The sequence below is a fragment of the Acomys russatus genome, chromosome 8 (genome assembly GCF_903995435.1).
Source record: "Acomys russatus chromosome 8, mAcoRus1.1, whole genome shotgun sequence".
Classification (NCBI taxonomy): Eukaryota; Metazoa; Chordata; class Mammalia; order Rodentia; family Muridae; genus Acomys; species Acomys russatus.
The window spans coordinates 37,806,347-37,860,535 of NC_067144.1; the positions used below are offsets into that span (position 1 = coordinate 37,806,347).

At 42.0% G+C, this 54,189-nt stretch overlaps 1 protein-coding gene across 1 annotated transcript; it reads right to left on the reverse strand.

The window, feature by feature from the left end:
* Positions 1–2,362: 2,362 nt before the first annotated feature.
* Nxpe3 (neurexophilin and PC-esterase domain family member 3) lies at positions 2,363–48,060 on the reverse strand. The gene is made up of 5 exons (XM_051150050.1): positions 47,874–48,060; positions 21,355–22,109; positions 15,147–15,220; positions 6,952–7,158; positions 2,363–3,184 (listed from the first exon to the last, which is right to left on the reverse strand). Exons 1-5 carry the CDS (start codon positions 47,964–47,966, stop codon positions 2,634–2,636), a joined length of 1,680 nt encoding a protein of 559 aa, XP_051006007.1. The 5' UTR covers positions 47,967–48,060; the 3' UTR covers positions 2,363–2,633.
* Between the last annotated feature and the right edge of the window lie 6,129 nt (positions 48,061–54,189).

Below are 54,189 nucleotides of genomic sequence, written 5' to 3' on the forward strand. Positions count from 1 at the left end.
TTAAGAACCACTTAAAATGAGCATTCCTCTCCCCCTACTCCCCCCTCCCCGCCCCTGAGGCAGGATTTCTCTGTGTATCCCTGGCTATCCTAGAATTACTCAGTAGACCAGGCTAGTCTCAAACTCAGAAACCTACCTGCCTCTACCTCCCAAGTGCTGGTATTAAAGGTGTGCACCACCATGCCTGGCTTAAAATGAGCTTTGTTTATTTTTTATTTTCATTTTTTAATTTATTATAATTTATTCACATTTCACCCCAGTTGTTATCCCCTCACTCTTATGTTCTCTCCCCACCCTCCCTCCCTTTTCTGCCCTATTCCTCTCCCCTAGACCTCTGACAGAGGGGCCTTCCTCCCCCACTGTCTGACCACAGCCTATCAGGTCTCATCAAGATAGCCTTCCTTCCCTTCCTCTGTGTGTCCCCAGGGCCTCCTCACTACTGGGAAGTGATCAAATCATGGGCACCAGCTGGGACTTGCAGCTGGACTCTGGGTGGAACGCTGATAGTTGTATGGAATACGGGGGAGGGGGGATGAAAGGACCTGGAGGGGTCAGAAGCCCCAGAAGGAGACCATTAGGGCTGGAAGATCTGGACCCAGGGGGGCCTGAACAAAGTGATATACCAAATAAGGACAATGCATGCAGAGAACCTAGACCTCCTATTCACATACAACCCATGGAAAGCTCATTCTCCACAGCTGTGGGGGGAGCAGGGGCTGTCTCTAAAATGAGCTATTTTAACCAGGCTGGTGGCACAGGCTATAGGCCCAGTTACTACAGAGTCTAACGCAGGAAGATGGAAAATTCAAAGCTTTTGTAGGCTACAAGGCAAGTTCAACACCAGCCTGTGATCTTATGGAGAACTTCTCTTAAAATAAAAGGTTTAAAAATGGGGCAGGGGCTGGGGGGGGGGGAGGGTTACCTCACTGACAGAATGCTTACCTAGGGCAGGGGCTGGGGGGAGGGTTACCTCGCTTACAAAATGCTTACCTAGAGCAGGGGCTGGGGGCTGGGGGGGTTACCTCACTGAAAGAATGCTTACCTAGGGCAGGGGCTGAAGGGAGGGGTGTTACCTCACTGACAGAATGCTTACCTAGCAGGCACAAGTCCTGCAAAAACTAAGCAATTATAATATGTTTAACTTCACTGGTCCTGCTAAGACGCTAGAAACAGTTCTAAAACTTTTCCCCCACAAAAAAAATATTTAATGAATTTAATGGTCCCTTAGGAAAGGAAGAACTTAAGTCCTCTGCATTAAAAGCCCAAATTTTCCATTCCCCAAAGCGTATGTATTTTTCTTGTTCTAAGCATCTGCCTTCACCTCCCAAACCACTGAAGTGTTTATACGTGTCTGTTCAGGGAAAGCAACAGCATATCGTAACCTCTCAGAATGCAAAAGTTACTTATTAAATGATCCTGCATTTCATTTAAAACCATTAGATATTAATAAAACAAAGCCCAATAAAATGGCCAATCCTGTTATTTTTAGATGTCCAGAAATGGACTAGGAATATTCCTGTTGGTAGGGCAACTGCCCTAGTGTGTACAAGGCCCTGGGTTTGAAGTACAGTCCAAAAAGCTAGAAGGAATAGCAGCAAATAGCTAATCAGTGGCTCCCATGTCCAACCATGAGACAGTGTGTATGTATACTTTATGCCCAAATCAAGAAATACCTGTCGTGGATTTTAATATCTAATTTTATAAACTTCTGATCTAGTTTAGCATCTAATTTTGGCATATACTTCATGACAGCTAGAAGAAAAGAGAAATGTCTGGAATTGCTGAGTGGAAAAACTCTACAATTTTATGAAGACCAGCGGCATTCTTTACATAAAAGTCCGTTCTTAAAAGCCACAAGCTTCAGAACATAAAAATAAACTTCTGTTTACATATTTGTTTCCAAAAGTGAGTATTCTAGAATAAGAATTCATCACATAAAATTTCAGGGAATCAGGTAAGAAACAATTATCCAGGGCCGATACCAATCCAAAGCAGAGATTTTCTGCTCTTCCATTTTGCTTCTTTCCTAGATAAAAGCAAGAAACGGTTAATATCCTCATTATAAAACTCTGACCACACGCATTGGCCTTTACAAGCAACTGAAAAAAATATAAGTCAATAGACACTCCTGAGATGTGGCAGTTTCAGCGCAGCCACAGGAACCTCTGACAATAACCCCTCTCTATTCTTGAGGCAACTCAGTGCTATTCATGAAGATGCATTCAATTTCCTTTACCAGATAAATAGCAAACACAACACTGTCAACCACCTCCATCCCTTCTGTTTATATCAGAACACTTCTCGTAAGCATCAGCACAGTCATCTCCACCCCAGGAGAAGCTAGTTGTAATCCACACATTAGTGTCTTTGGTTACAAGGGCAATACAGTGTGTAGACGCTGTAAATCAGAGCTCTACGATGGCTTAAGTTAAGATGGAGAAGCCCTACAGGTAGATACAAAAGCAGTCTGCGCTGGGAGTCCTTTACGAGTCATTATGCAAAGTACAGCTCTGTTTTGAAATGTCAAACAGGTTGGTAGCATCCACTTCACAGTAAAGCTATCACAAATTTCCTATGCTACGGGTCAGCTGGCAAAGTCACTAAAGGCGATTCCTCGGCGTACTTGATGACGGCTAGGTCTCCAAGGGGCAGACGTAAGATAAGAACATGTCCATCTGGTTCTTTACAATCACCTCCTCTGGATGCAGCTTGTGGGGCAGATGATGAGCCAAGGTCATCTCCCAGGCATCCACGAGATAGACGCCAACCCCTGAAAACATCCTCCGCAGGACCGTGTCCAGCTGAAAGCTGTACCAGTCGCTGTTGAAAAGGCTCACCTCAGGCCCCAGCTCTTGGGCATTGGCTGTACGGATGACAACCACAGTCTTAGGGCTGCGATCCAAGAGTTGGACCACTGCTCGTCGGATGTTCCTGAGCCTCCGGATATATACTTCCAAGGGGAATGTGCTGAAGTGAGACCATACAGCTATGGCCACCACTGTGTTCTTCCCTCCCACAATCCCATTCAGTTCATTCGCCACATAACGGAGCTCATTGCTAAAGACGCTGGAGAAGCGGATGGGTGGCCCGTGACAGCGATATTTGAGCAAGATATTGTGTTTCTGGTCCACTGCAAGGAAGGGACCCACGTTCTTGGGACTACCCAAATTAAACTCCACTAAATCTGAAACAAGAAAAAACAATTAAATTCATGACAACATTCCATCTAAATACATACATTCTAAACACTCAAGTGGCTTTGCAAAACAGCTTCTAAAATAGAAGTACAACAAAAAGGCTCAATGAATCAATGGACCTTTAGTCTAGTGCCCTAATTATTCAAATCAGTCCAAAACATCATATAATAAGCAACATTATCAGTGACAAAGTCTGTGTATGTCTAAGATGGCTACCTCCATTAAGCCAAGAAAGCTCGCTATTTGCATGGGTCACAGAATATATAAGAATAAAGTTGCCGTTCATACTTTATCTTTCTAATAGATAAGTAATCTAAGTTCTAGCACAGGGTCTGTAACGTCTGCTTTATGAGCATATTTTGGTAACCACACACATCTTTTTGGAAATTCTGCCATTTGCAGCAAAATGAATAATCCTGGAAGGACACCATGCTAAGTGAAATAAGCCAGGCACAGAAAGACAAATACACTGTGACCTCCCTTATATGAAGCAATTCTAAGAGTTTACCTCTCAGAGAGTAGAAACTCACCAGGAACCGGGGAGCTTGGGAACCAAAGGGGAGAAGCTAGCCAAAGAAACCTAGCTTAATAAGGTTAGAGTCAGTTGTGAGACCTACTGCACAGCACGGTGGCTACAACTGACAATAGCTACCCAAAGAGAGTTTAAATGTTCTCACTGGATAAACAAGTATACAAAGTTACAGGCATATCAGTTAGCGTGATAAAATCAATATGTTACATTGTACCCTCTAAATACATGCAATTATTTACCAATTAAAAATACGCTTTTGAATGCCAGGCCTGTTGGTGTATGCCTTTAATCCCAGTACTCAGGAAGCAGAGACAGATGGATCGCTGTGAGTTCAAGGACAGCTTGGTCTACAAAGTGAGTCCAGGACAGCTAAGGCTAACACAGAGAAACCCTATCTCAAAAAAAAACCAAAAAAACAAAAAACAAAAAACAAGCTTTTAAGCCAGGCCTGGTGGCGCACACCTTTAATCTCAGCATTCTGGGAGGCAGAGGCAGGAGGATCTCTGTGAATTCAAGGCTAGCTTGGTCTACAAAGTGAGCCCAGGACAGCCAGGACTATTATACAGAGAAACCTTGTCTCGAAAAACCAGAAAACAAAAACAAAAACTTTTTTAAATTTTATTAATTTATTCATATAAACCAAAACTTTTAAGGCAAAAATGATAGCATGTGTTTGTAATGGCAGCACTTGGGAGGGTAAAGTGGGGGCGGGGAGCATGTTACTGAATTCAAAGCTTCCCAGGGCCACAGAGAAAGAAAGAGATCTTGCTTCAAAATTGGTAAACAAATAAATAAAAAGTATTAGAAAGTAAAAAAATCTAAATTATACTCTTGAATTTAAAAAGCAAGTTCCTTGTTTTTCCAGTAAGCAAAAGAAAAAAAAAAAGTGATTGTTTCTTTTGATTTTTAGGTTTACCCATTGTTGGAAAGCCATACTAATGTCCTACAAGACAACTTGTGTAGCATAAGAAATAACAAAGTTAAGTGGGCCGTGGTGGCACAGTCCCTGAATCCTAGCACTGAGGAGGCAGAGGCAGATGGATCTCTATGAGTTTGAGGCCAGCCTGGTCTAGGTAGTGAGTTCCAGGCTAGTCAGATGGTGATACCACGTCTCAGATAAAAGAAAAGTAGAGCAAGTGGGGGAGGGGGGAGGAAGTGAGTGATTCAAGAGCAGAAATTAGAAAACCCTTGGCTCCCTCCCCTCTAAGCTGTGTTTCAAGGCCCAGTTTCCACCAAAACCTACACATATGGAAAGCAGAGAGAGGAGGACCCCCGCAAAGCGGAGGCCAGGCTGGTGTATAAAGCAAGCTGCAGGCTAGCAGGTACACAAGGAAGCCTGTCTCAAATTAAATACACACACACACACACACACACACACACACACACACACACACACACACACGAGTAAATGTTGATAACAAAGTTCTAGTCACATTTCCTTGCCAACTATCCAATTCCCACTTCCACAGGCACCATAAATTAGCCAACAAAGATGTCACAGCCCTGCCTCACAGTTTATAGTCAATTCTGAAAAGGACACAACAGACTATACTAGTCTTATTGTCCCCTTAAGGGGTAAAGCACATTTTAATCTTTCCTGTCGGCTGTCCCAAGCTTTTAGACTCTCCTGCTCAATTCTTTACTATTTTGCCTCCAGAGTTGAAGTGAATAAAAGTTCATGCTATCATTTTCTTTTGATAAAGATCCGGCGCCCACACAAGGCTTTAATGATATCAGATGAAAATCTGTCCGTAAAAGGGTCGGGTGGAAAATGATCAAAACAGTCAATGAGATGATCATTGCTATTAAAGGAAATATCAAGCTACGTCATCAGAAATTATGCAGAAGCAACTGCAGATGTCTTGAAGGCCTGCCTGGTCAGCAGCAAGGCTCACCCAGCACCCTGCCCCACATTACTGCCTCCTCCAGATTTTTAATCTAGGCTTCACCAACTAGAAGCCAAACATGGCTGTTTCAATGGGGGGCGGGGGGACAGTAATTAGAATTGACTTTCTTCCTTTTGGGGTACAATCTATTTTCTTTCCCTTTAAAAAGTAAACTAGAAATAATGAAAAAAAAAACATCAGAAGGAACCCACAAACAAAACAAAAACAAACTCCATTTACAGGGCTGAAGAGATATAACTCCATGGTTAAGAGCCTCCCTGCTGTTCAGAAGGTCTTGAGTTCAATTCCCAGCACCCACATGGCAGCTCACAACTGTCTGATGTTGTCTTCTGGTATGAAGATATACACGCAGACAAAGTACCCATATACATAAATAAATAAATCTTAAAAAGCAATACCTCGATTTACGACCATTAAAAACAAACAAACAAAGTCCCCACACAGACTAAGGATGGCTCCATCAGTGCTTTCGGTACAAGTATAAGGACCTGAGTTTGACCCTCAGAATCTAAGCGAAGAGGGAGGTGCTGGGGAGGCAGGGACAGCCAGGTCTCTCAGAGCCTGAGAGCCACACCAAAGGCTGACCTTGACCTCCGTGAACATTCCTCTACAACATACCCATTTGCACCCATACACACATGGACAAAACACAAATACTTCCTCCACCACCACCTGTTCCTTAACAGGTAAATGCACACCCCCAGAAAAAGAAGAGGGCGCCTCCTGTGGGTAAGTGGTGGGTCTCCAACCAGTTACAGTCTCATCCTGGATCTGGAAAGTAGTGTCAGATGAAGCTACGAAAGCTAGGACTTGCCCAGAGTCTCTCAACAGAAGCCATCTCTCCCTCAGCGTCTCATCAATGATCGCCCAAGGGAAGCCTTTGCTATGGGACACATTTGGCCACTTCCTTCCAGTAAAATCCTGTGCAGAGCTAGAGATGAGCCACACGGAACTGGAAAAGAGACAGCTGGACATGGCGAGAATATTAGAAGTGAAGACACCTGTGAGGCGACATGGTGCAGCTGTCAGATCAGACAAAGAGAAATGAAGGCCTGAGAAGTAGATGACACATCCAAGATCAGAGAGAGAGAGAGAGAGAGAGAGAGAGAGAGAGAGAGAGTAGGGTAACCCTCCACAAGACCATGACTCCACTAGTGACCAGAAGCTGTCACACATCTGGGTTAAGAAACATCTTTACAGAGAAATTGCCTCTTCCCCTGATTCCTCTCTTCAGGGTCCAAAGTGAGTCTGCTCATTTCAAAACTGGTTTCACACGTACTGGAAATAGTCATGAGACCAAAAGCAGAGCACCAACCTGGAACAAATGTAGTGAGGTATTCAAACCACTGCCTGATTGTTGAGTCACCAAATAAGTACACCATTTTTCTTTGCAAGCATTCTGTAATGTTGTCAGGGTCATTAAAATGGCGCATCTTAAACCTTCTGGGCCTCCACTGGTTTTTGTAGAAGTATCCAGAAGGAAAAGTTCCTGAGCCATGAGATACTTCTAGGGCATCAGTTTCTGCAAAGAAAAAGGGGGGGGGGGAATCTATTATAAGATTCTGAAACTCATCTCCAAACACAAACACACACAAAAAAAAAAGAAAAAAGAAAAAAGAAAGAAACCACCCACATATTTGCTGTACTGCAAGCTTATAGGCAATACTTCCTGTTGTCATAGCTTGAAGAAATCCCAGGCTTTCCCCCGATACTAAAATGGGAAGATGAGAAGTGGATGGGGGGGTACTGTACAGCACAAGGGGGAAGAGCACTTCAGGCATTCACTCTGTGTATGTGTGTGCTCATCAAAGTTCAAAATAAAGGAAGCCAAAACCCAAGGAAATGTAAGCATCTGCCCAGCATTACTGCAGAATGAGAGGAATAGTTTTTATCCCAGTGCCTGAAAGCCAAATGATAACTTAATCTTACATTAAGTTTTATATGTATATATACATATATATGTGAGATTTTTATATATACACAAATATTATCATAGCAATATGAATTCAAATTTTAATTCAGAAAACCACCATTGTCAACTACAGAGAAGCCAATGCCATGTGATGAGTTATTCCCCCACAAATGATCGGGTCTTTAGGAATCATAAGCAATGCTAAAAGGCACTAGCAGTGTGTTCTCACCGTTGTAACCTAGCTACACATGGTAACACCAGCACTAGGGCACCTTCAGAGAGAGTCATTGTCTCTATGTCTTTACACCTCCCTTGGGAAATGCCACTGTGGAAGCAACAAATGGCATGGCTTCAAAACACATAGTAATAGCTAGTATCCTCTGCAAGTTAACTATGTTCTGGGTAGTTTGGGGCCGTGACACATGTTATCTCATGTAGGCTCACACAATCTCTTAAAATTCCTATCAGTGCTCCTGCTGTTCCAAGCAAGCCACTTGAGCAAAGGCTCAGAGCTCAGTTCATGAAGAGGCACTGTCAGAACCCAAAGCAAACAGGTGAGCCCCAAGCCCAGCTTCTCAATTACCACGCCAGGCCATCTGTAAAACATGTTATCATAGATGTCAGCCATTTCTTTCATCTTTTTCCTAAGGATATAAACTTATTCCGTTTTTAATAACTCAATGTGTAATTTCCAAGTAGCACCAATCATTTTATGCCACTTCCTTACTCACCCCAGGGTTCGGCACCAGTCACAATCCAATCACTTCAGTCACCAGTTGAGCCACAATTGGAATGCAAATGCTATTTGACCTCGAAATTCAAGTCAGCCTATCTGTGACTGTTTTCAAGTCATTTAACTCCTTACCACTGTCCATGTTACTCAATCCAAATTATTTTGTATTTCCATCTCTCTTTTAAAATACATGTTTTCTAGCTTATTAGTTTAGGTAAAGGAGAGGAGGAGCTATAATCTGGTCTGATTATTTACCTCCAAAACCAGGTGAAAACTGTTCCCATAAATACATCTATGCCATATAGCTTACGGATGCCATGTGCTATTGTAATATACCAAAGAAACAGCAGGATTTCCCCTGATACTGCATATTTAGGTTTTTTTTTCCCCTTAGGTATCTTAATGCTTCAGTGACTAAGTAGAAAAGTAACTGGTATTTTGCAAAAGTATTAGTTTGACAAATATGATTGCGAAGGGGAAAATGTAAAAAAGGCAAATGATAAACATTTATCTGACTTATTCAAGAATAAATCCCATAGCCAGAAATAGCAAGATATAGTTCGGAGACATGGCTACACTACTCAGGAGGCTGAGGCAGGAGGATCACTTGAGTTCAAGACCAACATAGGCACATGGCATAACACCATCTCCAAACAAAGCCAAAAAAATCACTGTGAGCAAAACAAAACCTCAACATGCTATCAATCATTGCTTCACCTCCAACTTCCCTGAACTGCATCGCCGTTTTATTATTATTGCACTTTGTGTGTGTGCGCGCCCGTGTGTGTGTGTGTGTGTGTGTGTGTGTGTGTGTGTGTGTGTGTGTGTGTGTTGCACACACTATAATACACATTTGGAAGTCAGAGACTACTAGCAGGAGTCAGTTCTCTCCTTCTGCTATGTGGGAGCAAAGGATTAAACTCAGGTTATCAAGCTTGGCACTCAGGGCTTTGCCAGGTGAGCTGTCTCACCTGCCCTCTTTGATTTAATGTTTCAAAGCCAAGCGTATAGCCAGAGAGATGCAGAGAACACACCTGGGACACAGAGAAAACATTGACTAGAATGAGAATTAAAAGTGATTTTGAAGTTACAATTTTACCCCTGGTAATTGGGCAGATTCAGTTATTTTGTGTCAAATACATGTTAAAAAGAAAAGTATATATCACGCAGGAAGCAATTACCATTTCCATGAGAATGTTAATTATATTTACTACCAGAGTTTAGTCAAGCAAAGCAAATCAATTACTGAACCCGACATTCATTCTTTAAACGCAGGGTGCTGTTTAAGAGCGGAACGCATGTGCCTATACTGCCCCCTTATGGTCAAGTCATACAAAGGCATTTCCTGTCTGGTTTCAAATAATCTAAAGTTGCTTAAAATGTGCTTCTTGGAACTTCATGGGCAAACTTCATAGGCCTTCAGATCACTAAGATATGAAATTCTCTTAAACTGATAAAAATAACCTCTAATCTAGTTTTTTTGGAATAAAAATTAAGACAAAAAATAAAAATTCCATATTACTAAATTGTTATCCCAAATATTAGAAAAGGGAAAATTTTACCAAGACATCTTTATGCAAAATAAGTATGTATTTGGCTTATTCAAAAATAAATTTTTGGGGAATCTTTGTATAAAACAGAAGTCATAATTTTTATTACTTGCAAGTACTGTCGTGGGTTCTCCAAACATCTTAGCTTCTCGTCCAGGCCTAAGCCTGATGTTTTTTCTCCATAGAGTGTCATCCTGTGTACCGCAAGAATTTTCTCCGCAGGGGAGACCAGCAAATATCCACTCCCCACCCACAACAGTTCCAAAGGCAAACCAAGGTTCAGCTCCACCAAAGTTCATCCTGGGTAGCCAATGAGTTGACTGAACTTCCTTACAGAGCGGGGAGTATGCCACCCTGGAATGCCTTCACTCAGTGACAGGAGCTGGCTTCCCAGCAGCCACAGATAGAGTGCCTTCCTCCAAGTCTTCCGCAGCCTACGCATTCTAGCCCCACCACAGACCCCAAAGGCCACTTACAGTTAAGGCAAATAGCTGAGAGAACTAGCTGGAGGCTCAGATGAGAGTCTAGTGACTCCCAACTGACTCCTTCTGTGAGGGAATGGCAAAAGTGGTGATCTTTTGCAAGTAGACACTGCTGGCCTTAGGATGATGGTATTTATTCTGCTGTACAAATCTGCCTCATCCGTTAGCCTAATGAAGGCTCTCTGGACCAAAATGAGAGGAAAGGGGGCTAAGAATTTCTCCTCAGCTACCTATTAAGATGAAAGGATGACAGGAATACCATGAGAATTAAGGGCAGACGTTTGGGTACCATTTCATCAAAATAAATAAGGTTCCCTCATAAGGAATGCGTTCAAATTTCCAACAAGGGTAGTATCCATCAAGGTCCCTAAGTCATTTAGCTAGGAGTTTATAGGGACCACAGCACAGATACTAATGAAAAGTTGTCAGTAATTCTAACACTGGGAGAGTCTGTCCTTCACCAGACACTTGCCTTTGATAAGCAGGCCTACTCCAACTAAAACTGTTTCTTGCTTTGGATTTAAATTATAGCATCATATGGTGTTAGCATGGCAGTCTCTGGCAATACACTGCACTCTAAATATATATCTTAGGGGGAAATGAGTTAGCTTAAACATAAATAGTCAAACTTGTTGGGCAAAAAAGCTTCAAAATGTATGTCATATAAAAGTAAGAAAGGGGTAAGATTATGAATTCATTCAAATCAATCTAAAAATTTTCCTTAATGTTATTTGGCACCTAGTAAAAAGTAATTATGTGCAGTAGTTCCCTGTTTAAATTTTCATATGTGTGTTTATGTGTGTGTTAAGAAAAGATTAGGCAACACCTAGCCTCCCTCAAAGAAGATGATGAGCATCAAAGAACCTCCTTATGAAGTTGGCTTCAAATGTGGCAAACCAGCCACTGGCAAAATATCTTCGTTTCTGCCACACACAGAATTCTGCCTGAAAAAGGGCAAGCTTGGATGCAGGCAGAGTCAACAGCCAAACTCTGCCAAGACAGGGTGAGCAAGTCCTCAATAGTTCCTGCCTCGCAAATATGTCTTTCAGATATATCAGGCTAGAAGGACAAAGATGATGTTCCAACGTTATAGAGTGTTGGTAACTGTTCAGGCAGTAAACTGTCTCTGCCATTTTTGGGGCGGGGGGGAAGCTGCTAACCTGCACTTCCTGTTCACTCAGGTATTTAAGTTTTATTCCTTCTCAAGTCTCTGATGGGTTGAAGACTAGATAGAGTAGTCTTACAATTAAGCTTAGTTGGTTACGGGTTAAGATGTTTTAGATCAAGATAGATGTTTTAAGTTAATAGAGAAGAGATATGATAGTGATTTTCATTCAGAAATTTAGACCCAACAAGATAAAAAAGATGTTTACTTCAAGTTTGCCAAATACAAATAGCCAAGTCACTATGAATGAACATTTATATAATTCCTGATTGTCTCGTGGTTCTTCCTGCTGTATGTAGTTTATTTTATTCATGTGTAATAGTATAAATGTATATATTAAAAAGAAACATAATTTTAAAAACATGAAAAAAAGAAAAGGAAAAGATTAGGAACTCTTTTTTTTTTTTTTAATTTTTTTAAGATTAGGAACTCTTAAGGATGGGGTGGGGAAGATACAAAATGAGCCTAAAACATCTTATGGTGTCAGAAAATATGGAAGTGCTCAATAAAGAGATGGGCGCAGGCTAAGGAGGACTAGCACATGCTCGCAATCCCAGCACCAGAAAGGCTGAGGCAGGCAAAGTTCTTATCTGAAGCCAGTGTGCATTTGCAGCATCCAAACAGAGTATGTTTTCATTTGTCAACTTTGAAATGATTTTGGCACATGCATGAGCACACACACTCACACACACATAGTGAATGAGTTACGCTAAGTTTTATCTCAAAAACACATAACTGGGCATAGTAGTACACACTTTTGGTCTCAGCACTCTCTGTGAGCTTGAGGCCAGCCTATTCTACATAGTGAGTTCCAGGATAGCCAGGACTGCATAATGAAACCCTGTCTCAGACAGATGGGTAGATAGATAGATAGATAGATAGATAGATAGATAGATAGATAGATAATAGATAGATAGATATGAAAAGGGACAACCTTACTTCACACTAGCATTCCAATTAATAAATCTTTAAAGGAATGTCACAGAAATCATTGCTACAGTTGAATTCAACAGAAGCTGAAGTTATTGGAGCAAAGTTTATGTAGAAACAGAATGTTTTCATAAAAGGCAACACAGTGAGCTTCAGTAGTGTGGACTTTGGGAAGGTTCTCAATCTGAGCTCCTTGGATATAGAAAGCAAATGTTTTCCTAAGTATGTGCCTGCTACAATATTCCTTTCTTACTCAAAGCCAGAGTATTCTGTTCCTAATAACTTTGAGCTACTTTCTTCCATAAAAAAAAATCCCAAGTTAATTTTTTAATCTGTTTTCTCTCTACCCAACATCTAACTATCACAAGCCTATGCCTATTCCTGACAGACCTGGGGCATGCTGGGTAAAGATAAACATCTGCCCAATTTGCCTTAGAAGGGTGCAAATGCGGCAAGTGGGTGGAAAAGAAGCAGTGCAGCCAGAAGTCCCTCAGTGCTGAAACAGAGCTACTGCTGCCTGGCTCCTGAAATCTTCCTGTGTGCTCTGTCCACACTGGACAAGGAAGTCCCCATTCTCAAAACTTTTAAGAATGGGACTGGGTAGTGATGGTACATGCCTTTAATCCCACAATTTAGAGGGAGAGACAGGTGCATCTCTGAGTTCAAGGCCAGCCTGGACTACAGAGCAATTTCCAGGACAGCCAGAACTACATGGAGAAACTCTGTCTCAAGCCCCCCACTCCAAGATTGAAGAACAAAAAAACTCCTATTTATCACTCTAAAGGACACTTGGGAACATCGGAAACCTGCATGGTAGAGTGGAAGGAAAGAAGGGCGGGTTTATTAGTGGGGTGAGGTGTTTAAAGTGCAGTGTTAGTGAGAAACACCACACCCACTACACACATCCCCTATAATCAGCAAATCATCTGGGTCAGGAAGAAAGCAAATACAGATAGATCGATGAATCTTCATCAGGAGATGGTGTCTTCTCACACCTACCAATGGAAGCCATGGACTGTACATCTACTCTGCAAATCTTATTTATATCATATAGTTTCATGAAGTCTGGGCCAGATACTAGTGTCTTCAAATATGTAACTATCACATTTTAAAACTCAAATTAAAGCTGGGAGTGGTGGCACATGCCTGTAATCCCAGCACTTGGGAGGCAGAGGAGATGGATCTCTGTGAGTTCAAGGCCAGTCAGGTCTACAAAGTGAGTTCAGGCCAGCCATAACTATAAGAAAAACCTGTCTCAAAACAAACAAACAAAAACCCTCAAATTAATTGGAAAATAAAACAAACAAAACAAACCTTAAGACTTCTGGTTTTCATGTTGAAGAAAATTGACACATCTGACTGCTGCAGGTTTGGTTTTGCAGGAAACAAGGAAACACATGGTGCCCTTGAGGTAGTCCTGGCTGTTTGATTAGTTCTGCACAGCTTACACAAGGCACACATTTATATACTGAATGGCCATCCTGTTTGGTGCATATGTATTTTACCATCCCTACTGCCTGTGGCAAAAAAGATAGCAATATACTCGGAGTGGGAGATGCTGACTCACTAACTACAAAGCTCTTCTTCCCACCTACTTGAGTCTCCCTGTTCTCTGAATTTCCTCCAGAGAACCTTATCACACTCACTCCTCCGAGTTTCAGGCTTTTGTGGGTTTGATGCTTTAAGATAGACCTTCACTCTGTAGCCAAGGCTAGCCTGGCTCTCACTATGTAGTTCAGGTTAACCTTGAACTCAAAGTAGTCCCCCTGTCTCCGCCTCCCAAAGATGACAGGTACATGTGTACTGCTGCTCTTCATTATTAATAGCCAAACCAAAAGACCAAGATTGCATCACTTTGCCCATTTGTGTGCATCTGTGTGTCAGTGCTCACCACAGAATGAGCTCGGGGCCTCGGGCATGCTAAAAATGGGCATTTTTCTACCGAGTCCTGAGTCCATCCTCTACTCAAGTGCAACCCTTCAATATGACTGTATAAACCTCATGCAGTGGTGACCCCCCCCCTCAACCATATTCGTTGCTACTTCATAACTGTAATCTTGCTACTGTTATAAATCATAGTGTAAATATCTATGTTTTTCAATGGTCTTGGGAAACCCCTGTGAAAGGGTCCTGACACACTGGTTGAGAACCGTGAAGAGGCTAACACAGGATGTATAAGGGAAGAAAAAGAAGACAACTTTCACATTAGCACACCTAGCAAAAGCCAGAATTAAGTATAAAAGATCTAGCTGATTTTTTAAATTAAGCTTTTAATAATAGTCTCAAATTGTACTTAGAAGTAGCCATGGCATAGGAACATTTTTTTTTTAATTGTGCAATAATCCCCTTAACAAAAGAACAACACATTCGCCGGGCATGGTGACACATTCAGGAGGCAGAGGTAGGTGGATCTCTGTGAGTTCAGAGGCCAGCCTGGTTTACAAAGAGTTTCAGGACAGTCAGGGCTATTACACAGAGAAAAAAACAACACATCCATCCAGGCTGGAGAGATAACTTGGCAGCTAAGAACACTTGCTGTCCTGCAGAGGACCCAGCACCCCCATGGCTGCTCACAGCCTTCTGAAAATCCAGCTACAGTAGACCTGATACCCTTACCTGGCTCCTGAGGGTATTCATGTCTGTAGTGTACCTACATACATGTAGGGAAAAACTCACAAAATAAAAAATAAATATTTTTTTAAGGAAAAAAAACCATCACCAAGAACATTTGTTTTTACCTTTTATTCTCTTGGAAATCACAGTCACCCAGTCAGGTCCACTGGAGTTGATTGGCATTTTGATATTGACACCACTTTAGAAAGAATTAAAAGAAAAGAAAAAAAAGCACAAGCTTAGATTGAGATTCAGGGACATTTGTTTTCAGTTGTATATCTTTACCTGCAAATGAAAAAAAAATATGCTTTCACCAAGCCTTATGATGAAGCAGAAAAATTAACCACCATGACTAACAGTTAATTAACTAGGGCTCTTGAGGAAGGTTATATAAAAGGAAGATGAATTTACTAGATTCTCACTGTGTTTTCACTGTTGTATACAACACACACACACACACACACACACACACACACACACACACAAACATGTGTATAAAGAAATAATTACACTATATATACTGCTCAGCTAGTCTTAGGAATGCAAACTCCAAAATGGCTAACTCCAGGTTGACTGACTCCTTTTGGAATCGGAGAATGTCCGCCTTGTTACTATGTGTTTTTGAGGCCACAAGTCGATGCTGAACTGAATCACATGCTAGGTTCCTTAGGCAATGCTCAAAACTGAGAGGAGTCCGTCGGAGACACCTGCCCCAAACACACTCGGAGAGCATGTTCCTCCACTGCAGGCTGCCTGTGTCTGTTCCCCTTACTAGAGCAGATGTTCCTGAGAATATGGTTGGGGCTTTAGCACTTAGCACGGACCACAGACTGGAGTCTAGGCTTGGTAAGTTCTTTTTAAAACTGCGTGGACAACTTAGGGAGAATGAAAACCAGCAGTGAAGCATGCAATCCAGCATACTATTCCAGAATCGAGTCACTGCCATGACTCTTACCCTCATCAAAAGCAAGCTTTAAAACATAGACTGCTCAGCCTCCTGATACAGGAATGTCTTCACCAATTTCAGAAAAATGTGTTCATTCTATGGATAATTAGTAAGTTTCTTTTATATTCTGGGCACCATTCTAGCCCTGGCATATGTGGCAAAACTCCTAGAGTCTCCCCCCTTAATTGGAACTGACGTTCTCCAGAAGGAGACAGAAAAACAGGTAATGAAGGACTACAGGGCCAGCCACACTGGAGAGTAACAAATTTCATACTGTGCATAGTGACATTTCATCACTTTCAAGAGGGGCACATATAAAGCACTCTTTTGAGCTTAGAGTTTATCACATATTAAAATGCCTGAAGGATATTTTTCCTCATAATTTTCCTGCAAAAATACTTAACCCCAATCTAGTCATATGAGAACAACGAAGCAAATCTAACATGAAAGACATTTTACAAAATACCAGTATTGAAATCGTCCATATTATGAAAAGAAAAAGATATGAAAGAACTATCCCGGACCTAAAAGATAACAAAGTATTATGGTGGTTTGAATAGGAATGGCCCCCAACAGACTCATGTGTTTGAATGCTTGGTCTATAAGGCGTGGCACTATTACTAGGTGCGGCCTTGTTGGAGGAAGTACGTCACTGTGGGGGTGGGCTCTGAGGTCTCATATGCTCATGCTATTCCCAGTGTGGTGTGCAGTCCTGCTGCCTATGGATCAAGACGTAGAACTCTCAACTCCATCTCCAGCACCACATCTGCCTGCCCACTGCCATGTTTCCTGCCAAGGCAGTAACAGACTAAACCTCTGAAACCATAACCCAAACCCAATCAAATGTTTTCTTTATAAGAGTTGCTATGGTCATGGTGTCTTTTCACAGCAATAGGAACTCTAACTGAGACAGTATGAAATGTGACCACAGATTAAATTAACAAAGGACATTACTGGGGAAACCCAAACATGAAACAGGCTCACTAGTCAGTAGTCTATATCAATGACAAATGTCTCAATTGTGATAACTGTGCTAAGATTACATGCTGCACCAAGTCCATGCTCTTAGGAGATGCATGCTACTGGAGGTCAGTGCTGTGATGGCTATGGCTCAATCTTAAATGCCCCAAGGGGGAAATGTTGGGAGGAAGGTCTCATGCAGGGTATTTTTTAAATGCTGATCTCAGTACCTTGAGATCTGGTTACTGCCCTGCCACAGTAATTGTTATGAATGTTGAACCATCTCCTATAACTATGTGATGGTAAGGGATATTCCTGAATTATCTCTGATTGGCTAATAAAGATGCTGAAACTTATGACTGGGCAGAAGTGTTGAACCATCTCCTATAACCATGTGGTGATAAGGGATATTCCTGAATTATCCCTGATTGGCTAATAAAGATGCTGAAGCTTATCACTGGGCAGAAGAGAGGAGATGGAATTTAGGTTGCCAGAGCATAAGAGGTGGCAGGAAGAGAGAAAAGGATTTGCCAGGAGCCAAGATGGACCATGAACATGTGGCTGTCAGGACAGACTGATTAAGCAGAAGCTGCCTGAGAGTCATCCGATTGGCAAGTGACTGGTTTTTATGTGGGTTTTAAAGGATTAGACTAGCACAGAATCTGCCCAGCATAGTACCTACAGCTTAATAACAAATCATAGTCTGTGTCAATCATTGGGGAACTAGCTGGTTAAAGAAAACGCTGCCATAATAATTTCCTATACTAATTAGTATAGAAAGAATAATTATTCATATACAGGAAAATATGCACAAATATATGTATAAAGTATTATGTATGCTGAGGGAAAGAAAAACAAATATGGAAAACACTAACAATTCAGAATCTAAAAGACTGTAGGTGGGTGGCGGTAACATCAAAGTAACATTAAAGCATCTGGGAAAGGTACCATTTGCTTACTTGTTATTCGGTTGGTTTGGTTAGGTTGGTTAGGTTGGTGTGTGCATGTGTGAGGGCAGGTATGCATAGGTACATATGCTCATTCATGTATGACAGGAAGGCCAAAGAACAGCCTCAGACAGGGTTTCTCACTGTCCTGGGGCTCACCAAATAGGCTAGGCTGGCTTGACAGCCCCAGAGATCTGCTCATCTTTGCCACCTCCGTGCTGGGATCACAGACACTTAACATCACACTCAGATCTTCGGTGCATTCTATAGCCGATCCTGGGTCCTCGTGTCTGCCCAGCGGTCACCTTACAGACTGAGCTGGATAGGCTGCCCTGCCCTTTCTCTGTTGTGTTGTATTCTGTTTGAGCCCAGGCTACCCTTGAACTCCCACCGTCTTGCCTTGGCCTCCTGATCTTGGGTTGCAGGTATGAGCCGCCATGCCCTTGCCAAAAAAGATAGAAATCATGTTAAAATAAAAGGAAAGCTTCTCAATTTTTCTAACCTAAGCAAGGTTACGAGCCAAGGACAAAAGGTGAAAATTAGTCCAAACTCAGCACACTCCAGGGAGCTCCAAACAGTATGCCCAAAGATTTTTAAGATCTGTTATCTTTTTCTTTTGAGATAGCCTCCTGCGATGGTCTAGAACCTTAGCAGTGTAAAGGCTAACAAAATAAAAATCAATCATTAGGTTTCCAACAAATGTAGGCTGCCTCAAACACTTTCCCTAGCAAACATTCCAAGTAGAGAGACTTTTATGATGATCCTGCTACAAGCATAATATGCCGTATCCAGCTACTCTCAAGATTTGCAAGTAAGGGCAGGCACAAGACGTTTTCTCTTCCTGTCATAACAGGCTTTTTCATTTGCTTTTGTCTCTAAAGGTGTGATTTACTGTTAGGAATAGCTTTAAATGTTCCACTACTCAACTCTCTACCCCTTTATGCAATCATTTTCCACAAGCAATTTGACTAAATTATAACCATGCTTTTTTTTCTTCACAGGTGAGCCAATACATAGGCTGACAACCCAACTCCAGAAAAGTTAATCTTCACATGCAGGCAAAAAAAAAAAAAAAAAGTGCATAGAAAGGAAGTAATCTGCTCATACTCATTGAAGAATGCCAAGCCTGAGCTCAAGATTCATAACACATAACACATAAATACAGTACACATATATGAACCTTTTAAAAATAAATTTAAAAATTAAAAGAGACAAAACTCTTGAAGCTCGGCATAGTAGCACACACCTGTAATTCTCCTCATTTACAAGGCTGTGCCAGGAAGGTAGGTTTTTCTTGCCAGTCTAGGTTTACATAGCAAGACTAGGTCTTAAAAATAAATAAGTAAAAATAAATAAATAAATAAATATAAATAAATAAGTATATATATAAATAAATGTTTAGACTTATTTTTAAGGGGTTTGAGGTATCTTGTTGTTGTTATTGTTTGCTTGTTTTCTTTGGTTTCATTTTTCACTCTTCACTCAGTCATACAACATACTGGTCTTCTAGAGGACTACGCAGTAAATGCATTGGTTGAGGCTCCCTCTGCTGGTCCCGTAAATAAATGCATAGCATGAGCTCACTGGCACAGAAGAAACTCGGTTTCAGTTCAGAAGTTCCTATAACTACATGCTTCACAATAACTTCTCCTCTACCAAAAGAAGTGACCACAGAATAATAAAACGTTAGGATTTCTATCTTTACTCAACAACAACAACAACAACAAAACTAGTTCTCTTACAGGGTCTTACAAGTAAACATTTCATATGGAAGTAAAAATATTTATAGGGAAGAATCTAGAAGGAGGTGGGGAAGGAAAAAGAATATCATCAAAATATGTGGCAGAGTTTTTTTTTTATTTAAAAAGAAAATAGTTATAAGGTCTGGAGAGATGGCTCAGTGCTTAAGAGCACTTGTTTCTCTTACAGAGGACCTAGGTTTGACTCCGAGACCCACAAAGTGGTTCACAACCATCTCTGGCACTGGGTCCAGGGCATCCAATGCCTTCTTCTGGCCTTTGTGGACACTAAGCAAGCACATGGTACCCATTCATACATGCAGGCAAGACACCAAGACACAAAATATAAGCCTTTAACATTTTTTTTAAAAATATGTTTTTATACATTCTTCCAAGTGACTGTGCTTTTTGACCAGGCTGCTCTATAATTGTCATTTCTTCTTTGACCTTTTTTTTTCTCACCTAGTAATTATAGACGCTTACAAGGTACAACGTGACTTTAATGAATGCTTACACACCTACTACTTAGAAAAAGGAAACTGGGATATCATCACAAATATTTGCCACTTATTTATGATGGAAATATTCACAACCTACTGTATATTTTTTAAATATTTGATTAGCTGTTGGCAGCCATAGTCAGCCTGCTGCAATGTAGCAGTAGAACAATTTTTTTCTATCCCACATAACCTTCCCCAGGACTGCGATTTCATTTCAGACTTACATGCAACACTGAGGAAAACACAGATTTCAACTCAAACAAACTCTATGCTTCTCATTCTGCCCACTACCCATACACTGACACTGTGCTGAAAATGTTCTGTTTATGTTCAAAACCGATATTTTAGCAATAATACCATAATACTTTCAACAGCTTTTAAAATTTACTCTGGAATGCCTTGGTTCTCAAGCTTACTATGTTAACTCAGTAATGTTGCCACATCCACAGCTTTTTACTACAGATAAATGTTTTTAATATTTAAAAGCTGATCTTCTGTCTTTTCTAAAGTTTAGTTTCACACAACCCTCAAGCACCAGTGCCAAAACCTCAGCACTTCCTTTATAGGGTTGGGGACAAGGCACTGGATACACAGGAGCCATGGGGGTGGGGGGGAATCAGAGAACTATTTTTTGAGAGTTAGCTCTTGCCTCCCACCTTAAGGTGGGAGCCTCTCTTGCTTCTGCCATGCTGCATCCTGCAGGCCAGCTAGTGTGCAAGCTTCTAGACTGTTCTCATGTTTCTGCCTCCCATCGAGCCATAGGAGTACTGGGATTATAGATGTGTACTGTGGCAGGCTCTTTATACGGACGCAAAGGACTGACCTCGGGTGTCTGACTTACAAAACAAGCCTGCACTGAGCCATCTCCGGCTATTTTTGGGTTTTTAAATCCTGTTCTGTGAATAAATAGTCTTGCCTATGTAGCGATAAACATGATATGTACGGCTAACATAAAACATAGCTGAGTAAGAGCAAAAACAGAAGGGCAAAAAAGGTCTTGAATTTGAAGGTCAACAAGCACTAAATTTCACTTTTTAAAAACACTTTTAAACAAAAGTGCAAATCTCTGTTTCCTTATTCTACACTTCTTCTGAACAGGGCCAGATTCAGACAGACCCAAAAAATAAAAAAATAAATGCATACTTACAAGAGTCTCTTAAATGTGGCAAACATGGCGGGACAGGGCTATTACCCCCTAGAAGCCCGACCACTCCCCACCTCCCCCAGCCCCCACCCCGTACCTCTGAAAGAAAGCACTGTCCTTGGTAGAGAGGAGGCCCTTCGTGTATCCGCCCTTAAAATGGTTGATTCTGCTGCTGCAGGGGAGCTTTTTTGGTTTGAAGCAGAACCAGGGCTCTCCAGTGTAGAGGTCTGTAAAGTTGCACAGGGGAAGACTTCCAGGGAGACACACATTGCACGTCATTGTTTCAGAAATCCTTCCCGACCGGAAGAGACTCTTGAAATAGACCCTGTCTGGTCTCTGTTCCTGCAGTTGCTGAAGAACTCTGATCCCTTCACTGGGGTGAACCAGAGATATGGACACTCTAACTCTGCCCGGCCAGAGCAAAGTGAAAAAGACTTTGTAAAATCCATTCTGGTAGTCTACCACTCTGCCCACAGCCCCTGCCAGCAGCTTAGGCGAGTGTATTCTGGCGTGCAGGTAGTCTCCTCCGTATGTCTTGGGCTTCCCTTGAAAATCTTGCACGTGAACCAGCACCTCCAGCTGGCTCCCCACCCTGAAGAAGGCTGCAGAGTTCAAGATGACAAAGTAGCTGGACGAAGGGTCGGTGCTCTTCACAAACGGGACCGGCCCCACATCCGGCGTCTGCCACTTTGAGGCAGCAAGCAGTGCATCCTCCTCCAAACGTTCCCGACTGGACAGGGTCTGGTGCTCATAGCCACAGTACGGATTCCGGGTGACGCCTGTAGCCTGCGAGGAGATATACTGTCCGCTGCTATCGATGAATATCTCAGAGAGAGCCTCATGGTCCAGGTACTGAAGGGAAAGACAACAGAAACCACTGCTGCAACGCATCTCTGAGTAACAGGCAAACAAACCAACTAGGAAGGACGCTGTCTCGACAACCACTGCCTGCAAGTCTCACAGATGTTGTGACAGAATAAGATTAACACAAAGGCCGTAGAGAGGGCTCTATAGTTTCACAAATCTTACCTCCAGGAGCTGTATGTGGGTTCCTACAGTGAATTATCAGAGAAAAACCTTCCGCTTCTAGCCATGGAATGGAGAGAGAAACCATTTTTTTTTTTAAATAACATTGATTAGTATTAATAAAGTGAGAAACTACTTTTCCAAACCTTAAACCTACCTGGGAAAAGTGAAACCTCCAATACCAGCCGGTTCCGGGGGGTAAGAACCAGCAAGCACTAAGGAAGTCTACACCAGGAGAAGATGCTCAGCAAAGGACTCTGAGCTAAACACAGAATAGCCATGGCCCCTCCACCCCACATTCACAGTACCACTCTACTGCAAGCCAGAGAGCATAGCTTTCACCTAGTTCATCATGTCTAGAACTCAAGAACAAACTGCAAACTGTGTGTGTGTGTGTGTGTGTGTGTGTGTGTGTGTGTGTGTGTGTTTGAGACACAGTTTGTGTCTTCCCTGGCTGTTCTGGAACTCAATCTGTATAGATCAGGCTAGCATGGAAGCAATAGATTTTATAGGTGGATGGGGGGAGCGAGGGATTAGAAGGATCAGGTGGGGAGGGCAAGAGGGTATAGCGTTGAGAAAGGGGAGGTAGGGTTGAGGGATGGAATGCAGGGAAGGAAAGACAGCTAAAATGAAAGGGCATTTGAGAGGTGGTACAGTAACCTAGTACAGTGGAAACCTCCTAAAATATATGAAGGCAACTAATGAAGTCTCCAAATAATGTAAACGACAGAGTCGCAACTGGCTATCTCTTGTCACTAAGCAAAGCTTCCAGTAATGGTACTGGGTTACATCTAATTGAGCTGTTGGCCAAAAGGGATCTCATGGGAATCCCCAAACAACCTAGGCAGTTGCCAAGACAACAGGTTGCTCTCTACAAGCTGAGAGCAAGACCCCATTGTTGAAGACAACACACACACACAACTCATTGAACATGAAGAGGGTGATCTGATGCCCACATACAACCATCACCCCTACGTTCTAGCATCTTTGGTGTGGGAAGGTACTCTGTAGGCTACCAAAACAAAACCCAAAAAAGCATAAACACCAGCCCAGACACAGAGCCTTTGATCTACAGTGCAGTACAGGTAGGACACTACCTGCAACATATCTTAGGGCAATGGTAGCATAAAGCTTTGGGAATAATCAACAAGCATCTGATGACTTAAGGCCCACTCCATGAAACAGAACTGATACCTAACACTGCTTGGGTGACCAAGAACCAGAGACCTAGGGTAAAACCAAATACTACTGGCAGAAAGAGAGGGGGAGAGAGAGACAGACAGAGAGAGAGAGAAGAGAGAGCAAGCGCTGGGCATGGTAGTGCTTACCTTTAATCCCAGCACTCAGGAGGCAGAGACAGTCAGATCTTTGTGAGTTCAAGGCCAGCCTGATCTATAAAGTGAGTTCCACGACAGCCAGGATTCTGTTACACAGAGAAATTCTGTCTTGAAAAAAAAATTTTTTAAGGTAGTAATAAAATGACTCCTGTTAGTGATGTTCTGCTGCAGCCTCCCTTCCCTCCTGTACCCATCTCCAGTGGGTCATACAGATCTTTCCCTCCAAACGTCCTTCCCCCGTTCATTGCTTTGTCCCAGTCTCCAACTCTAGCAGGTGCTCCCTGGGAACCCACTGGCCACTCTGACCAAAAAAGCAAGCAGGCTAACTGCAGATCTTCACCTATCCCTCCATTCTTCCAACTCCATTCTCCCAGGCTCTGGCCCAGCTCTGTAGCAAACCTTCTGCTATAGCCTCTCCTCGCTTTCTGCCCCCATTCCCAGGGGACTATCTAAGCATATTCCCATGAAATATCTTGATTTCTCTCTTCTTGTGAAGACCTTCCAGTGCCCAAGCCAGCCCTAAGTCTCAGGCACAAATAACACATTTTACCCAGAACACCCAGTGCCCACACCAGAAGATTTTCCTACAGACACCACACTCTCCTAAGAGGCAGAGAGGACATACATACATACATACATACATACACACACACACACACACACACACACACACAGGAAAAAACACCCACCCTAAAAACACAAGACCAGATATCAGCACCTAGAATTATATTCTTCCCAAACCCAGAACATTGAAAAAACTGAAACAGAAAAGAAAGTGTCCTTGGCACATAATAATTAAAACACGAAATGTATAGAACAAAGAAAGACTATTAAAAGATGGAAGGGAAAAAGGTCAAATAACATAAAAACAGAGCAATTATAATTACACCTGATTTCTCAATAAAGACCCTAAAAACCAGAAAGGCCTAGAGAGATGTGCTGCAGAGACCACAAATGCCAGCCCAGACTACTATACCTAGCAAAATTTTCAATCACTGTAGATGAAAAAAAACAAGAAATTCCATGGCAAAATCAAATGTAAGCAATATTTACCCAGAAATCCAGCCCTACAGAAGGTGTTAGAAGGTAAACTCCAACCCAAAGAGGTTAACAACATCCAAGAAAACATAGGGAATAAATAACCCCAGACCTGCAAGTCAAAAGAAGGAAAATACACATGCACACACACACGCACATACAACAACAAAATAACAGGAATCAACAATCATTGATCACTGATATCTCTCAGTATCACTGGTCTCATAGAATGGATGTGAAAACAGGATCCATCATTGCTGCATACAGGAAATACACCTTAACGTCAGGATAAAGAGTTGAAAAATAATATACCAAGCAAATGTACCTAAGAACACGCTAGTGTAGGTATTTTAATATCTGACAAATCTAATTTAATATCAAGTCAAAACTAATGAGAAGAGATAGGGAAGGAAACTATATACTCATCAAAGGAAAATCCACCAGGAGGATAGTTCCATTTTTAATGTCTATGCACACAAGGCCACCCAATTTGTAAAAGCAACACTACTACAGTTTAAATCACATATTGACCCTTGACCCTCACACACTGATAGTGGGATACTTCAATACCTGACTCTTGCCAATAGACAGCCATAGGGGGAAAAAAAAAACTAGACAGAAAAATGCTGGAGCTAACTGGAGCTGAAGTTATAAATCAAATGGGCCTGGCAGATATTTACAGAACATTTCACCCAAACACAAAAGAATATACCTTCTTCTCAGTACCTCATGGAGCTTTCTACAAAACTGACCACATACTCAAACACAAAGCAAGTCTCAACACATATAAAAAAAATAAAATAAAATAAAATCCCAGCACTCGGGAGGCAGAGGCAGGTGGAGCGCTGTGAATTTGAGGTTAGCCTGGTCTATAAAGTGAGTCCAGGACAGCCAAGGCTACACAGAGAAAACCTGTCTTGAAAAACCAAAAATAAATAAATAAATAAATAATTTTAAAAATCAGAGTAATATATTGCATCCTATCAAACCATCATGGATTAAAGATGGATTTCAACAACAACAGAAACAACAGAAAGCTTGAAAATTCAGGGAAATTGAATAACTCTCTACTAAATAAAAAACAGGTCAAGAAAGAAAAAAAAATTTTAATCAAAGACTTTCTCTAATTGAAAGAAAATGAATATACAACATACCCAAACTTGTGGGGCACAACTTAAGCTGTCCTAAGAGGCAAGTTCATAGAATTAAGTGCCTTCTTAAAAATACAAAGAGAAAATAGAAAAAAGTCACACTCAAAAGAAGTAGGTAGCAAGAAATCATCAAACTCAGGGCTGAAATCAATAAAATAGAAAAAGAAGGAAGGAAGGAAAAGAGTCAATGAAACAGAGTTGGTTCTTTGAGAAAATCAATTACGATTGATCCAAATTAACTAAAAAGTGGAGAAAAGATCCATATTGATAAACTATAAATGAAAAGGATGGCATAACAATACACACTAAGGAAATGCTAAGGACACATTTTAAGAACCTGTATTGCACCAAATTAGGATATGTAAAAGTAATGGATAATTTTCTCAATACATTCCATTTACCAAAGCTAAATCAAGATCACATAAGCAATTTAAAGAGACCTATAGCCCCTAGTAGAATAGAAGCAGTCATTAAAAGTCTCCTAACAAAACAAAACAAAAAGCCCAGAGTCAGATGGTTTTAGCTCAGAATTCTATCAGACTTTCAAAGAAGAATTAATGCTAACACTCCTCAAATTTTTCCACAAAATAGAAACAGGAGGAACACTGCCCAGTTCATTTTATGAGGCCAGTTACCCTGATACCCAAACCACATAAAGACCCAACAACAAAAGAGAACTATAGGCCAATTTTCCTTATGAACAAAGATGCAAAATTACTCAATAAAATACTTGTAAACTGAATTTAAGAACACATCAAGAAGATTATCCGTCATGATCAAGTAGGCTCCATCCCAGAGACGCAGGGATGGATCAGCATAGGTAAATCCATCCATGTAATCCACCATATAAACAAGCTGAAAGAAAAAAACCCATAATCATATATTATTATATGTAGAGAAAGTCTTTGACAAAATCCAACACCCCTTCATGATAAAAGTCCTGGAGAGACTAGGGAAACAAGGCACATAGCTCAACATAATAAAGGCAGTCTGTAGCAAGCCCCTAGCCAACACCAACTTAAATGAAGAAAAACTCAAAGCAAATCCACCAAAATCAGGAATAAGAAAAATTGTTGCTCACTCTCCATACCTATTCATTTCAGTAACTGAAGTCTTAGCTAGAGCATTAAGATAACAGGGGAGGTCAAGGGATACAAATCGGTAAAGAAGAAGTCAAACTACCTTTATTTGCAGATGATATGATGGTTTACATAAGTGGCCTGAAAAATTCCACCAGGAAACTCATACAGCTGATAAACACTTTCAGCAAGTAAGTGAGTACAAAATTAACTCAAAATCAGTACCCTCCTATATACAAATAGCAATCAGTCTGAGAAAGAAATCATGGAAACAATCCCTTTCATAGTAGCATCAAATAATATTAAATGTATTGGGGTATCTCTAACCAAGTAAGTGAAATGGCTGTATAAGAAAAACTTCAAGTTAAAAAAGGAAAGAAAGAAAGAAAAACTTCAAGTGACTGAAGAAAAAAAATTGGGGAAGATAGCAGAAAATGGAAATACTTTCCATGTTCATAGAACAGTAGGATTAACATGGTAAAAATGACCATCCCACCAAAAGCAATCTACAGATTCAGTGCAATCCTCATGAAAATTCCAGTACAATTCTTTACAGACCTTGAAGGACAATTTTCTGTTTCAAATGAAAACACAAACACACACACACACACACACACACACACACACACACACACACCAAAAAAAAAAAAAAAAGTAGGATCACTAAAACAATTCTGAACGATAACAGAACTGTTGGAGGTGTCACTATCCCCCATTTATTCTAATTGTACTACAGAGCTATAGTAATAAAAACAGCATGGTATTGGTATAAAAACAGATATGTTGATGAATGGAATTTAATCAAAGACCCAAACATAAATCCACCTATAGACATCTCATTTTTTTTTATAAAGAAGGCAGAAATATATACTGGAAAGGAAGCCAGTATCTTAAAAAATGGTGCTGCTAGTCAAATTGGGTGGCAACATATAGAAGAGTATAAATAAATCCATATTTACCACTCTGCACAAAACTCAACTCCAAGTGGATCAAAGACCTCAACATAAAACCAGAAATACTGCACTTGATAGAAGAGAAAGTGGGAGTAACCTTGAACTCACTGGCACAGGAAAAGACTTTCTGATCAGAACACCAGTAGCATAGGTATTATAATCAACATTTTAAAATAAAATCTTACGACACTAAGAAGTTTCTGCATAGCAAAGAATGCCACCATTTGGACAAAGTATCAGCCTACAGAGTGTAAAAATATTTTTAGTGATTGTACATCCAATATAAGGCTAATATCCAAACTATATAAGGAACCTAAGAAACTAGATATCAAAAAAACAAATAACCCAATTTTTAAAATGAGGTACAGATCTAAACAGAGAATTCTCAATAGAGAAAACCCAAAAGAGTGGAGAAACACTTAAAGAAATGCTCACATCCTTAGCCATCAGAGAAATACAAGGCATAACCACTTTGATATTCCACCTTCCGCCTTCAGAATGGCTAAAGTCAATAACACATGTGGCAGCTCTTGCTGGGGAGGCTCTGAAGTAAGAGGAACATTCATCCATTGCTGGAGGGAATGCAAGCCTCACCACCACCACTATGGAAATATGTGTGTGTGGTGGTGGTTTCCTCAGTAACAGAGGAATTCACTCTGCCCCAAGAGCCAGCTATAAAACTCTTGGACATATAACCAAAGGATACTTGATCCTACCACAGAGACACTTGCTCAATCACATTCATTGCCATTCTATTCATAATAGTCAGGAATTGGAAACAACCTAGATGTCCCTCAACAGAATTCTGAATAAAGAAAATGTGGTATGTTTACCCAATGGAGTTTTACTCAGCTGTTGAAAGAAATGACATCATGAAATTTACAGGCAAATGGATGGAACTAGAAAAAATAAAAATCAACATGAGTGAGGTATCCCAGATGCAGAAAGATGAATATAGTATGTACTTACTTATAAGAGAATATTAACTGTGACGTCAATAATAGCCAAGCTACCACCCATTGAATCATAGAGCATAGGCATAGAGTAAGGGACTATAGGGAACAGATAAATCTCATTAGGAAAGGGACATAGAATAGATATGGATGGCAGGGCAGGGCTGGAATGAAAGGAGTGAGGAGAGGGGACGTGGAAGGGAAGACAGGGAGAGACCCCTAAAACTAAGGGGCATTTGAGGGGTAGTAATGGAAACCTAATACAGTAGAAGCTTTCTAAAAAATATATGTATATGAGGTTGATCTAAATGAAATTGTCAAAGAATAGGGGAGAAAGAGCCCCAACTGGCCATCTCTTGTCACCAAGCAGAGCTTCCAGTAACAGGACTGGGTTACATCTAATTGAGCTGTTGGCCAAAGGAACCCAATGGAAATCCCCAAACAATCCAGGCTGCTGCCAATACAATAAGTTGCTCTACACAAAAATAACAGCAAGGCCCCATTGCTGCAGACTATACCTACACAACTTATTAAAAAGGAAGATATTGCTGGGCGTGGTGGCACACGCCTTTAGTCCCAGCACTCGGGAGGCAGAGGCAGGTGGATTGCTGTGAGTTCGATGCCAGCCTGGTCTACAAAAAAAAAAAACAAAACAAAAAAAACAAAAAAAAAACTCCTAATGATATTCTGTTATACTCATTGCCTTGCTCAGCCATCATCAGAGAAGCTTCCTCTTGCAGCAGATGGAAACAGATACAGACCACAGCCAGGCATAACACATAGAGAGATAGACCTTGGAACACACAGCTCGGAATGGGATGTCTTCATCAAATCCCTCTCCTCAGAGCACAGGGAACCCCTTGGAAAAGGAGGCACAATGAGTGTAGGAGCCAAAGGAGACGGAGGACACCAAGAAAACAAGGCCCTCTAAATCAGCATGGGCAAAGCTCAGATGAACTAACTCACAGACTGAAGCAGCATGGTTATTATAAGTGGTGGTGGGGGAAGTGTTAGGAAAGTCTCTTTTAGTTCTTGGAAACTTCTGGACTGAGTGGTACTTGCAAGCTGTAATTGTCTGAATGGTAATGAAGAAGGGAGGAGGCAAAAATTAGTGCTGAAAGATGAAAGACAATTTCTATCCTGGAAACAATAAGTGAGTCTTTAGTGGAGCGGAGTACACTATTTCCTATTGAAAGAAGAGGTCGCAGGGTCCAGGGCAGAGAACTGCCATGAATTTCAAATGCCTCTGTTATCGTGATGAGTGTGGGGTGGCACAGGCAAAGGCACTTGAAGCTTGGCTGTCTCCCAACCGTAATCCCATTTCCGTTCTCTGTTTCTGACCCTGACTATATTCTTTATGCAGTTAACATATTTGATAGCTGTCGAAAATGTACAGGCTCCATTTTAATTACAAAGACAACGTGAGGTGGCATATGCAGCGTACTTAAGGAAAAAGAGCAGGATGCTGGGTGGTGGTGGCACACGCCTTTAATCTCAGTACTAGGAGGCAGTGGCTGGCAGATCTCTGTGAATTTGAGGCCAACCTGGTCTTGTTGAGTTCCAGGTTAACCAAAGCTACACAGAGAAACCCTGTGTAGCTTTGAAAAAACAAAAACAAAAACAAAAACCAAACAAATAAAAAAGTGCAGTGAGATTTATTTCTTTAGTAAACTCATTTGAATATGGCCTTATTTATAGATATTTTATGCATTATGATTATAAAGAATTAGACTTTAGCCAGGTGTGGTGGCACACACCTTTAACCCCACCACTTGGGAGGCAGAGGCAGGCGGATTGCTGTGAGTTCAAAGCCAGCCTGGACTACAGAGCGAGTTTCAGGACAGCCAGGGCTATTACACAGAGAAACCCTGTCTCGGGGGAAAAAAAAAACAGGGGAAAAAAAAAAAAAAAAGAATTAGACTTTATTATGACATTTTCCAAATGATATCTGATTAGGTTGTTTCTCCCCTCCCCCCCCCTTTCTTTCCATGCCCACACTGTCCCTCAGTCCCTCACTCCCCACTAGGCTTCTGTGTGCTTTCATGCCCCCCAGAACCTCTTGTTCTTTTGTAGTTTCATAGCCTAGACCCACTCTCACAATCCCTTATTTGCATACATATAATTACTAAAAGTTAGGACCTGTATACGAGAGAGAATATGTGGGTTTTGTGTTTCTGAGACTGGGTTACCTTACTTGATATAATATATTCCAATTGCATTTGTTTTCAACAAATTTCTTTTTTTTTTTAAGATTTATTTTATATTTTTAAAAAGCTATGTGTATATGCACGTGTCTCTGTATATGTGCAGATGAGTCTAGGAGATACGGGATTCCCTTGGAGCTAGAGTTACAGGGTGCTGTGAGCTGCCCACTGTGGGTTCTAAGAATCGAACTTGCGTCCTGTGGAAGAGCAGCACACACTCTAAGCTGTTGGGTCACCTTTCCACCCGAGTTCACTTTTCTTAATAGCTAAGTAAACTTCTGTTGTATTTGTTTGCTATATTTTCATTATCAGTTCATCAGTTGATGGGCATGTGGACACCTAACTAGTTCCTACTCCTCGCTATTGTGAATAGTATAGCAACAAACACGGATGCAGGCGGAGCCGATGGCTAAACTCTGCCAAGACAGGCAGATATATTGGTCCAGAAGGCTGAAGATGATGCTCCAACATTATAGACAGTTTTGGGTGGCTGTTCAGGCAGCAAACTGTATCTATTTTTCATTTCAGAAGCTGCTAACCTGCACTTCCCGTTTACTCAGGTAATTGCTTTTATTCCTTCTCAAGTCTCTGATGGGGTTTGAAGACCAGATAGTTTAGTTCTACAACTAAGCTTAGTTGTTTAGGGGTTAAGATGTTTTTAGGTCTAGATAGATGTTTTAAGTTGATAATGACAAGATGTGATGGAGATTGATTTACATTCAGAATTTTAGACACACCAAGATAGGAAAGATGTTTTCTTCAAGGCTGTGAAATACAAATAGCCAAAACACTAAGAATGTAACATTTATATAATTCCTGATTGTGTCATGGTTCTTCTTGCTATGGGTAGTTTATTGTATATATGTGTAATAATATAAATGTATATGTAAAAAATAAAAAATGTTTAATTAATAAAGAAAATTAAGTTAAAAAAATCTCATTTATGGTCACATTATGTGTATAAACATGGAAATATTGTATGCCAATTTTAAAAGTAACATTAAAAAAGAAATAGTAACCAAGCACTTGACAGGCAGAGGCAGGCAGATCTCTGTGAGATCAAGGCCAGCCTGGTCTATAAAGAGAGTCCAGGACAGCCAGGGATCTGTGTAACAGAGAAACCCTGTCTCAGAAAAAAAAAAAAAAAAAACAGTAATACTATCAGGAGCAAGCACAAGCATTAAAGGGAAAGGCCGCCTGCTTCTAGTAATCAACCCTGGAAAGCCAGCTGTATGCCAACTAGGACATTCTGGCCATATGTCACTCCCTGATGCTAAGACCCAGACCCATGTGTCTCAGCATCATCCTGAACCAACCCTGCTGTCCTGTGAAGCATGCAGCATTTGTTGTGGTGTTTTCAGTATGCCAGGCAGATACACAGAGGGCATCTTATCATGCATACCTGCACGTCAGGAAACTGAATCAGGGCAGTTAGCCACTGGTCACACAGCTCATACAGTGCAGCACGTGGTGTAGAAACAGAAGTTGCAGAGCTGCCTCACCACACCTGTCACGAGCTCTAACAGTAGATCCAGAGACTCCCTTCTTAAATCCATCTCACTGTGGAGAAACATTAATCAACATATTTAAAAGAAACCTAGAGGCTGGAGAGATGGCTTATCGAGGAAGAGCACTGTCTGCTCCTCCAAGGGTTCCAAGTTCAATTCCCAGCAACCACGTGATGGCTCACAACCACTTAGCGAGGAAGAGCACTGTCTGCTCTTCCAGGGGTCCCAAGTTCAATTCCCAGCAACCATGTGATGGCTCACACCCATCTATAAATGTGATCTGATGCCCTGTTCTAGCCTGCAGGTGTATATGCAGATAAAGCATCTGTTATAGGATCTTTGATACCATTGCTGTCCCTGAGATTGTGAACTGCTAAAATCTGTCTTGATGCCATTATGACCCCTGAGATTGAACTGTAAATCCCTGTTTCTTGTAGTTGAGCCCTAACACACCTTTAATGCAAGAACTTTCTGTTTATTGTAAACAGGTGATTAAAGTGTTGTTCAGCCATACTTACACATACCTTAAGAGCTATCTGTACATAGGACTTTATAAAGTTAACCCTAGGTCAAGAGGTGGAGCAAGAAACCAGCTGACAGGGATTAAAGAGTAGGAGGGACTTTGAGTTGAGGGTAGTTAGGAGAGCGTGTAGAAGTAGAAATCTTTGGTGCTTCTTTAGCTTGGGATTTTAGCTTGCCTCTTTGCTCTCTAGCTCTTGAGCTCCTCGGTTCCTTGGCCTTTGACTTTTTGGATTTTAAGCTAGCAAGTTTTTGGCCTTGGGTTTTTTGGGCTTTTCCTCCTGGGCTACTAGCTGAGCTAGTGAGCCTTTTTGGGTCTTCTCCCTTGGGACATGAGCTGAGTAGGAAGTACAGCTGGGTGCTTTTTCTGCATCTCTAAGCTAGCGGGTTTTTCACCATATCTGGCTCCTGAGTCTTTATTGGCAAAATACAATGGTCAGGGATTTTCAATTAAAACAACAAGCACTCATATACATAAAATAAATAAATGTTTAAAGAAAGAGCAGGAAGGCAGGAGTGAGAGAGAGAGAGCTAAATTTCCCAAAGTATATGGACACCTTAGATCCCCAGTTACACAGTGTGTTTTGAATAACTTATTCCAGGCTAATGATCATTTCCTTGGTCTGTACATTGGTTGTGTTTCCTGTTTAGGAAGTTCAAAAACCCTGCTTCTTACTAAAGCTTATTAAACTGTAATGTATAGCTTCACTCACATTAAAAGTCAGTCTGCATGAAAGAAAGGCTAAATAAGACAAATGAAGAGGTGGGGAGATTTGAGGACAGGAAGACCTGAATCCATGCAAGTTTGTTCCTACAGCATTAGGTATGGCATCCAACTTACCCATCAATGACTTAACCCTGAAGTGATGATTTAAGGATGAGTCTTTTGGAAGGCAGTTAGGGTTAAACTAGGTTATATGGACAGACTCTCACAATGGCATCAGAGGCTTTGCAAAAATGCAGAAAAAGCTGTCATGAGTGGCCCATGCTTTGAATCTCAGAATTCGGGGGGGGGGGCGGTGGGAGAGGAGGATTGGTAGGTGTTTTAACTTCTCTTGGGCTACAGTGTGAGTACTGTCTTAAAAAGAAGAATAGGAGGAGAAGGAAGAGAAGCATCTGTCCATCCTGTGTGGACAGTGAGAAAGTAGTCCATCACAAGTTAGAAAGGGAAAACTCATGTGGCCCTAAACTGGTGGTACCTTAAACTCGAACTCCTGGCCCCTAAAACCATGAGAAACAAACTTTTGTTGTTTTAGAAAAAGCAAAAGAAATCTCATTTCATTTTGTCATAAGAAATAATGCAAGCCTGTTTCTGAAGCTGACTGTAGTCACATGGTTTGGGAGGATGGAATGTTGCTTTGAGGCATGCAACATGCCCCCCTTGGATGGTGTGCTTCCCATTGAAAGTCTGTGTTCTTTCTTCAGACAACTGTGCTGGCTTAGATTCAGCATCTTGGTAAAGACAGACCTTTTCTATGTTGGGCCCCTTCCAGCCAAGTTTAAAGCAGGCACCTGCCATTCAGAACTGAGTCGTCTCTCTGCTCTTGGAAAGGTGCTAATTTACTGACACAACTGTGTAACACCAGGGCTGGAGGCAAGTTTCTGGGACCTGTACTATCACCAAACCAAGATGTGGTACTAATGGTCATTTATCTTGCTGGGGACTTAAGGATAGAGATGGAAAAACTGCTCGAACTTGAATTTCTGTTTATAAGGGGAAGAAATACAGCTATGGGTTTGTTGAAAAAAAAAAGAAAGAAAGAAATAATGCAAGCAAAAAGATGATAGACTAACCACTTTAAAATATTTAAAGAGAAAAAAAGAATCTTAAAGGTTACACACATTGCAGTATTCCAACTTCATGACATCCTGGAAAAAGAACATTGTAAAGACAATGAAAGATCAGTGGTCTGGTGTTCAAGAGAGAAAAGGAAGAATAAATGTAGAAAGTACTGGGAATTTTTAGGTCAGTAAAACTCTTTATCATGCTCTTAATGATGAACACATCATTTGTCAAAACCTATAAAACTATACAACAGCGTATAACCTGGGCTGGAAAACAGGCTCAACAATCAAGAGCATTGGCTGTTCTTCCAGAGGACCCAGGTTCAAGTCTCAGCACCCACACTGTGGCTCACAAGCATCTGTTACTCCAGTCCCCAGGATCCATCACTCTCTTCTGGTTTCCAAGGCACACATGTAGTGCAGACATACATGCAGGCAAAAGTTCCATATGTATAAAATAGAAAAATAAAAATAAAATTCGAAAAAGCATATAACCTGATAGAAACAATGGACATTGGTTATCACTGTTTACTGCTTATCACGGTTAGCAAACACATCACATGAACTCCAGCATAACCCCCTGCTCTACCGGAGGCAATGCCAGCCACCAGAATCCCAGGCCCCAACTCAAGTGGGGACCCTCCCTCTACTCAACACAGGCCACTCTGGCCAGAAAACAGAAAACAAAAACAAAACACCTATCCAAAAAAGGCAAACTTAGCAATCAGCACCCAAGCCTATAATCACCCCAAACCCAGATAAGATAGATGCTAGTGTAAGAACAGAATCAAGAGCGGCCAAGGCCGTACTGCCGAATTCCAGCCATCCTACTGTAGCAAAGCCTGAATATTCCAACACAGCTGAAGCACAATAAAATGACCTTAAAATCAACTTTACAGCCAGGTGGTTGTGGTGCATGCCTTTAATTCCAGCACACGGGATGCAAACCTAGGTGGATCTCTGTGAGTTTGGGGCCAGCCTGGGCTACAGAGCAAGTTCCAAGACAGCCAGGCCTGCACAGAGAAACACTGTCTTGGGGAAAAAAAGACCTTATGAAGATGATAGCGGTCCTCAAAAAAAAAGTGAATAAATTTCTTAAAGAAATAGAGGAAAATACAAATTAAAAGTTGGAGGAATTAAATAAATCCTTTAAAGAAAGCCAGGAAAAGAACAAAGGGATGAAGAAAATGAATAAAACTGTTCAAGAACTGTAAATAGAAATATAAGCAATAAAGAAAACACATATTGAGGAAATTCTGGAAATGGGAAAATCTGGTTAGCAAACAGGAACTACAGACGCAAGCATCACCAACAGAATACAAGAGATGGAAGAGAGAATCTCAAGCACTGACAATTTGATAAAAGAAAGATATATCAGTCAAAGAATATATTAAATCTAAAATATTACTGACACAAAACATCCAGGAAATCTGAGATACTTTAAAAGGCCAAACCTAAAAATAATAGGAATAGAAGAAGAATCTAGCTCAAAGGTCAAGAAAATATTTTCAACAAAATCACAGAAGAAAATTTTCCTAACCTTAAGGTTATACCTATAAAAGTACAAGAAGCTTACAGAACACTCAATAGATTGGATCAGAAAAGAAAGTCCCCATGGCACATAATAATCAAACACTAAACATACAGAACAAAGAAAGAATATTAAAAGTTGTGAAGGGAAAAGGCAAAGTAACATATAAATGCAGACCTATTAGAATTATACCCATCATCTCAATTAAATTCTAAAAGCCAGATAGACATGGGCAGATGTCCTGCAGACTCTAAGAGACCACAGATATCTGTCAAGACAAATATACCAAACAAAACTTTCAATCACCACAGATGGAGAAAGCAAGATATTCCACGACAAAGTCAAGTTTAAACAATACCTATCCCCAAGTCCAGCTCTACAGAAAATACTAGAAGGAAAACTCCAACCCAAGGAGATTAACTATATGCATGAAAAAACATGAAATAAACAATGTCACACCAGCCAAACCAAAAGATGGAAAAAACACACTCTCTCTTCCCCTCTTCTCTCTCTCTCTCTCTCTTCTTTCTCCCCTCCTCCCTCCAACCCCTGCCTCCTCTCTCCACTACCACCACCATCAGCAACAACAAAATAAGATGAACTAACACCGCTGGTCCTTGATATCTCTCAATAACAACGGGCTCAATTCCCCAGTATAAAAGACACTAACAGAATGGATGTGTAAACAGGACCCATAGGACCCATCATTCAGCTGTCTACAAGAAACACACATCAGCAACAAAAACCAACATTACTTCAGAGTAAAGGAATGGAAAAAAGATTTTCCAAGCAAATGGGCCTAAGAAACAAGCTGGTGTAGCCAATCTTTTTGCTGTTGTTGGTTTTTTGTTTGTTTATTTGGTTGGTTGGTTTTGGTTTGGTTTTGGTTTTGGTTTGTTTTTTGAGACAGGTTTTTTCTGTGTAGCCTTTGCAGTCACTTTGTAGACCAGGCTGGCCTTGAACAGCAACCCACCTGCCTCTGCCTCCCCTGGAATTACAGGCATGTGCCACCACAACAGCTTTGTTAATATCTAACAAAATAGACTTCAAATCAAAATTACTCAAAAGAGACAGGGAAAGACACTTCACACTCATCAAAAAAGGTCTATCAAGATGTTTCACTTTTTCACATCTATGCCTCAAACACAAGGGCACCACATTTGTTAAAGAAGCACAACAACAGCTAAATCACACACTGACAGTGGGAGACTTCAATGTCCCATTCTCACCAACGGACAGGTCATCCAGGCAAAAACAAAACAAAAAATAATGAAACTAACAGAGATTATGAACCAAATAGACCTAAGAGATATCTACATAATATTTCATGCAAACACAAAAGAATATACCTTCTTCTCAGCACCTCAGGAAACATTCTCCAAAACCGACCACATACTCAGTCCCAAAGCAAGTCACAATAGACACAAGAAAATGGAAATAACTCCCTGCATTCTATCAGATCATCATGGATTAAGGCAGGATTTAAACAACAGAAAGCTGACATAAGAGTAGATCTGGGGGAGGGAGGAGGTGGGGTGGGGGGCACCAGGAAGAGTGGAGGGAGGGGAAACTGTGGTAGGAATGTAATATATAAGAGAATTTTTTTAATCAACACACACACACACACACAGAGAGAGAGAGAGAGAGAGAGAGAGAGAGAGAGAGAGAGAGAGAGAGAGAGAGAGAACTCTATCACAGTGACATTTGCCTCTGAGTGGCAAGGCCTGGTTCAGAACACAACTAATTCCTGCCTCCAGCACCACCTGGCAATGTGGGCAGGCCCAGGGGTTACCAGGGAGCACTTGAGCACTTGGAGACTGTGTTGCAACTTAAAGCCAGGGTCAAGGCCATGACCAGACAATTCCCTCCCTACTGGGAGACTCTTCCTGATACAAATAAAATGATTTTCTGTACAGACTCTTGTCCCCAACAGATACATATGGTAAATAGGAAACCACACATGAGTGAAACAGGCTGGTGAGGAGACCACAAACAGCTGAGATTCCAGCTACACTCCTGAGGGTAGCTGCCTATTCTAAAGAGGCCAGATACTCAGCGAGAACTGGTCTTGGGTTACTAATTAAGAGGGATGTCCTGTGTTCCTTACAGACGACTGGTCAGACAGAGCCATAGACGCATCTGGCAATACAGTCTGTAAGTCCTGTATGGTGAAGTGAATGCTACAGTGGAAGCACAAGGAGTTGTGTTAGTCAGCTTTCTGTCACTGTGACAAAACACCTGAAAAAATCAGCTCCCACTTTCAGAGGCTCTTCAGTCCAGGCCTGTGGTAAGGCAGAGAGCATGCTGGGCACACCCCAGGACAGGACAACAAGGCAACTCCCCTCAGGGCATCGGGAAGCAGAAAGCAAAGTACACTTCTCAAAAAAAAAAAAAAAAAAACATGCTTTCCCCTGTGACCCAATAAGTCCAGTTAGGTCCCACCTTCATAATTTCTACCACCTTCTAATTACAAATGATGCTGTGTACAAACTCAGAATCCCCATGTTCTAATCCTTTCCACACACACCCATGCGACTTGAACAAATGAGCTTTTAGAGACCATGTCAGACCCAAACGAAAACAGGAGCAATAGGATTACATAAACTAGAACATAAGAGTCACAGGAGGGTGACATTTAAGTTCAGACTGAAGGCCGGGCCAGACAAAGATGGCTGAGGAGAAAGGGAACAGGCAAGACAAAGAAACTGGGGCCACAAAGAGCAAAGAACTGAAGGCCATGTGATGAAAGGACCTGTGAGTTTCAGAGAGGGAAAGATGGAGATTTAAGAAAAGGCCACATTAACACACTTCCCAAGCCAGAGTTTCGGTTTTCACATCTGAGTGATGATGTTACCGACATCTCATGAGGGCTACATACCCTGGTTCTGATAAAGGAAGTGGCATCAGCGGTGAGAGTACGGTAGAAACGTGGGCTTTGGTTCCGCCTCACTACCCTGTGAACCTAGGCAAGCCTTGTTTCCTATAGAAATGGGAAGACTAGACATTGTGCCGATGAACTGATGGACAGGAAACCTGTTGTCTCTGCTAATTGAAGGATGAAACAGCAAATTATTATTAGTAAAGACCTCTTGCATCAGAAGCCTTCAAAGTGCTACTCTTCCACTCTGCAGTGCCCCGTTTTTAATGGTTCATCTTTAGAAAAGCAAAGGATGTGTTAATAGTTTGCTCCAACAGTGATCGGCGCAGCATTGTTTATGAGAGCAAACCCGAATTCCCTTGTCTGCTGACTAGATAGCCCTCGGACTGCTTACCCTGATGAAGTCACATTGGCCTCTCGTGCAAGATTCCTTGGAACCTGATAGCCAGGATCTCTAGTGGGTCTTCTCGTGTGCCTGCAATTTCTGTTCAGTTCTCCATTTCTATTCTGTGTTCTTCCCTTTCTTTAGCTGTCCTTTTTCTGGAACGTGTTCACTGCATAAGAGCCTACTCTAAGATGCCATTCTCTCCCCCAGGCACCCAGGCCACCAGCAAGCAGTGGGGCGAACTTTTAATGAAGGCTTAAGCAATGGGGATGTTGCCATCCCGCCAGAGAGCTGCCTTGATTTGTTCTTATTATCCCGCAGTCTAAACCCCTTTCCATCTACTTTGCCCGTCATTTCCCAGGATTCCTCATTCTTGGCTTCCATTTTGGCTACCCGTCTTTAAGCAGCTGTTTCTCTTCTTTTATTTTTTTTTTTTTCAAGTTCTTCTGACTTTCTACTCTTGACTCCTAGCAGCTTCTACTCAGGCTCTTACTAGCTACAAGTGCTGAAATGTCAACAGGTTTTAATTTATTGCCTGTTTCAGGCTCCCAGTGATCTTTGTAGGTCAAAGGATCTACTTGTTTATCCTTATGAGTTGTGTTTGCATCCCTTCCACCGTGTAAGAGATTAGAAACTCTTCTAACGTCTATAGAGAGATGGGTCAGAGGTTAGGAGTTGGGAGCCCTGGCTGCTCTTTTCAGAGGACTTGGATTTAATTCTTAGCACCCACATGGTGGCTCAAAACTGTAACTCCAGTCCCAGGGGATCACACATTCTCTTCTGGCCTCTGTGGGCACCATCCATGCACATGGCACACAAACATACATGCAGACAAAACGCCCATAAAGTAAAAATAAACCTAAAAGGTATGTGTCTGTGTCTTCATGCTATGACTGTCTGTGATGTCTAACTCTGGTGGTCACCTTGACTACATCTGGGATCAACTTAAACCCAATCAGCTGAGCACACCTGTGAGGAGTTTTCTTGACTCATTGGAGATGGGGAGACCCGCCCTAAAGCTGGAGCACTTAAGGTCAGGAAACCCATACTAAATGTAGATAATACTTTCTGATCGCAGCCTACCTAAAAGAACTCAAGACAAGGAAGCTTTAGATTTTTTTGCCTGTTTGCTCTCTCTCCTGCTGCGGAAACATTCCTTTGTTGGTATTGAAATGTGCTCCTTTAGGATTTCAATGTAGACTGAAAACTAGCTGAGACACCTAGCCATATGAACTGAACAAATACTGGACTCATGGCCTCTCTGCTGGGAGACAGCCATTGCTGGACTAGCCAGACCACAGCCTATAAACCACTCTAATAAATCTCCATATATGTATGTATGCTCTCGTGTGTGTGTGTGTGTGTGTGTGTGTGTGTGTGTGTGTGTGTGTGTGTGTGTGTTTATGGGTGCACATATGCCACAGTGAGCACGTGGAAGTCAGGGAACAACTTGTGGGAGCCAGTTCTGTCGGGAACCATTTGCAAAGGCTCCCTGTCCATAGGCATTGCTCTCGTGCTCTCTGCTCTGGCATAAGAATCATATGAATTGCTGAGATCATGATTAAACAAGAAGTTCTGTCAAGTATCCACTCAAGGTCTTCAGACTTTCAGAAAAAGTACACTGTGGCCTCTAGGCTAAGAGTTGACTATTCCTGGCACGCAAAGAAGCAGGACATGGGCACTTGAGATTACATCATTTTTCCCATGTGAATGTCAGCATTATCTCTTGAAAGTGATCTTCTGTTTTGTTTCCCATGCCTGAGATGTGTATAATAAATTGCACTGGTTAATGAAGTCGAGGCTGCCATGGTATTGACTGCTATCCCTCCTGAATCTGCCCTTTGTTTCTGCCTATTTGTTGCCTCTGTCTATTTCTTGCTTCTTTTCTCCTTTTATTAATTTTTAATGCTCACTCTTTGATCTAAGCGCTGCTAAACTTAGCTAGAGCAGGCTCTGGCAGAGCTCTCTTCTTCTACCATATGGACTCTGGGGACTAAACTCAGGTAATATATATTATGCATGTATATATTCCCTCATTCTATCACTTCTGTTCCTCCAGGGAATCCTGACTTCTACACTGTCCTGAGAAATAACATCCATCAACTGGATGTTAAACAAACTATGGCTTAGCTATGCAATGAGCAAAACAAAGCTATGAAGCTAATGTAGGGCAGGTGTGGTTAAAAAATAATAAATAAATAAATAAATAAATAAATAAATAGAATAGATTCATAATAATATTTTCTTGCCCACTGATATGTCAGGTCTTTTAAGTCTCTGTAAGTATATGCTTGTAAGAGGTTGGCTGGTGATGTAAATTGACAAAAGCTGTTTAACAGATCATATTTCTGTCATTAAGTGCAAGAAATATATTAATAACCAAAGGGCCGTTGTAAGTAACATTGGCAAAACTGAGTGAAGATGTGAACGTTTTACTGGCCACTAGCTCACCTCCTTCAAGGCGTCTCTCGCATTACTCACAACCGTGTCTCCTGCTTGCAGACCCACCGGAAGCTGAACCACTGTGGTTCTTTCATCGTATTGTTTTTCTTTTTCACTTAAATGGTTCCTAATAGTTTTATAAAAGCAACAAATACGTCTTGTCTCCTCAAGTTCTTTAGTTAAAATAGACCTGAAGTTAAACGTGGTTATCATGAAATTAAGTTTGCTGGAAAAGGCAATATTCATACTGATCTTTATAGGTTAATTGTTATTATGATAAATTATATGAAAAAATCCATTTTCAATAAAAGAAAAAAACTGTTCAGGGAAACAAAATAACAAAATAATCACACTACTGTCATATTTTGGTAAGAGAGAAGCAGAATGAGGAAGGACAGGATAAGAACTCTAGTTTTGGTGCAATTTTTCTAAATCTTGAAACTCTGTTAAAGCCAAAGCGGTAGTAAATATTTTTAAAGGATATATAGGGTATTTTTTCCAAACCTACCAAAAGTGAACACATGTCGCAGACATGAGGATAAGCCATAGAGGATTTGCTTGACAAAGTTCCAGAGATCTCCAACTGTCCAGCATGATCTCTAGACATCCAGAGCAGCTGTTGAGGCTTTGCTTGACAAAGTTCCAAAGATTTCTGGCTGATCACCACTGTCCCCCAAATACTATGTTTGGTCCAGGTGTAATGTTGTTTAGAAATCTGCTATTTCCCCAAAAAACATTTTTTCTCTCTATTTCTCGGCCCTTAGGAAATTCATACAGGAAAAATTTTTTCCCACAGAGAATGTTGAAAGAGGGCATCTGGCCAAAGGCTTGAGACAACGACAAAGTTTTTTGCTCTGACCATGAGCACCCAAGCAGAAACTGCATGTAAGAAAGTTAAGACCTAGACACAATAGTACCTGCCTAGATACTGTTACCTGTAGAAACATTTCCTTAGAATCTGCTTTGAGAGCAATAAAAGGTGGGCTCGGAATGTCATGCTTTACAGATCGTTTACAATAGAGAACTCCTTGGCAGTTAGCTTAGGCTTAGAATGCACACCTGTTGGTCTGGGACTGGAAGTAGGTCAAGTTTTTCCTTTATTAGAGAACATTTAGCTTAAGCTATGTTGCTATGACAATCATGTAAACACAATGGCTTTAGCCCAGGGAAATTTATCATTTAAACTTTCCCAAGTATTGTTCAAGAAATAATAATAAGGTCACACTGACCATTGCTCGGAAATTGATTGATTTTTGCTGTATGTTTTACTGTAAGTTATACAGAACTGTTTGTGTTTCCTTATTAGATTGTTCTATTGTTTTGTTGATTTTTGGATGTCCTATTGATTGTAAAAGAACAAAATCATGATATAATCTGGAATTTTAAAAAAATTGAATTTCATTTCAATAAAATATTGAGGTTGGCCCATGGAGAGAGTTAGTTTGACAAACTGACATCAAGTAAGAAAGAAGTTAGTTAGATAGAAGGTAGGGACAAACAAGTAACAGACGTGATAGAGAGAGTAAACTAGAATGAAGTGAGGAACAGCAAGAGAGATGGATCGATGGAGAATGGCAAAAAAAGCAAGCAAACAACAGACATGAGAGAGAGAGAGCTAGAGAGAGATGGAGAACAGCAGGAAGAGAAATAAATAGATGGGGAACAAACACAGAGATACAAAGATGAGTAACAACAGATAGATAGATAGATAGATAGATAGATAGAGAGATAGATAGATAGATAGAAAGACAGACAGAAAGCTAGTAAGCAGGTAAGCGAGCAAGGAGCAAGGAGTCAGACAGGCAGCAAATGAAACAGAGATGGAGACAGACAATGAGTCAAAAGAAAAGTTCTCTTGGGCTTTAAGACCTTCAGCTTGCATGGCATATGACAGAGTCTCCGGGTTTTCTTTGTCCTCCTTTCCTCAACAGCTCAAAAACTAGATCCTCGGGCTGGATAGATGGCTCAGCAGTTAAGAGCACTGTCTTCTCCTCTAGAGGTCCTGAGTTCAATTCCCAACAACCACATGGTGGCTCACAACCATCTATAATGAGATCTGGTGACATGGAGGCAGAATACTATATAAATAATAAATAAATCTTTTTTTTTAAGTATATGTCAACAGCACAAACATGAACATCCGTTGTGGCAAGGTGTTTACCATACTCTTCATGAGGTGTAATACCATTTGACCACAGAGTGTGCTGTTAGACATATATATACTGTAAGTCATAAAACAATCACCAAAATAGCACTTATTGTTAAGAAGCCCACAAAAAGAATTAAATGGATTAAAATAATTGCTCAATATGAAACAAAGCAGAAAAAGAGAAGAAATTAAGATGAGTATAAATGGCTGGCCATGGTGGCCCACGTCTTTAATCTCAGCACTTGGGAGGCAGAGGCAGGTGGATCAATCTGAGTTTGAGGCCAGCCTGGTCTACAAAGGGAGTCAGAACAGCTAAGGCTACACAGAGAAACCCTGTCTCCAAAAAAAAAAAAAAAAAAAAAGATGAATATGAACAACAAAATGGTATGACCACGATCCTCTGATCCTCTCAACAACTACATTAACTATAAAGAGTCTAAACATTCCAACTAAAAAGCAGAGGTTAATGGAGCATGGTGGTTCACAGCTATAATCCTAGCATTTAGGAGCCTGAGCCACAAGGATTTGCCATGAGCTTGAAGCAATGTTGACTAAACAGTGAGCATCACGACAGTTTGGACTGTAGAATGAAGTTCTATCAGGGAATAGAAATTGTGATTCATGTCACAACATAAATGAATCTTGAAGACATTACACTAACAGAAATAAGCCAGTAACAAAATATTGTGTCCAGACTAGACTTATCAAAGTCAAGACAGAAAATTGATAATTAGGTGGCAGACGCTAAGGGAGAGGAAGGAGTGGGTAATTGTTTAACAGAAATAGAAATTCAGTCTGGGAAGACAAAAGTAAAGTTCCAAAGACATTCGGTAGAGCAGTCCCACAACGTGATCGTTCTTATTTCCACTGAAATGTATGCTGTGCTTGACTAGGGCTGGGAGATGCCTCGTGCCACACACAAGTGAGAACCTAAATTTGAACCCCCAGAACCCAAGTGTAGCCAGATGCTCCAGACACAGATACAGGTGTGTGTAAGCCCAGCACTCCCGCAGTGAGATGGCAGGTGAAGATGAGAGACTCCTCAGAAGATCATAGGTCAGCCAGACTGGTGTACACAGTGATGACCAACAAAGAGACCCTGTCTCACACAAAGTGGACCGTGAGGACCAGTATCCAACATTGTTCTCTGACATCAATATGCATGCTGTGGCAAGCAGCATCTGCATTCATCTCACACACACACACACACACACACACACACACACACACACACACACGCACCACACACCACACACACAGACACACACACACACACACCACACACACACACACCACACACACACACACACAGACACACACACACACAAACCACACACACACCACACACACACACACACACCACACACACACACACAAACCACACACACACACACACACACAAACCACACACACAGACACACACACACCACACACACACACAGACACACACACACACCACACACACACAGACAAACACACACACAAACCACACACACAGACACACACACACACAGACAAACACACACACAAACCACACACACACACACACCACACACACACATACAGGTGGAGGGGGGAGGAAGAGGGGGAGAGAGAGAGGGAGGGAGGGAGGGAGATTTAAAAGCATTAAATCACAATACCCAGATGTACATTTATAACTGACAGCTCTCAGGTGGAAGGCATTGTCAATATGGCACTATCTTTTCTACTGCAAAACATGAGAACCATGTAAGGAAATGAAAGCAATTAATTCCTAGATGTTATGCTTTAATCTTGAACAGAATCACTTCATGTTCTCCAAAGTACCCAACAGCGAGCAAAGAAACCTAGAGGACTGTGTCATAGTGAGAGCAGATGTTCTGCTACACAGCACAGAGCAGTCTCCAGCCGGAGCAATGAACAGGCCGATGGCTGAGCCTCTAGTCTTGTGCTAGTGGCCTGAATAAGCAAAGCAATGTCTTGCTTAGTTCAGACTTGCATCATGAAAAAGCACCACAAGCAACGAAAGGGCACCAGCTTTTCTGTAGAAACTGCTCCATAGATTTGGACATCAATGCTTCAGCAGAGGAGTCAGAAAGAGGGGATTTTTTTTGGTTGTTTGGTTTTGGGTGTTTTGTTTTGTTTTGTTTGAAACAGGGTTTCTCTGTGTAGCCTTGGCTATCCTGGACTCTCTTGGGTAGACCAGGCTGGCCTCGAACTCACAGCAATCCCCTCCCGAGTGCTGGGATTAAAGGCATGCGCCACTACGCCAGGCTGAAACAGGGGATTGTTAATAAATACCTTCTTCGTGTCTCTCGGGCACTTCTGAGCAGCTCAGGAAGACTTGTTCTCTGCCCTTCAGCCCTAGCGCAGCATGCAAAACAGACTCATCAGCTTCCTCCCCTGCAACTGTCCCTTAGCCTGGGGCCAGGCGTCCTCTTTCAGGGGAACTCACTCTAAAGCAGCCATGATTCTGCTTTTGCCCTAATGCCTCCACCATCAGCACCCCGGTGTCAGCTGCAAGGATGAGTTAGAGCAATTCCCTTTAGCCAGGGGCCTTAGAAACTATGGCTTCACCATATGGGATGCAAAAGCTGGAGTTAATGGTGTCAAGCTGACCAGCTGGGCTCTGTCTATAGTGCTGGCTAGAGAACAGCCTTTGGTTGTCGCCAGGTGGAGGAAGGGAGACCTCCAACTTTTTCTTTTCTTTTCCACACTTTCCCAACCAAGCTCTACCAGTCATTAGTATTACATCATGCAACTATGATTATCACTTACAGTTGGAGGGAGCGGTCTTTTTTTTTTTTTTTTTCTGTAAACAGGCCAGGTGGTGGTGGTGCATACCTTTATCCCCCAGCACTGGGGATGTAGAAGCAGGCAGATCTCTGTAAGTTTGAGGCCAGCCAGGTCCTTACAAAATTTGTTCTGGGACAGCCAGGGCTACACAAAGAAACCCTACTTTAAGCCTGCCTCCCCCCGAAAAAAAAGACGAAAACTTTTTTTGCATAAAATATATTCTGATTACAGTTTCCCCTCCTCCCAGTTCCTCCTCACCTCAGCTCACACCCAAAACCACAACATTTCTGTCTCTCCTTAGGAAGCAAATGGGCATCTAAGGAATAGCATAAAACAATGGAAACCTAATACAGCAGGCAAGATTCTTAATCCAAAACTCTGAAATCCGAAATGTTCCCCAGTCCAAACTTAAATGTTTAAGTGTTCAGGTTTGGGCATATGTCTGATTTCAAGATTTTTGAATTATAAACATTCAACCAGTGAAGTCTATGCAAAACTCCTAAATCCAAGACCAGTGTGCTGATGCATGCTTTAATTCCAGCACTTAAGAGACAGAGGCAGGCAGCTCTCTAAGTTTGAGGCTAGCCAGGGCTACATAGTGAGCTAAATAAGCCTCCCTTTTTTTTGTAAAAAAAATGAAAAGCTCCCAAATATGACACACTCTATCTAATCCAACCATTTCAGGTACATATTCTCTGTATTTTCTCCCACACACACGCAGAATGTGGCCTCCGTAGGGAGAGGCCTCCTGCCTTCACCATTGTGTCTTCGGTGACCAGCACAGCAGACAGCTGCTAGAGATGCTCAGACACAGACTGAAGCAAAGAAAAGACGCAACCGGCCTAAGCTTCTTGATGACCTCAGGGCACTGGGGACCAAATCCCAGACCCGAGCACTACTCACCTCCACCTGAGTGATATTGACGACCAGCACCACCACCATCAGCACTGCAAACAGACAACAGAAGACTCGTAGTTTGAAGAAATTGGTCCACATTGTCCGGCTGTGTCTGGATGACCCATGGCCGACACTGTGCTACCTTCACACTCAACGCGCCATGTCTTCGTTTGGCTGTGAGCTGCGGCTGAGCACCCAGTTTAATTTGCTTCTGTTCTGCCAGTAATGTTAAGGGTCCTGTAGAGGAAAGACTGCAATTGTTCAAGAGGCAGGTTTTCTTCAACAAACAAGAGAAATGAAAGTCTCACCAACTGTAACAGAAAGAAAAGCCCATTTCCTTCCATGGGCCTTAGCCAAGGTCCAGTCACAAAGACAGAGCACAGGACCTGGGGACAGTATAGTCTTATCTCCAGATGTTCAGTTTTCTTTTCCAAATTAACTGGATTTTGTTTGTTTGTTTGTTTGCTTGCTTTGTGGTTTTTGGTTTTTTGAGTTTTCATTTTGGGGGGTTTTTTAGTTTTTCAAGACAATTTCTCTGCATAATAGTCCTGGCCGTCCTGGACTCCTTTGTAGACCAGGATGGCCTAGAACTCACAGAGATCCTCCAGCCTCTGCCTCTCGAATACTGGGATTAAAGGTGTACACCACCATGCCCGGCTGATAATATTGTTTTTTATAAAAGTCACAAAATTGCCATAACTTCTCATTTATAGCAGGGAACAGTTATCTGTGCATCTTATTTTTGTAGACAGAATAATACACCAATTTTTCCATAAAGAAAAAAAACAGGAAACATCCGATCTGATCTCTTGCCTTCTAAAAATATATATAACAATTCACTAGAAAATATAGTAATTTCTGTAGCGAATCTACTTTTTTCTTGTATACTATGGGAAATTCTGGCTCAAGAATGGATTAAAATTTTTTTGTATTAATGTAAGGACATTTTGTTACTTTCTGTAAAGTAAAAAATTGAAGCACACAAATTGATGATAATGTATTAGAGCTTTAAACTCCAGATCAGTAGGAACTGGAAGCATATGTCACACACGTTTCTCTAATTATTAAGCTTTTTAGGAAAAAAGTCTTGAAGGAGAGCAAGAGTTCTCTCTCATCCACAGTCTTCACATATTCTACTTTATATTCTCTCTCTCTCTCTCTCTCTCTCTCTCTCTCTCTCTCTCTCTCTCCTATATATTTCCACCAAAGGACATATACAAAGGAAGTAATTAATTATTTCTGTTTCCAAGGCTTTGAGGTGAAGGTTCCTGTTGAGGGACATTTTGAATCACATTCCAGTTTCTGTTTGGTCTTTGCTTTTGCTCTCTGCAGATGAATTTTCTTTATACATCAGTAAGTCGCTGCATCTGGTGGTCCTGCCTTTATGTATGCCTACATACTGGGCCTTGGGCACTTTGGCATTGCCTGCTTTGAAACTCTTATTAATGTTTACTTATACATTTTTCTCTTCCTTTCTTATTGTATTCTGACTTGAGTTGACACTGTCTTCTGAATTTAGAAGGGGTAGCTAGGCCTGATTCATGTACATTATCATCTATTATTTAAATTTTTAAATTTGTGTGTGTGTGTGTGTGTGTGTGTGTGTGTGTGTGTGTGTGTGTGTGTGTGCTGACCCACCTTGCCAACCTTCATCTATTATTTTAACAGATATTTTCTACACCAGCTACTGGTAACTGTTCTTTCCTTTCCTCGGCCATTTTGATGTTGCCGTGCAAAGCCTGATCTGAATTACTCTCCTTATTGTTTGAAAGGTGGGTCAGAAGAAATCTCATTTCACAACTCCAGTTTCTGCTGCTTCTGGACTGTTCCCTTGCGACCTCCAGCTGAAGGGTGTCGCTCTGCACTGACACTGAGCGCGGCTGCAGTCTCTGTGCCAAGCGCTGATAAAGGCTTGCTTACATTACCTGCTGCTCCAGTAGCCTTTGGCTGGAAAAGTAAGCACACACTACTACAGACCTTAGTGAGAGGGAAGTGGGTACATTTAGAAACAGGTAAGACGTGCTGTTTAGTGTAAGGGTTGCTGCTGCCTTGAAAAGCTAGGCTCTTTACTTATTAGAAATAATTCCATTTAAAAAAAAAAAAAAAACGGGCCACTCAGCAGGTAAAGATTCTTTCTGGAAAGCCCAAGAGCCTGAGTATGATCCCCAGGATCAACAAGGTAGAAGGAGAGAACTGACTCCTACACATTGTCCTCCAACCTCCATATATGAGCCATGGAGTGTGCACACACACACACACACACACACACACACACACACACACACACACACGGCGAGAGGGGGAAACAAAGGTGAAAATGAGAACATTGCATGTTATACAGTCCATATGAATTGAATAGGGAACTATAAAGTCTAAGTGTCACAGAGCAAAAGTAACACATGATGAGTACGGAATCAATATTTGACACAGGGAAACAGAGAGGCACCAGCATTTTGCTCTCGTGTGGGGTTTCTTGAAGGGTAGGTGCAGGTCAAAGAGGGAAAGAGAGCATAATCGTAGTCCGAAGCAGCTCAGAATAGCTCAAGTGCATCATGGCTCCCTTCAGTTTTCTGCTGGACCTAGAAGCCTCTTATTCTCACTCCCCTACACCACCTGCCGTACCACTCCCAGCCCTCGAGAACCATGTTAACTCTTCCCCAAGCCAGCTGCAGAATGGGGGCAGGACTAAGCTGGAGGAATGCTCTTTTTCACTTCTTAGCTGATTATTCTTTGTGTGTGCTTCTAATTTCTCCAACTACATTCTACCAGTTATGACTATACTTTAAAAAAAAAAAAAAACAATAGGGGCTGAAGAAATGGCTCAGTGGTTAAGAACACTGGCTGCTCTTCCAAAGGTCCTGAGTTCAATTCCCAGCAGCCACATTGTGGCTTGCTACCATCTATAATGAGATCTTGTGCCCTCTTCTGGTGTGCAGGTGTACATGCAGGCAGAGCGCTGTATGCATAATAAGTAAATAAATCTTTTTTTAAAGTTTACATTTATGTGCTGGGTGTGGTGGTGCACACCTTTAATCCCAGCATTTGGGAGGCAGAGGCAGGCAGATTGCCGTCAGTTTGAGGCCAGCCTGGTGTACAAAGAGAGTCCAGGACAGCCAGGGCTGTTACACAGAAAAAAAAAAAAAAAAAGTTTACATTTATATCAGAGAGAGTAGTTCCTTTGTTAGAGAAATGTGGACTGGGGACAGAAATAAGAGTGCTAGCATAGAAGGCATGGCCCCAGGTTGAGGAGGGAGCGAGGGAGAGAAGGAAAAGTGGGAAAAGTCACTAAACCGCCATTCTAAACAATGCCAAACAATGCCAAGAGTAACTTACCCATCTCGTGCCCACCTCAATGCCGTTCCCCCATACCAAGGCACTCACCCACCCTGAAGTGTCTACAAATTTTGAGCAGGAAATGGCTATGAAAGGAAAAAATAGCTCTGTCACCAGGACCCGGAAACTCCTAAGGAGCTGGCCATAAAAGCCATGCCCTTTCTTGATAGTGTTCAGAGCAAAAAAAGCAAAGAGGCACAGAAACTTAGCTGCCTCGTGGGTTGGTGTAGCCTGCAGGTTGCCCAAACGGGCGCCACTCGGGGTAGGACATCAGTGTGATTCAGAACCAAGCGGGAGCAGCAATGCAACTGTCAGTGATACAGACAGATGAAAGCTAATGAAACACCAGGCCACAGTCAGCTATATAAGACAACCCTTGTGGCTGGAGGCTTCTGTCACAGAGACTCGTGGTCAGTCATGCCAGGAGAAGACGGACTTCCTTGTACAACACAAAGAGCCCTAACTAGATTCTGCTTGAGAGCCTGTAACGATCTGTCTCTGGAAAGATATCACACTAAGATGGCCAGGATCATCACTCCAACTGAGCCCTCCCCCTGCCGCACCCCACCCCACCCCCACTCCCTTCCTTATTTGTTTTGTTTTTTTCTCCCCTTCTTCATTTGTAAGTTCTCATTTTTTCATCCAGAAATAAAAACTGCAGAGATGAAGAGTTATATCTAAAAGTAAACACTGAAGTTTAGATATACGGAGAAACAGTCTGGCATGGTGGCATACATCTTTTATCCCAGCACTCAGGAGGCAGAAGCAGACAGATCCCTGGAAGGTCAAGGCCAGCCTGGTCTACAATAGTGAATTCCAGGACAGCCAGAGCTTTGTAGGGGGCGGGGGGGGGGGGGGAAACCATCTCAAAAAACCAAAAAGCAAACAAACAGAAAAGGAGTTGAGATTTAACAGAGTAAGATGTGCAGAAATAACTGGAGACCCTTCCGAGACCAAGATGAGTCTGGGACTAATGACGAAGCGGAGTGCCTTTCTGTAACCCCCTTTTCTCTTTCATGTACCCCCACCTCCAATGACCCAAAGTGCTGACTCACCTAGACTTTCTCCTTCAGAGTTTTACAAGGCAGGGCCCAGCATTCATGGAGACAGCCTGGAGGATGAAGAGGCTTAATGAGCCATTAAAAAAAAAAAAAAATAGGTGCTGGACAGGGGCTGGGGGAGTTGAGCTTCTACATTTACAGCCACCGTGGAAACTTTTAAAATACCAGGCCCTGGACCCCGTACAAAGAAACAAACCAGAATCCATAGGAATGGGCTTAATACTGTCCCTGAAAGACAGCTGAAGTATACTGTCAAGTAGAAGGACCTCTGAACAGGATGGCTGGCCAGAGGTTATTGCTTACATAAGTTGGCAAAGGTTGGTGGTACTAAAATGAATTTTGAATTGTGCCTCCGTGTTCTCTCGGGACAACTTGATTTGGGGCACTAAGGACAACCATCCCCTCTTCAGTGACCTATCCCTTCATTTCCCTTCTCAGTAACCAATTATAGCACTTTTTAGTAAACTCTGAGGAGGTTATGAGAATAACAGACACGGAAAGATGATGGTAAGCCCAGACAAAGGCAGGCAGAGCCCAACACTGCAGAGTTAAAAGTATGGTGTGCTATCCCGAGAGACATCGGACAGTCTTGAGGGTCTGGGCATCCTGCCAGCTTCAAAGACACCCTAATGTTCCAAATCACAAATAATGGCAGTGGGAGAACACGACCATATTTGGAAATATGGCAATAGTCTTCCTTCGAAGTATATGATGAAAAGCAAGGGGGAAATTACAATTTCGTTGACGTTTCACAAAATCCTGCCTCGTAACCTCTCTTAGCACCACCACCGGCCTTCTGAACTTGGGTCAAGCAGAGATGGACCACAAGCCAAGATCTCAACATCACCCTGAGTCCTGTCACACACTCGCTACAGCAAGTGGAGAAACTGAGGACCGGGATGCTCAGACTCGCCCCGCCCCATCTCTGCAGCAGCTGGGATCCTCCTGTCCCAAGCTGCCGCAGCCCAAAGCTGAAGCAGCCCAAAGCTGAAGCTCTGCCTGCGTCTTGGGGCCTCCACTCTCGAGCTCTGGCACACAATCGGGACTCCTGGGGCCGCAGCTCTCCACACCCGGCCGGGGACACCAGGGACGCCAGGGACGCGGGATTGGTGCTCTGCAGCCCAGGGACGCGCGAGGCACGCCGCACCCCGAGCTCCTAGGACAGCATTCTCCCCGCCCCGCGCAGAGACACAGCTCGCACTCACCGGGTCTCGGGTCTCACCGACCGCTTGCTCTCCCGAGGGACGTGGACGTTGTGTTCGGTGGCCTCGGCACCAGGCCGTTCTTTCCGCGCTTCCTGACCCCGCTACGGCGCCTCACCCCCGACCCCCGGCTACGATTGGTCGGACTCCGGGCGGGGCGGGGCGGAGTGGGGCGGGGATGTTGACTGACAGCTGCTCAGGCGAGGTGCTGTGCCCGGAGGCAAGGACAAGGAATTAGCACTCCCCGTGCTACCCACCTCTGTAAGGCTCTTGTACTCGCCCGCCCGAGACGGTCCTCTCTGGAGACCCATAAACTGATAACCTTCGGACATCAACGTTTCCCTGGAGCATCTTTCAGCAGGATTTCCTCTGAGAACTCGAACCACTGGCCCTGCAGTGGCGCAATTGCAGGCTCCTGATAGCAGAGAAACACAGCTTGCGAAAGGAAAGGCGAGCGTGAAGATAGCAGGGTCTTGAAGCTTCTTGCTTTGAAGTTAATCACTTGGCAAAAATGCCAGAATATTCCATCCAACCCACCCCCAATTCTGGATTATCCTAGTTTGGACATTTTAACTGAAGAAATATTAGAAGCAGTTCGGCAAATCTGAGGCCTGAGAGGAGTCCCTCGAAGACAGAAGGGCCCGTGGGACAGAAGGCATCCCAGGCTCTCGAAAGGGCATAGAACACAGTGCGGTTAGTCTTTTAATCTGAGCAAAATGCTGACAA

Coding starts and splice junctions, on each gene's coding strand:
- Nxpe3 (XM_051150050.1), bottom strand. CDS start 47,966: ATGTGGACCAATTTCTTCAAACTACGAGTCTTCTGTTGTCTGTTTGCA. Junction 7,159..15,146: donor GATTTCCAAGAGAATAAAAG/GTAAAAACAAAT, acceptor TTTTCTTTGCAG/AAACTGATGCCCTAGAAGTA. Junction 3,185..6,951: donor CCTCACTACATTTGTTCCAG/GTTGGTGCTCTG, acceptor TTCTTGTTTCAG/ATTTAGTGGAGTTTAATTTG.